At 40.6% G+C, this 72089-nt stretch overlaps 1 long non-coding RNA gene across 1 annotated transcript; it reads left to right on the top strand.

The window, feature by feature from the left end:
- The first annotated feature begins 39667 nt into the window (after nt 1-39667).
- On the top strand, nt 39668-63606 carry LOC103363914 (uncharacterized). Its single transcript, XR_520520.1, has 3 exons — nt 39668-39678; nt 50258-50265; nt 63530-63606. It is a non-coding gene; the product is annotated as an uncharacterized LOC103363914 (long non-coding RNA).
- The last annotated feature ends 8483 nt before the right edge of the window (nt 63607-72089 follow it).

The following is a 72089-nucleotide window of genomic DNA, read 5'->3' as shown; positions in this document are numbered from 1 at the left end:
ACATTAATTAGCGAGAATTACAACAGTACGATCTCTCTCGCAACCACTTTGGCGCTCAGATCTGCATCCAAGCCTTAAACAAAAGCGGTGTTTTAGCAGCCTTTCTCCTACCCAGACCAAGGTGAGGCCTTATTAGACCCAGCCCTGAGCCCTGCCCAGTAAGCGCTCCTGTAAGTGCTGTCAGATGCTAATAAAGTTGCAGTGAAGGAGAGGCAGCCACAGCAGGAGGCCAGCTTTGTAGGATACTCTGGAGCTGTGTGTTTCTGGATGTGACTACTGCAGTAATCCCAGTACGTATGAGTGTACAGCGCAGTCTATCAGGTATCCAGTACATGGGTAGTTTGGATGTATGCATGTTGGTTCTGCAAAAGAGAATCACACTTACAACAGAATGTCTGCTTTAGTTTGAGTTTGCAAGAATAAGAGGCTCCGTAGCTTCATGTGTCGTAAGCTTGAGGTACTGAATACAGTAGGACTGGGTGATACCACAGTTAAAAAGTATACTGCAGTGTTTTAAAATACTAGCGGTATGATCAATTATACTGCAGAATAAACACTAGACATTAAACTGACACAGAGACAGTGACATACTCCAATAAATAACACATGAAATATATATTTTATAAACTGTGAATCTTCTCAAAACGTAATGGATCAAAGTGAAGTAAAGTCATCTTGGATTTAGTATTTATATCATTTTGTCAGACCCCCTGCACACATCATGTTTTGGTCATTTTAGCACACATCTGTAGGTGTGTGTTTAGTGACTCCCAGTGGTGGGTTTATAACAGGACAGTGTCCTAACAAACTTGAACTGTACCTGACACAGGAGTCACCTTGACTTAAATACTATACATACTGTATAGTAAAGGTGCTATATGTAAGAATCTAAAGCAATATGCAGCTATTATTTACTTTTTATTGCCAGTGTGTGACCAGATTGTGACATAACTTTCCTGAGCTTCTTAGTCGTCTGGAGCAGCCTGTCGACTGATTTCCATGTAAAGGACTTGGGATGCATTTTCCAGGAAAAGCCAAAGTGATGTGATGTTGGTGTTCGCTCAGGCCTCAATGACTCTCTTTCACTGCTTTACAGCACCGACAGTGTGCAACACCAGTGAACGTTGGCTAAGAAACAGAGCCCACCTATGTCAACAAACAACTGGCTCCCAGCTCAACAGAGACTTCAACACGGATTCTGTGTAAGTGAAAAAACAAACGTTTGTCTGGCCAAATGACAGTGTGAACAACTTCAAGGGCATTTGAATTACTGAGGTACAAACCAATGAAAAGACATACCATTGGTCCACATATTGTCTTGCACAGACAGATTTCCAGGACCTTAGAGTCAAAGATAGTTGAGTATAGTCGAATATGGCTTACAGTCAAACTATGCTAACAGTTACCTTTAGTCACCTCATCTGTCAACCTGATGCAAGTCAGTCATGTTTAATCTCATGTATGTAACATCAGTGTTGTAGCCGATGGCCTGGTTGATCAACAGATGCAAGGTTCAGGATTTTTTCTAGTATTAATATTGTTATTTTTGATGCCTCTCTCCATCTGTACTCATCACTTTGAACACAATAAGAAGGTAAAAATGGCCTATAAAATAAATAAATGTAAAACACAAATCCACAAAGGCATTTTAACAAAGTTTTGTGTTGGAGTTTTTGTTGATCAAAATTTTTACAACAAGATTTTTAATTTTACTGCAAATGTACATTGATCCCAAATATTCATTATTGGTAGCCATGATCACTATTAATCGACCCCTAATCCAAAGGCTCATACTACTCTTCACAACTATTTTCTATAGTAACACGATGGTGTATAATCTAAAGAAAAGAATATGTGAAATCAACCACGAAGCCAATAATGTGTGTCTGTTTTGTGTGTATTTGTGTTTGTGTGTGCAGATGTCTCTTGGAGGTCAAACCGTGTGTGTCCTGATGTGGATGTACGCAGTGTGGTGAGGTCATTATCGGCACTTGATGAACACACATAGATTCCCTTCTTCCACCCTGCACCTCTTGAAGACACTCACACATACAGTAAGAACACACACATAGATCCACAAATACACACACACACACACAGTCTGACACAAACTATGCATTGATTTAATGACTAACTTACTCTGGGTGGATGAAGAGAAGGAGGTTGGCCAGTTCAACTGTGTGTGTGTGTGTGTGTGTGTGTGTGTGTGTGTGTGTGTGTGTATGTCTGTGTGTGTGCGCGCGTGCGTCTGTGTGTGTGTGTTTTCAGCTCCACGTTGGGTGCCAGAGGTACCAGGAAGTCTATCCGAGAGGCGCCTGCAGAAAGAGGCAGGAAATTGAAGCAGTTGACAGGAGAACCCCCTGAAGGCTGCTTCAGAGTCATTAGAGCCATTTACCTCATCAAGTAGCTCCACCCAAAACCATTCGCTGGGTTCCCATGGCTTCAGTGTCCTTCTCTTATTATATTATATGACTGAGCTGTAAACACTAAGCGAAATTACAAAATTGTATTTACACTGCACGAGTGTGGAAAAAGTGGGTAAGTGAAATGCTTTCTGTAAAATTACTGTTTGTCACAAACACATGCAGCTGCTGCTGACAGTAAATAATATCATCTTGAGCAACGTGGATATGTGAGAAAGTGTTAGGAGGCTGTCATTTGTGATACTATTTATTTGTAAATTAGCAAAAAAAGTGGAATTAGTTAAGTACTGTACACAAGAATAGCTTTAAAAATACTTAACGTGGGCATGTACACATGGGACCTCTGAAGGTTTAATGTGGTGTTTAGCACCAGGAGGCTGGCAGTAGATCCTTGAGGTCCCGTGGGTCACAGGATGTGGCGTCTGTGGATCAGGTTTGCTCTGGTGCAGCCCACTGATGCTCCGTCAGACTTGGATCTGTGGAGTTTGGAGACTGGATTAACGCTTTAGGCTCTTTGTCGTGTTCCTCGATCCATTTCTGAGCAGTTGTTGCTGTTTGGCAGGGTGGACTGTCGTGCTTGGTGAAGCCACGGCTGTTTGTTAGTGCTGTTGCCATGGGGTTGGTGTGCTTGGTCTGCAACAATGTGTAGGTACATGTTAAAGTAACGTCAACATGAGCTCAGGATCCAAAGTTTCCCATCAGAACAGTGCTTTGTATTGGAGTTGATCAGTGTTGTTCTCTTTACCTGGGGGTGGTTTTAATGTTGTGGCTGACTGATGCATATTTTCTGTTAATCACATTATTTTTACTTTGCAAACTGAGATTCAACAACTATCAACATGTCCATGCATCTGAAATGTAAATACATGAACATTAATAGTCCACAACTATCATTTACACACTGGTCTCAAATTAAAGGAAAAACCTGAACCCTTAACCTCTACGGGGAGGGGTTATAGTGGCTCTGTGGTGCTGTGGAGGTGTTTAGCTGGCATGTAGTCACTGTAAATCACTATAGAGCTGTTCTGAGAGATCACTTCTATCCTATGATGAACCATTCCTATTCTGACTGGAGAAGGTGTCTTTCAGGATGACGATGCCTTCGTCCACACAGCACGAAATGTCCCTGAATGTTTTCGTGAAAATGACGTGAGCCATATGGTGTGGCCTTTACCATCACAAGAGCTCGTCCCAACTGAACATCTGTGGGAGCGTTTGGACAAATATGTTAGACACTAAAGAAGGAATATTTTTTAACAGTGTCCATCCTTCCAGTTGCGTTCTAGAGACGTTTGTTTTGACATCATGTCGTGGCTCAACACTTAACTTTATGTTGGTTTTTCCCTTGACTTGTCACCTGTCTGTGGACAATAATAACACTCTAGTGTGAATTCAGTATATGAGCATTATACAATTGTCCTGATAGAACCTTTACTTGTAGTCGAGTCCTTTTACACAGCGGTGTTCCTGCTGTTCATTTGAGTACATAACTGGATTTTTTCAACCACTTCTGTAGTAAACATAAGGTCGTACTGAGCGGCTGTGGCTCAGGTGGTACAGCGGGTTGTCCTCCAGTCACAAGGTTCGATCCTCCGTCCCTCCACAGTCGAAGTGTCTTTGGGCAAGACACTGAACTTGAAGTTGAGACACACATTGTACAGACCATTTAATACAAGTTGAAAGTTATAAGTGTAACCAGTTTCGTCACCTTGCAGGCATTAATAGATTTTTGCAGAAATTAATCAGTCTGGTGGTATTTTTGTACTTGAAAATACTGCTACGAGATCCTCCTATTTACTTGTCTCTGTGCCCACAACTGTTTAGTAAATACAAATCTGTTGTCTTGCAGTGACTCCAGGTGTCCACAGGGTGGCAGTGTTTGATAGCAAACACCTTTAGCTCTTCACAAGGCAGTGTGCCAGCATTTACCTTAATGTGTTTATGGTCTTCCTCAGAGGACTTGCACAGGATGGAAAACATGTACTCATCAGCAGGACAATTCAGGATAAGTTATAATTTGATACTCAAATGTGTTGCAAACTTGTAAGCTTCAGGCTGCAGAACTCAGCAACCAGGTACATAAAACACGTTAAGACACATCTGAAGCATCAGCTACAGACTTTACCTCAGATGACTTTAAGTCCTTTAAGTTAATTGTACAATGAAAAAAATAAAATGAAACAGTGATATAAAAACGCTGGAGTTCGCCCCAATCCGAGTGTGCTGGGAGGCAATATGTGAGAAAGAACAGAGCGAGCTGAAAGAGAAGATGAGGAGCGAGGTCATCTCATCTGTTTCATCTGCTCCTTCAGTCCCCCTTCACCACCTTTCATCTTGGTCAACCCCCCCAGGGGAGAACACTGGCCCTCTGTGTGTGTGTGTGTGTGTGTGTGTGTCCGGCAAAGAGAGGGAGGCTTTGGGGTCTTGCCAGAGGATCCCCATATCTTGAAAGGGGGAGATGACAACATGAGATAATGGTGAAAAGGACTAACGGGGTTGTGTGTGTGTGTGTGTGTGTGTGTGTGTGTGTGTGTGTGTGTGTGTGTGTGTTGTGAGGCTGATTTCCTCCCCCCCAAAAACAGAAAACCTCTGATATTCTACCTGTTGGTCTCCCCCCCACCTCCCACATGTGCTGCTCTCTCAGCTGAACTTACTGTCACTTTTGTGTTGCCTTTTCTCACTGATTGTGTCGCTACATGAACCTCTGCAGGGCGACAGAAATTAGTCTTGTTTTTTTTTTTTTTCCCTCCTCTTCAGATCATGAATATGCATGCACAGTTGGTCTGCTTCTGAGTGAAGCGATCACCCGTGGGAACTTTTAATCAAAGACGCTGGTATGAAACAGTGTATCCAAATTTGATTGTTTTCTCGCTTTTCTGATTTTTTAAATTTTTGTGCCAACTCAGGTGGTGACCGAGGGGAACAAATACCACAAAATAAATCTGAGTTATTGTCCCAAGAATAGAGAATACACTACATCACTTTCTTTTATATTACGGCACCTCAACAAAAACCCAAATCTACATCTATGGTCTGAGTATTGCTGTCATCTGAGAGAACATTTATTTGAAAAAATCTGATAAAGAATTATCAAAATGTCTCCAGGTTGTTGTCCTTCTGGTTCAGAATTTTACGCTAACTCAGGTAGACTAAACTGACGATTAAAAGGTGCTTTTAAGAACTTCCAGAGCTTTATATTTGCACAACTTTAAGAAAAAAAATCACAGTATACAGAATAGAGTAGAATTTTTTGTATTATTATTATCGTTATTTTTTCTTTCCTTTAATTATGGAAGCTACATGCATTTGAAGTTGGGGAGAAATAATATTTTAAACAGATAATGCTAATAAGGACACTATTATTTGAGCAAAAGCTAAAATAAATCCAAATCCAGACTGTAAACTTTAGACTGACTCATACATTAACATTACACTTAATAATACAAAATAATGCAAATTAACATGTATGTTGCCACGTTTGTCTTTTTCTGAATAACATGATCATCTGTGAAAACTTTAACCTCTGAAGACCTGGCGTCCACATAAGTGGACATCACATTTTGGGCTACAGTGCCACAGTAGTTAATCTTTTTATTTGTTTTTACTTTTATTATTTTATTATTATTATTTTAATATTGTTATTTTTATTACTATTTTTATGTATTTATTTTTTTAAATGTTTTTTTAATTCTTTTAAATAGATTTTGATTTTCTTTATTTTTTTAATATTCTTTTTTATTTAGTTGTTTAAAAAATATTTTATGTATCTTTTAAAAATATATTTTGATTTTCTTTATATTATTATTATTATTATTATTATTATTATTATTATTATTATTATTATTGTTAAATGCATGTCAAACAAGAGTTCGGGTCTTAAGAAGTTAAATCAAAAATTTTGGTACTAACCAGTAAAAATGTCTCCAAAATTCAATTTTGTTTGCTTTTGTAATTTAATTTTTTGTTTTTACTCTAGTAGCAACCAATCTGACAAACTCAATGTACTATTAAAATATTCTAGAAAAAACAGTCAACACTCATGTAGTGAAAAAAAAAACCAGAGTTGTTGTTATAATCAGGACAGAAAATACATGACGTCATTCATCATATTACGGCACCTCAACATACAAACATTAGTTGGAAACGAAGAATACTGAACATCAGAGAGACACCACTGTGAGACAATACTTTCAAATCCAAACTGTAAATTTCAGGCTGACTCAGGAGGGGGAATACTTCAGAGTACTTCATGATGCAAATGAGTAACGTAAATATGACATGACCACTGGACCGCTTGGCGTGATTACTTTACTCACATCTTCTGTGTTTTGTTCTTGCAGAACTCACATCCTGCTCCCGAGCGAAACAAAGCCAGCGAGGCATGACCCGTGTGCACCGGTTGATCCTGAGCTAGAGTCCACACGTTAATCCCAACCGTGTGGTGTGAAGAAAAGACAAACTGTTGACATACGAGGCGTGGTGACAGAAGGGAACACATCCAGCATGTCGGTCAGTTTGATTTCACGCTCATCCAAGATGCCACACTGGCCTATAAGTTAGTGTTTAATATTGAAGTGTGAAGATGATTAAAACAGCTGATTAAAACTCCTCTGAGCCGTAAAGAAAGGAAACACACGACAGAACAGATGAAGCATGAGTCTCATCTTACAGTTGTGTAACTGAACCCCCTTTTAAAGCCTCTCGTACTCCACAGTGTAAACAGATGTCATTTTAAAATACACCAAAAAGGATTTCCGCATAACACATTAGGTAACAGCAGGCTTGTTTGCAGGTGCAACTAATCTTTGCTAAGCCCGACTGTAAGGTAATGATAGGTTTTGTTTGCATGGCGCTTTCTGTAATCACCAAAGAGCTCAAGTGAAGATCAACAAAAGGCGATAGACAACACACACACACACACACACACACACACACACACGTACTCCCGCTCACGGCCGAGATCAGGTTCGTGTTTGTAGCTCCGTTTGAATATTTGTCACAAGTGTCATTTGAGGTTGAGCAATACTGATCAGGAGCCTGAAATACAAGGGTTTGGAGAAATGGAGTTTACTGTAATGAACGGATCAAATCTTGTTCACAAGAAGTTGGTACGAGTACAAAGTAAGACTAAAAATAGACAGATTCTGGTCAGCAGTGCTCATTGTGGGAGGAAGTGGAGTTTTGCTTAACTGTTCTTAACACAGGACCAGGTTTGTACCACTGACAAATAAAAGCTCGGATATTGGAAACTAAATCGTTGGTTGCTTAAGCAGTTTCCAAAAACTACAAGTGATTTTACTGCAGCATCCTGAATATTAGAGTTTTAAAATAATACATAAACCTACGCCTTCATTCATTATATCTCAAATCAAAAGGGGCCTTCTGCTTGGGCCTCTTTCATTTACTTAAAACTTCTTTTTTTAATCAGAAACTCTAGATATTTAAAATGCTGTCTGTGAAGTTTTAGATTGATATATCAAATGCTTTCTGAGATTTAAAGAGAAATAAATATGTGCTTGGATTAAGCCATCTAGTAATATTATTATTTTTGTGGTACAACTTGTCATTCCAGCTCAATTTTATATTAATATTGTTTTATATTAAATATTATGTTATATGTTTTATTTTGTGATATTGTGACATACAGCTACACACGGTTCAGAAAACACCAATAGTTGATTTTTTTGTATGTTCATGTGAGCTCAAAAATGGGACTTTTCATGACAGCTTCACTTGTTTTCTACAATTCATCCAAAGTGGAGGTTATTTGATCTACTTGTACAATATTACAGATTCTAAATCAATCATAAGAAATAAGAGTGAAATTTTCAAGCTTTTGTCTTTAATAGTTCCTGAGATGTTGCTGCTTTAACATCGTCTCACATTTCAGTGTGTGAAGAAAAACTTGCTGAAAGTTGGTTGATAGGCAGTTTAAAAAATAAATAAAATCTCAGATAGAACCTAATTTTTCAGGCTAAAATTTCACCTATATCTTTATATTTTGTGTTTATATCTGTGAAACATTCAGGAAAATTAGACATTGTTCTAAAAATGTGATGATTTGAGAAGTAATGACTCCACAGTGTTTGTGTTCAGCAACAAGAGATGAGATGAACTGCTACGCTTTGAGTATGTTGAAACCTTTCGATAGTCAAGTTTCAATGCAAATTTTAATACCATTTCTAGAAAAAAAAGCAAAAAAAAAATTCATTTTCCACTTGGGTGCCATTTAGCCAGCAAGAAAGTAATTCAGCCACTGGAGAGCTCTGATGGAAATGTTGTGTTAAAGTTTGTCTCATGTGTTGATTTGAAGAAGTTTACAGTCTCCACATCAGTCTACCACATATTTTCTTTTCTTCTAGGGAGGAGAGGCTTTAATGGATGTTTAAGTCAAATGCTTCGTGTAGGTCATGATTAACCTGCTCAGTCTGTTTCCAGTGTATTCAGTTAGAATTTCTACAACTGAGTAGTGCAGCCTTAAAAATACTGCAACAGCTTCCTTGAACAGTCTGATATGTTCTCTCATATTCATCCCATCCATCCATCCATTATCTATACACCGCTTAATCCTCACTAGGGTCATGGGGGGCTGGAGTCTATCCCAGCTGACTCAGGGTGAAGGCAGGGGACACCCTGGACAGGTCACCAGTCTATCACAGGGCTACATTTAGAGACAGACAACCAAGCACACTCACATTCACACCTACGGACAATTTAGAATCACCAATTAACCTCAACATGTTTTTGGACTGTGTGGGAGGAATCCGGAGAACCCGGAGAGAACCCACACTGCACGGGGAGAACATGGAGACTCCACACAGAAAGATCCCAAGTGTCCTCACCGGGACCGAACCGGCGACCTTCTTGCTGCGAGGCAACGATGCTAACCACTGCTTAACCTTGCAGCCCTCATATTCATCCCTTTTTCAAAAAATTTATTGGTCTGTGTTTGTGCTCAGCTGATGCTGCATGAAGCCTTACTGTGGAGCCTCCTGCTAACTCCACTGTAGATTATCCTTCAGTGATCACACATTAACACCTCTAACTGACAGTAGCTAATCCACAGACTAATCCCATAACTAAGATGTCAGTTTGTCAAAGGGGAAGAGTCCAGCGTGGCTGTTATTGTTGTCAAGATTTTAACAAGCAAATGGGTAAACTCAGCGTTCATACTCAGCAAACAGGGAAACAATGCCTGGTTAGTGGAGGCTTAATGCACACAGGGATTGTAGTCTTTAGTGTATGTACACATGTGTGCGCACACACCCACCGACACAGATGGCTGTTTAAGGGGGACTCCTGTAGCTTTCATAGTGGATCGTTAGCAATGTCTTAAAAAGAAATGAGCGAGTTTGTTTCAAATGACACTCAATCAGCTCTGCAGCGTAGCATCAGACGTCCCAGTCATCTGACTCTGAGCTGCTGGAATCCAACGTCTTGCTTAAAGGCATCTCACTAAGAGAGAAGCCAGACAACCGCATGTCTGTGAACGTCTCTGGATGGGATTAAAGTGGAAATGAACCTTGAAATTCTTCAGTCTTTGTGTGAAGAAACAAAAACTATGATGAATACGCAGCTGCAGTGGAGATTTTTTCATTTTTCAAAGGAGGATAAAATAAGTTTCAGACATTTTGTGGATGAGCTGATCTAGTCATCAGCTCGTCACCAGCTAATGTTGGGTTTGTCATGCTTTATATAAAGAAGAGATCGTAGCTGACGTTAGCCGTAGCTCATCAGTCCTGGTTGATTTGATGAGGCCTGTGATCACCATGGTAACATCAAGCACAAATTTCATACCTTAAGGAATCCATCCATCCATCCATCCATCATCTATACACCACTTAATCCTCACTAGGGTCGAGGGAGGCTGGAGTCTATCCCAGCTGACTCAGGGTGAAGGCAGAGGACACCCTGGACAGGTCACCTTGACAAACTCACATTTTTGTAAAAAACTACAAATATCCATATAATATCCAATATATTTGCACACATGATCTGATTTTATGCTGCACAAGTAGCCTTGAAGAAGTTTCTCTTCTCTGTGGCTGCTTACGCCACCAGCTGACCACTAACAATGTGAAGAAACCTTAACACAATGTAAAGATCCTGAACAACGATCAGGGAGGTTGTTGTCAATGAAGTAGAACTGTGCTGGATTACCTGCTGTGTTTTTTTTTTGTTTTTTTTACCTGTGAGTTCTGTGTGTTTCGGTACGAGAACTCCTCTACCCCCAATAAAACCTGTTTTATAGAGAGATAATGACTGACTGTAAATACTGCACATTGATTGAGATGTTAAACAGTACGAGCTGCGGATGACTAGACTGCCCAGACTCGCAGCAACAAGGAGTCCTCCTGTCACCTCAGCACGTGTTAATCTGCAATTAAAACGGCATAAATTCAGTATGTAACATTCAAAGTGTTATGCAGTCAGGCACAGTGAAGTTAGAGGAAGGAAATATGTAGTCAGATTACCTGTTTTGGTGTCGGTAGCCAGAATAATAGTGGAAAACAAACAACATGTTCCCGTAGACAACAGTATCGTACATTATGACTTCAAAAACCAAATGAAACCTCAATATTTTCTTGGTTATTCTAGTTTCTAGTAAAAACACAAGTTGAAACAAAAGGCAATGATGTCGTAGTGTTTGTTAGTTTTGGGGGGGGGGTTTTTCAAAAATGAATTAGCATTTTAGTTTTTTCCTTTTGTTTTTAATTTAGTGTTTGCATATTGACACAGTGGACTGCAAGGTGGGTCAGTGGTTAGCATCATTGCCTCACAGCTACTAGGTCGTCGCTTCACTTCCTGGTGAGGACACCTGGGATCTTTCTGTGTGGAGTTTGCATGTTCTCCCCGTGCAGCGTGGGTTCTCTCCGGGTTCTCCGGCTTCCTCCCACACGGTCCAAAAACATGTTGAGGTTAATTGGTGATTCTAAATTGTCTGTAGGTGTGAATGTGAGTGTGCTTGGTTGTCTGTCTCTAAGTGTAGCCCTGTGATAGACTGGTGACCTGTCCAGGTGAACCTGTCTTCACCCTGAGTCAGCTGGGATAGACTCCAGCCCCCCATGACACCAGTGAGGATTAAGCGGTGTATAGATAATGGATGGATGGAATATTAACACGGTAGGCTACAAAAGACCACAGAAAGACACACACAACCGATCTTAAAGAGCCCATATTGTGCTTTTTGGGGGGGGTTTCTTTTACCTTTAGTGTTCTATAAAGCAAGAAACATAACATCCTCCTTACCTTAAAGCATGTAAACATATTCTAGTAGACCTCAAAATATACTTGTGAGTCCATCCAAGTGCATCATAAGGCCTCTTTAAGTGATTACTAGTGTGGGATGTTAAGCTTTTGTGGAGTGTAGAGAGCAACTATGGACCTTTTCACTTATTGCATCGTGACTGTTGTGATGTTTTGGGGAACAAAAGGTAAAGGTGAATGCAACTTTTGTTATAGAGGGCTGTGTTTATAAAAATACAAACATTTTCTAGCTAAAATCACTGGTATGCTTTTGTGTTAATAAAAGAGACACCTGTCAGTAACACCGCAAACTACATCCTCCAAAAACACCCGTACAGTTGAAATAACACCTCTCTAAAGCAGCTTCAACAAAACAACAGACAGACCGTGGTGACTTTCTGAACATAACACACACACATGCTCATGATTTTCAGTTACAGCACGAACAAACGGACAAAAAAACATGGCCGATTTTTTTTCGTTTTCCACCGGAGGGATAACCGCAAGATCTCAGTGAATGAAAGAGAACAGTGTGTGTGGTGGGGAGGTGTTGTTCGCGTAGAGGAGGAGGGGTGACATGAGGGATGAATGAAAGGCCAGAGGAGAGCCGTCTGTCTGTGTGAGTTGTGCAGCTGAATAGACGAGAGTCAGCGTGGCCTCGGGCTCTACCTGACAGGCTGCTGCGCTGCATCACTCTGACCGGACTCACCTGCTTCTCATGCAGCCGAGGGGGGGATGTGGAGCTGTGGGCTGTTTTCTAGAAGCCTAATGAACTTTGTCTACACTCTTCTACATTTGCACCGTCCTCACCAACCCTGTCAGTTAAACCTTTTACTTTAAAACTTTCATGCGTTTCAACCATTGATTTAAAACCAGATGTGTTAAAAGTTGGAACAACTGGACACAGGAAGCAAGAAAGACAATCCAATGAAAGCACAATCCAGTGAATCCACTTGCATGTGTCGTGTCTGCATTATGATTAACGTATAGCGTCAACCTTACGTTAGGTTTGAGAATATTTAATGAAGAGTTTCCACTAATTCTGCTTAGTAATATATTTTTTGTGTGGAACAGAAAGCAAAGTACTGTAATTCAGCTGTGACCGCGGCTCAAGACAGTTTGGGCGTTCTGTTAATGTTATCGGCATTATAAGGAACCAGTCTTATCTATAAGCTTTCTTTGGAACCAGCTGTAGTTTTTATACTGTACGTTTATGGCACAATAAAAGACCGAACAGCAGCTAAGATTACCAGTGAAGCAGTTAAGCAGCTGAGGACAGTGAATACGTCCTCTGGTTTTCTGAAAGAAAAAGCCTGATTTTATATGATATTTTTCTAAAATGTCAACAAATCCCATGTAAAAGTAGACTTAAGAATTTCTCTGTAATAGCACAGTGGTATGAAGTTGTTAGCTGTACCTTGACATGTTTCGGCGACATGTCACACACGTCAGATGACACTTCTGAGGAAGGCGACAGATGGAACGCCGAAACATGTCAAGGTACAGCTCACAACTTCATACCGTTGTCCTATTACAGAGAAATTCTTCAGTCTACTTGTACTTTGAGGACAAAATCTTTGCTACAAATCCCATGTAAAGACGTACCGTGAAAAATGATTTAAAATCCAAACCACTGCACTGACTGACAGGTTTCTTCAAGAACACGAGCACTGTAGTTTATGCAGCTGAAAATAGCCAAATGCACTGCGTACCCCTGTCTCAGTAATGTTTGCTAAAAACTACAGTGCACCGCTAATTTAGGAAATGAAACTATACTTTGTGACCCAGTGCTTCTGTTTGAAGAGAGACTGTCCTCATGCTTTAATTTACAAGTAATGAGCATGAGCCTGTATTTTTAGTCATGCTGCCACTATTGATAAGACTGCTGTGTCTTTGCTTTAACAGAAACATGGCTCCATGACGACATCCCAGATGAACATACAGCTGGAGGGGTCGACATCGTTCCGGACAGACAGACAGCTAGCTCTGGACTTTTCCAGAGCCGCTGCAGGAGCAGGACACTGGACATTGTCAGGGACTCCTCACACCCTCTCCATCAACTGTTTGAACTGCTGCCATCAGGCAAACATTTCCAGAGCACCGAAGGAATGAACCTCCAGACTGATCAACAGCTTCAACAGCTGCATTCCACAAGCTGTCAGAATGCTGAGCTGCTGATCTGGATATGAACATGATTCTTTATGTAATTGCTTTTAGTTTTTGGATCCTCTCTCATCTTGTTTGTACTACTGTTGTATATACAACAAAATGACAATAAACTTAAATTTGATTTGACTGTTAATCTAATATATTTCATATATTAGGTTTGGTCTAGATTTACTTTGCATTGTCACAATCCGATTTTCTTTTATTTTTTGCTATACATGAACTAAATGTGTTTTCCTTCACAGTCACTGCAGAAACTAAAAAACAATGAGCACTTAAAAGACCAGTCAGTGTCAGTCAGTGGAGCAGCACAGTTTTCCAACACTGTTATGCACCATGTTATAGATCATATCGAGGTATTGTGGGTAATTTTTTGCACCTTTGGAATGTAATTAGTAGCCTTCTAGCCTCAAATATTTTTGGAATATCTTGTTAATTTTGTGCAAGGAAAAGTGGGTTAATAAACATCCTTTTTTTGCTTTCCTATACAAGAGGAGCAGTTGTGAGCTTTGTGGGGTAAAAGTAAGAAACACATGTTGACTTTAATATTAGCCTTTACAAGTTTAGGATCGGGCTGCAAGGTGGAGCAGTGGTTAGCATCATTGCCTCGCAGCAAGAAGGTCGCCCGTTCGCGTCCCGGTGAGGACACCCGGGATCTTTCTACGTGGAGTTTACATAGTTCTCCCCATGCAGTGTGGGTTCTCTCCGGGTTCTCCGGCTTCCTCCCACAGTCCAAAAACATGTTGAGGTTAATTGGTGATTCTAAATTGTCCGTAGGTGTGAATGTGAGTGTGTTTGGTTGTCTGTCTCTAAGTGTAGCCCTGTGATAGACTGGTGACCTGTCCAGGGTGTCAGCTGCTTTTGTTCTAAGTCAGCTGGGATAGACTCCAGCCCCGTGACCCTAGTGAGGATTAAGTGGTGTATAGATAATGGATGGATGGATGGATCTGATTCAGGCCTTATTAATGTTCCTTTTTTTCCTAAAGAATAAATAGCGCTGGTTTAGGTTTTCCCTGAGAGGAATCAACAGAAAAAACAACACAAAGTAGTGAAATAAATCTACAATTTGTTTCTAGTTGTTTGCCTTTAAAATACTGCATTACTCTTGTATTTTATGGTTATGAGATTCCAACTGATCTTTCATTATTTGTCAGTCTTAAGGCTCCACGTGCACAGACACACATTACAAAAGTATTTGTAATTATTTAGTCATCCTTAAAACACAAAGTGACATTCAAGGACACAGCGTGGAAATATCAACAGGTGTCATCAGCAGCTCCACAACAGGAATGTTGTTCCTTGTTTGTTATCATCCAAACGTGGTATGAAAAGACCAGATAAAGTCGTCCATCCTTTCACCGCTCACTTTCTAACTTTTACCCCCTCTCCGATCCATCTTCCCTCAGTCCTCTCCCTCCCCAGTTTTCAGTGCCTGTGTCGAGGCAGAGGGATTTTGATGTTGTCCCAGACAATGGACAATTTGGGTGATTTCCTGTGCGCCAGTGTCATATGATTTTGTCCTGAGGCAGTGCTGTTCCAGAGCCTTTTGTCTGGCTGGCCTGAGCCATGGAAGTCAGACTTCCCTCTTTCTCCCCTTCCCTTTTCATGTGGCCTGTGTGAAAGAGACGAGTCCGAGGCTATTGTGGCGTGATTTACTGATTTATCCATTGGATCCTGTGACCGAGGTTTGACGTGCAGTGTTAACTGTGTATTTGATACTGCCAGCCAGAGCTTTCACAGGGATAGTCTCTCTACGTAGGAAAGACTTGTGCATTGTGGGAAACAATAGCTTTTGTTGTGTTGGATAATAGATACGGTTTTAGAAAAGGGTATTCAAGTTCCTGTGGTGATTAGATGGTTTTAATGTTTAAGTTGCATTAAAAATGACGATAATCCTCTCTTTGATTTAAGTGATGGCCTCATCGTCAGTGTTTGTTTTTTTTTTTCCTTTCTTCAAAGTTCAGATCAAATGAGGTGTTTATTTTCAGTCGATTATGTGACCTTTACAAATATGCTGTTCATGCAACATCGACTATTGTGACTGATTTCAAGGAAGATGCCTGTGTGGAGCTGACATACCAAAGAGCTAAGCAGAACTGACGTGCTGTAGTGGAAGTGTGTGTAAGTGGTGGGGGGGGTGAAATGCCAGGTCATAAACTGTATTGACATGCATGCTTGAAATGATCGTAATCAGGAAATGTCAGCCTTAATTTAGGGATTCTTTCTGCCTGAGCAATGTTCCTACCTGAGGATATGAAAGAGGCATCAGGATGTTACAAACGTGAGAACAGGACCTCAAATTCCAGCAGTTCTGACTTATTTAACAGAATGGAGGTAAATGGAAGACGTCGGTAGCTTGTGTATGAACGTATATTTGGGGCTAAAGTAAAGACTTTGTTCTGCAATTTATGGAGGAAAACCTTAATCAGTAAAGACACTGTAGATCTTGAGAAAAGGTTGTTGGGAAAAGTGCAAGACCCTCTCAGAGAGGTAGATGTGTGTAGAGGAGCCACATGACCCTTTTAAACCAGACAGTCTAGGAAATTAAGGAGCTCCAAACTAAACTCAGGAACTAAATGAGGAACTGAAAGGTTAAGTATGCTTGGAATGAACAAGGTCACACTATGTGGCATCTCTGAATCAGATTTGTGCCATGTAACTAAACAAGACTTCTTAAATATCAGACAAAAATAAGAAAGGATAAGAAAGTAGAATGTAAAACTTGCAAACAAATTATTTGCTGTTTTTTGTTTTTTTGACAAGTCCTTTGGTTTCTTGATTTTTTGTTTACAGTTCTGATACAAATGTTTTTTCAGCGGTGTGTCCTCATTGGCTGCTACGTTTTTAAGTGACACCTCAATACTTGCATTCTACTGGTGTCAGCTGTTTATACAAAAAAGAAGTTTGTGTGACACTAATGTTAAGCCTGCAAAGAAAGAACTGTTTTCTGCTATTAGCAAACTACAGAATAAACACCTGTTAGCCTTAATAGTTGTAGGTGACTTCAGCCACTCCAACCTGAATCCCCAAATTCACCATTTCTGTCCTACAAGAGGAGACAAGACCCTGGACCATGTTCACGCCAACATAGCTGAGGCATACAAAACCAGTCTCTCATTGTTTCTACTTCCCATGTACTCACCACCCATCAAGCAGGTGAAACTATCAGTGAGTGTGACAACCCACTGACTGGAGTATGTTTACCTTTGCCAGCCTATGCAACTACCACCCTGTTGCACTCTCCCCCTTCATGAAGCGCTTCAAGAAGCTGGTCCTGGCTCATCCAAAAACCTGTTTACTTCCCACACTGGACTTCCTCCAGTTTGCTTACCACCAGAACAGATGTACAGAGGACACCAACTCCACTGTGCTTCTCTCCGTCTTCTCCCACCTAGACAACAACACCACCTCTGTGAGAATGCTGTTGATTGACTTAAGCTCACATTCAACACCGTCTTCCACTCCAAAGTGGTCACTAAACTTGGTGAGTTTGGCATCAGCACCTCTGTCTCCTGCTGGAAACCTAATTCCGTAACCAACAGACACCAGTATGTATAGTATTGCACCTTCTTAACTCTCACTCTGAACACTGGTGTTCCACAGGGCTGCGTCCCGAGTCCTCTTCTGTAGTCCCCGTTTCTGTATGACTGCACGCCTGTACATCGTTCCAACATCACTGTCAAGTTTGCAGACAGCACTATGGTGGTAGGCCTCATCAACAACAATAAGTTGACTTACAGGCAGGAGCTCCAACACCTGGCAGCATAGCTTTCTACCTTGGCGGTACTCAAAGTGTTTTACAGTGTTACTCATTCATTCATTCATTTACACAGTCACACACCAGTGGCAGCAGAGCCACCATGTAAGGTGCTTGACAACTAACAGGGGCAACTTTGGGTTCAATGTCTTGCCCAAGAACCACCAACCTTGGGACTAGTGGTGCAAGGTTGTGTCCACAGCTGCCTAAGTTTTATTACCTACAGCTTATTCTATCTACATACTTTATATGTTGAATGTCCATAAGCCTCTCTGCTTATACTGTTCACTTTTTTTTTTTTAATACTGTGTCATACTATATATACCTTTAATGCATACACTGCATAAATTACCTATGCATCTTGGACATCTACACATTTTACGTACTTAAATTTGCAGTTTATACTGTCAAACTCAATACTACTCATACTGTATATGTCTGAATGCATTCACGCTGCACTTTGTTTTGCACAACTTTCTTTTGCACTTCTGCTTAGATGGTAAACTGCAAATTGTTGTGGTGTACAATCTAATCTAATCTAATCTAATCTAATCTAATCTAATCTAATCTAATCTAAAGACACTGGCAGTGCTTTGATCTCAGCTATATTTACATGTAAAATGATCACTCTGAGACAAAGCTGGAAGTGACAAAATGTCAAATGACAAAGGTGAAAGTCTAATCAGCAAGAAAGAAGCAGAGGGAACTGGAATCCACAGAACATATTATCTACACAGAAAAAGGCCAACTCATTTGTTTGCAAGTTAGACGTTGTACTTTGAGATGGTATTTTTTTGATCCAGTGATTTTTATTCTTTCTTGAATTGTTAGTTATGTTTGGTAATCTAATTCCGTAGAGCCTGACCGACATGTTTAAGGTAAACGTGTTTACCTAAATGACAGGATTGGAAGACAGGAATGAGACGAGGGAGCCTGAGACAGAAGCTGAGACCCTGTTTCATGGTCACACCTCCACACATTTAGCCAATCGCCGCATCAAGTGGACACGACTGCCAGCTTTTCTGTTTTGTTGTTTCAGGCGCCAGTGAAACAATACGATACAATGCAGGCAGTCCAGTTTGAGCAACAGATCTATGAGATTGGAGGGATATCAACTACCAAAACAACAACAGTGTCTAAAAACATCAGACAATGAGACTGCCGACGAAAATGATCCTTTTGGCGAACTTGGATACGTTTGCGTGTATTTCAATGCTGATTAATGAACGTTACCCTTTTTAAAACGTTGAAAAAGAAAATTGAAACAATATATATAAGAACATATTTTACAGCTTAGCAGTCGGTAATCGTTCTGTCACAGCGATCACAAGGAACAGCGATTGCGTTACAATATAATCTACGAAGAATGCACCAACCAGTGCAGGTATGTGACCGATGCAGTTCCTTTGCGAGATGATGCTGCATTACTGAAAAGTTCAGCCAAGGTCAGAGTTTTTGCGAAATGATTCTACATTTTGTTTTTGGTTTATTTAGTTCTTTATATTTGGAGCTATGTGCATTGGTGCCCTCACTGCATGAATGTTCAAATAAACGAGGGGCCTCATATCATTCAAAAATCTTACAGTTATTTTTTTGTGCATTCTCAATTTCACTGCATCTCACAAACCATGAAGATTAAGATATTTGACAGATGAATAAAAGAGACAGATAAAATGTACGTCTCAAACAAAACCTTGGTCTTTTATCAGTTATCTGTCGATTAGGATATTGGACAGATAACCAATCAGAACAGAGCTGAGCTATTGTATTTTCTAGTGTGTGAGGTCAGAAAGCTAGGGTCAAGAGCAAGGTCTTGTATTTGTGTTGGCAGCAACCATTTGTTAATTGCAGTCTAAATGCTATGCAAAGTGTTCACTGTTTGGTTAGTTGGTAATGTTCAACTCTGCAAACTCTTCAGTTCCTTCTTGAAGCACTGGAGGTTTTAGAAGGAAGAAACTAGGTACCCGGAACCAAAACCAAACACTGAGATGTATGTTCCACTAGTTCAAAGTTCCTGTGTTGACAAAGCGAGCTATAGTCTTTGTGATTAAGGTCCTACCATTGAAAAGAGACCAGTGGCAGCCCTGGTGGACAGGTTTAATCAGCCTGACACTCACCACTGTGCAGCACTTGGGGGAAAAAAAAAACTCAAACAAGGAAGGTAAATGGATTCCTGCTGGATGAGTCACCCAGCATTTGACACATACCAAATAAACACATGCTTGGATTTTCTTCTCCTGAAAGAATCCCCATTACAGGAGTCAAGAAAAATAAAAATAAAAAATACAGAGCTAATTTTTTCCAGGAATCTTTTGCAGAAGAGTCACAGCCATGCATTGCCTGAACGTTTCCTCTGTGCCTCTGCAGCTCTGTCTGTCACCTCCTGTGACCTCCAGCGAAGACAGACCTGTTGGCTTTGATCACACACTTGTTCCTCCACAATGCGCATCACACACACATAGGTCCGTTCAAACACACACACGGGATTGGGGGGGGGGCTCCATAATGCTTGTCCTTCTTCAAGATAAGCTCCATCAGGTTGCGCTCGTAACAAAAGCCGTGCACGCATTTGTGTGTGTGTGTGTGTGTGTGTGTGTGTGTGTGTGTGGATCCTCTTACAGAAGATTGATGTGAGTGAAATGTTATGATCAAACCTGCTGATACTGACAACTGAGAAGGGGAGTGACATATGAGAGGGGAGAAAGAGAGAGGGAGGGAGAGTGTTTATGTATGTGTGTGAAAGAGAAAAAGACAAGAAAAAGAGAGATCTAATGCTATTTTTAAGGCGGGCATGCTTATTTCACCTTTATTTCTGTTTCTTAGCCATATATCCAAAACATCCGAAGAGGCAATATCACTCCCTCACTCATATATATACGAGGTGTATCAGAAAAGTTCCAGGACTGGTGTGACAAAAGATTTGTTTTAAACCCAAACGATGACTTTTTCCCTTCAGACGATCAACCAGCACGTCTACAAAGAGATCCTGCAGCGTTTGCTTCGTTTGAGAAGAGGCAGAGTTGTGGCAGGACGAGTCGTGGCTGCTTCACCATGACAACGTGCCTGATCACAATGCCCTGAACATCTGACAGTTCCTGGCTGAGAAGAACATCTCCGTGCTGGACCAACCTCCCTACTCACCCCACCTGGCTCCGTGGGATTGTTTCCTCTTCCCCAAGCTCAAGGGGGTCATCAAGGGGACCCGTTTAGAAGACGTGGACGACATCAAGATGGCTGTGACCACGGAGGATCCCAGAAGAATCCTTCCAGGAGTGCATGGCGGCGTGGCAGAGAAGGCTGGGGAAGACTCCAGGGGGGTTACTTGGAAGAGGAAAACTTGTAGTTTGTATGTACTTTTTGGCGCTGATGAATTGTACCACATAACACTAATATATGTCATAACATTTTGTTCTTCCTTTGAGGGAAGGCTAAGTAACCACACACAACCACAAACTACACCCTCCAACATGATCATGTAGCTGCAACACCACAAGAAAATGTTACATATTTCAAAGCGTTCCAAATTGGAAAAAAAAAAAGTGGGCAAGACTTGTTTGTTTATAATGTGTGGGGGGAAATAAATCATGTGCAGTGTTTTAGTGTGGATCCTATGATTTGAATTAATGGCAAAGTTGTTCATATATCTTTGTTGAGACAACAACGTTGATATTTTAGGTACATAAATCCAGAAATCAGATTTTAGCACCCATCTTGTCAGCAGTCTGAAAGGTCGCATAACATTTCTGACAGCCAGAGGAGACAATCATTTGAACAGCATCCAGAACAGAGTGTGCTGATGTTGCATAACCGAATTAGGGGAAACAAGCCTGAACTGAAGTATATGCCACCTCTATCATACCAAACTCTGATGTTCCTAAATATTCCCCTACTCTCGTTTCAGAGTACTTTGATAGACTTTTAGCACATCTTAACCTGTAGCAAACTTTATCTCAGTTGAAGCAGCATTGTGATGTTGTTTTATTTCATATGACAGCACCATATGTTACACAATACCTCTAAATCTACTGATGATCTGACCTGATGTTTTTGCAGATGGTGTAACAATGCTGCTCTGGGTCTTTCCCCAAGCACAAACAGCAGCATACCTCATTTGACTTTTCTCTCCGTGGTGTCAGTATAACACAGATAGATGACTCTACATCTGACTGCTTCAGCTGAAGGTAACTCTACTTGTCAGTTCTTGCAGACGTTTCACCTCTCATCCAAGAGGTTTCCTCAGCTCTAACTTACTGGTGGGGAGTCCAATGCATTTATTCTTTCCCCTGTTAACCACCAAATGATATCCAAAGACTCACATTACTTGAGGTGTGAGTGGTTGTGAAGCTGGAGAAGGATCTCAGGACTGCTATAGAAGCATCTGGTGAGTGGTGTCATAGATTCTCCTCTTTAGAGATGGCTGCTCCAATTTAACATTGATGATTTCCTTCACTCCTCTCTCAAACTATCGATCTTCTCCATCCAGAATGTCAACACTGCTGTTCTCAAAGGGGGCGTTCCTTATTCCTCAGATGCAGATGGACGGCATTTGTGGAGTGGTAGTTTGGTCTGCCCTTTTATACAGGCCGGTGCACTCCTCGATGCATTGGACTGCATGCACAACAGTAACAACAGTTTTATCTTTAGGGTGAAACGGTTTTTGTCCAAGATTGTTGCTGGGTCTAAAGTGCACCGGGATGTTGTGTTTGGAGAAAATCCTTAGAAGTTTCTCAGACACACTCAGTTAGACCTGAGGAAAGCCTCTGGGATGATAGATAAGAATTAAAAAAGAGAAGCCCAGGTGCCTTCTCCTGAGACACTTAGGATTACCATGACCTGGATGACTGACAAGAAACATCTCAAGGAAGAAGGAATCCAAGAAAATTCTGCTGTTGGTGTTCACTGGACACACCAATTAGTCGATTCCAGTCTTTATTGAGTTTTAGCTGTGCTCTGGAACTCATTATTTCACAGACTGTTATTTATTCATTATGTTTTTCTAAATCATTGCATTTATGGCCTTACCATGTGTCATTTAGTCCATCTTCATGTGACCTATGTAGACATACTAGTGTAGAAGTTGTTGTCATTCATGCAACAAAATAGGAATCCTCTGCTGTGCTCTTATTGATAAGCACATTCTTGCACAACTGAAAGGTGACAGTTGTGTAACAGAAAGAGTAATTAAAGAGTTAGATTTTACAGCCCAACTCATTTATGAGGTTGATCTTATCATACCGGTATGAATGCAGGTGAGGCATCAGGATGTGTGCTCTCATGTTTTTATGGCACCACGTTTTTACGACAGATATGCAATTGTTTTGCTCTGACTTTAAAGATGCCCTCAGGTTGCATGCAGTGAATTTTATCGAAAGTGTGTAAAAAACTTATCTTAATATGCCCTTCAGCTCCCAAAGTGATGTTTTGATTCACTTTTCTTCATCAAGATAAGACAACAGCACAGACACAAGATCATTTCGACATGACGCTTGATAATTCAGTGCAGTTTTCCGTGCAAACGCTTCAACGTCCTGCGCCCACTGCTAGAAGGCAAACAGCTTTTTTTGAAAACCATTTTATCTTGTCTTTGTTCATTGCCCTTTACATCATTTCTCTGTGTCCCTAATCGCTGTTTTGATCTGCTGACATCATTTTATTTAGCTCTCAAACTCGTCCACCATGGTGACTGTCATTCAGGCTAGGTAGTGTTTCATAGGTGGAGATTATAGTGGTTCCAAACAAATAAACCTTTTATCGTGATTTGGCGACTAAAGACGGATGTAGGGGCAAACTGCCATGTCTACGTGAAGTAACACAGTCATGTAATGCTTGGAAAACAAAACAAAGTTACAGTGCACATATTTGCCTTGTGTGGATATTGCACAATTGCACCTGTAAACAGACTTATATGCAAATGCAGTCCAGCAGTTTACTTAATTATACAACAACAACTGCTTTGATGGAGCGTAAATCATAGCAAAATGTATTTTGATTTACAATCCTACTCACAAATGGCTCCATTCAATGCCTGCAGGAGCAATGTGCACTGCTTACCCAAACCACCTGAGGGCAGTATATTTCATTGTTAATTGAATGAATTCAGTCCTAATCTCAGTGCATTGTAGGCAAATGTAATGGAAAACAATCAATACTACTGTATATGCACCTGTATCTCTTCTGCATTTGTATATGTATGTCAATATTATGACTAACTGTTCATTCAATGATTTTTACATTTAAAAAAAAGAATATTCAGCAGTGTATTTTCCACATCCTCAGTGGTGTTTGCACATTTTGCTTTCTGTCTACATACTGTATGTAGCCTGAAGCACAAAACCCACTGCAAAGAAAGGTCAACAAATGATTCAACTCTGTTAATACGCAACTTTTTTTTTTCAGTTATGATTTTTTTTTCTCATTTGGACTGTAGTGGCAGTGACAGTAAACGAAGTCCGAGAACTCAATTTTGCTTAAATCAAATAATTAAACTGGCTTAAGTTATGCTGCCCAGCCAGAAATACTTTAAAAAGTTGAGTCTTTCCCAGAGTTGGTTATTTTAATAACCAGGCTGTCTTCCTCCTTACTTTTATTTCCTTCTTCGTCTCAAACGACATAGCTGCAGGTAATTACACAGTTGTGCATGAACCCTATTAACATATTTGTGTGTGCATGTGATCACGTTTTCGTCTTTGTCTGGAGACTTGCCTGCCTTTTTGTTTGTGTATGGCATGGCCTGTGATAACCTATCACGGTCCTCCAAGAGACTTGTGAGTGTACAGTGTGTGTGCGTGTGTGTGTGTGTGTGTGTGTGTGTATGTGTGTGTGCGTGTGTGTGTTCACTGTGGAACAAGCTGAGGTTAACTCATCACGTCTCCTCTTCCTTATCAGTCAATTATGTTTATGAGTCGTCTGCATAGACATAATGACTGTGTGGAACCAGCGAGAGCACACACGCACACACACCTACACACACACCCACATACACACACACACACACACACACATGCACACACATTTGGTACCAGGCAGTGCAACAGTCAAGGGAAGTTTATGGGGTTTATATGATGGTATATAGAAGGAATGGGCTTTCTAAGGTACAATTTGCTTCTACTGTTTCCCTTTTTAAAAAAATAATATATATATATATATAGATAGCAACTGCAGACATAATAATGAAACCTAAGAACACAGCCAGAGAGCATTTCAGAGGACATAAGTCACCGAGACACTTGAAAGCTCTGACTAAAACAACACATGACGTGGAGATGCATATCGAAGGTTAAGACAAACAAATCGGCCGTTGAAGTTATCATCAGTGTTTATGCTGTTTGATGTGGAGAGCTGCGTATGTCAAGCATGCATGGACTGTATACATATTGCACTCAAGCCGAAGACTTCAAAAAAAAAAAAAGAACAGCGGAAAAATAGTTAGAGGAGAGGGGACGGGGATAGAATGAGGTCAAACGAGAGAGTGGAGCGCAACGACAGAACTCCAAATGTGGGGCTTCCTAGATGTCCGATAGTGCTGCCGTGGTGCCACTGCTGCAATAGCATCTAAATAGAAAATCTGCCTGAGCAAATGAGCGTCCCATTTGGGGCCTTTGAAGTTCCTCCGCGGCGAGACCTAATACTTCCTCTTTGCATTACAGAGCCAGTTTGCGGTTAGTTTCTCAGGGGAATTAACAATACGTGCCTTGATTCATGCGTGCCTATGAGTGTTGTGTATTTTTTCTTTCCCCCCCAAAGAAACCCTGCGAGGCAGACAAGCATTGGACAGATTCCACACAGCTCCCAGCTAGAAAGTTATTGCACTTCTCTTCGCCTCTCTCTTCTTCAGTCATATTTATCACGCCCATATTACAGATACATATGAAGGCGCCTACACCAAAGTGATGTACACACAGACACAAGCGTGATGTAAAGATACAGTAACACACATAATGAGGTCGATGCTAATGTGCTCCTGTGCGTAATGTAGCTTAACGTTGGTGAAATACCTGATAAGAGAGTAAACTGAGCATCATGCTGATAGGATTCCATTTACATTCTTGTTAAATGAAGTTGCTTATGTCTGTCCACTACTTGGGCTGCTCATTTATCACGACATGTAAATGTTGCTGTGTGTGCAGTGCTGCACAGGTGCTTTAACTTTTGAGTAAATCAGGTGATGGGTGGAGGATTCGAATTGGAAAAAAACCAACAGGACAAGCGCAGGTTGTGCGTGTTTTTTATGATTTAGTGTTAAGGTTTTCAGAGAAACTCCCTGCAGCACAATGCAATTTAGTTGGCTTGGTTTAATTCCAATAAATCCATGTTCACTGACAATCCAGGGATTAAGGCTGCTTTTCTTGCTCTTTGATTTCTATTATTGTCACGAAATCTCAAGGAAAAAACAAAACCAGTGATGCTTGATTTTGCTTCTCAACTCTTTTTTGCCTTTTCTATGACACTCACCTACAAGCTGCCAGTAAAGAGGTAAATCTGTAACAACAGCTCACATTTATATATATGAAGAGTTCATTTGCAAAAACAGATAACTCCATTTTTGTTGATTTCTAGAAATTTAATTTTTTTGTTGTTTGCTTGAGATAATATCAATCAAACTGAAGTTGAGAGGATTTGACTCAGTAGAAATGACACGACCAAAAAAAAAGATAACTGAAGCTTGACTGATATTGTCTCAGGTAAACGATGGAAAAGTGGGTTTTCTGAAGGTTTGTAGATGGAATTATCTGTTTTTGCAAATTAACTCTTCATATGGTGCAGTTGGCAGCACCATTGCCTCGCAGCTAGAAGGTTTGCGTCACTGGGATCTTTCTGCGTGGAGTTTGCATGTTCTCCCCATGCAGCGTGGGTTCTCTCCAGGTTCTCCGGGTTCCTCCCACACGTTCCAAAAACATGTTGAGGTTAATTGGTGATTCTGAATTGTCCGTAGGTGTGAATGTGAGTGTGCTTGGTTGTCTGTCTCTAAGTGTAGCCCTGTGATAGACTGGTGACCTGTCCAGGTGAACCTGCCTTCACCCTGAGTCAGCTGGGATAGACTCCAGCTCCCCACGACCCTAGTGAGGATTAAGCGGTGTATAGATGATGGATGGATGGATATTTTTACTTTTGAAAAAGGCTAAAAACTCTTGTGACGACTGTTTACTAGATTTCTACCCAAAAGTAGATGTTATTACCAGATGAACAGGGTTGTGTCATAATTCAGAAGCTGACATATATTAGTACATTGGTTAAATACACACGTGTGGTATATTAACAAGTGTTTTTATTTATTTATTGATTGTGTATTACAGTTTGAGTCAGATGTTCATTGAGCAGTTTCACCTCATTGTTCGCCTGTAAATATGGGAACAATGTAAAATGATTTCTTACTCAATGGCGGCAAAATAATTTATTTCAGAAATTAGAAAAGCACAGTCACCAAAAACTACTGTCTTGGCCTTATAGAATGAGAAAAACTTGACTTGCTGTACAGTCAGTAGACATCATGTATTTACAATAGATGCAGAAGATCGATTTTCACACCAGCCTGAGTTGCATGTTCTCCAAACGTTCCAGTATGCTGACAACATGCAGTTTTCCACACGTAGCTCAGTGCACGCATGCCAACAGGACTCAGCGTCCGTTATTTGTTTTGCTTTTTACATTTTGCAGCTGCGTCAGTAAACTCTATCAAGAGGTCTATAATCATTATCGACTTGTGGTCCCAACTCATATCTCCTCTTATTTTTTTTTAGCAGATAGCATTCAGACTTCATCCAACACCTGTTTGACATTACACACTGTGTGTTTAAATGTTGAGCCATAACAGCGCAGGAGATAAAGTATTATAAAAGGGTTTGGCAATTCGTCCCCAATTTGCAAAGTTAACACGAGGAGTAAAAGAGCTAATGCAGCACTTGGACGCTTTTATATCAGTAGTGGTTCAGAAGGTGAGAATACCTTCTCTCTGTTTGTACTTTGTCACTTGAACATGCTGCGGCAGTTTGTGTGTTAGTCACAGGTTTGCTTTGCAGCTCTGACTAGTAATTAGTGATTCAGGATTCTGAAGAACTGTCAGGTTTGAGCAACAGCCTACAGGGTCGATGGGAATCCCGTGTAAAACATGATGTACAAGTAAAGTCTCAATGATCTATGTAAAAGATAAACACTTGAGGCTGCCAGCTCCATGAACCTGAGAAAAGGCAGGACTTGGAAGTTTTAAATATCAAATATGGTATGTATACTAGGTCACAAACACAAGGCTAGTATGAAAGCCTGGTGTGGTGTTGTTGTATTCGAGATCGGTCTTGCTCTCCAGACTGATTGAAGACCACTTTCTGACAGTCTTGTCTCAGAATTAACCTCATTTTTACTGGTCTTGTCTTAGTCTTTGTTTTAAGACTGCTCAAGACCATATGTGTGGGGACAAAACTAAACTGTCTGCATTTTCTGTTTTGATTTAACATCATGATTGCAGTTAGATGCAAGATTTAGATGCTCGACTCATTTCTAACGGCGTCCAAAAGAAAACAAACAAATGAAATTCTGCCATGCAACACTTGTAAACTTTTATAGGCATTTAGATAGGACGCCAAAAGAGAAGCAAACTAAGTGGAAAAGATCTGGCTTACTGGATGTAGGCTGCAGGTATAGGCCTGCCATTACGACCATGTATTTAACAAAGGCCTCTAGACACCCTCTGCACCCTGAGCAGCAACCTACAAGCTGAAAATGTCAACGAAACATTCGGATCTTACAATAAGGAAGGTCTACTCAGTTCAGTCACTGAATTAACCATTTTAATGACAGTGTCTGTTTCCCTCAATTGAAATGTTGCAGGAATGGTGCAGGAACTCCACCGTCACATCCTGAACTTAGCACCGTTCAAGATGACTGTGATTAGTTTAAAGAAATAAAAACAATCCCCAACAGCATTTTCCAACACTGACTGTGGAGGTAGGTACAAGATGGACACGAGACTAAAGTGTAAACATCACTTACAGAACTAGTTAGTCAATGATAGCAATCGGTTTCCTCGTCAAAGCCTTTTAGAAATCTGTTCACCTCTCAACCAAAGAGATTTATGCTGGCAACCTGTGTACATACTGTCTGGCTCAGAGCACTGGTTTTAGTGATGCAGTGGTTTGCATGTTCAGGTGTGTCATCCACTGGTCCTAACTTGGTCTTGACTTGGTCTCAACCCCTTGTTTCGTCTCGGTCTTGGTTGACTCTGGTCATGGCTTGGTCTCGGTGTAGGTGGTCTAGATTGCAACACTAATCTGGGGTGTGTAGAAGGGGAACATAATGTTTTGCATAGTATACACATAATACGAAATGAAAGAATTATTTTTCAGGTTTACTAGTAGTTAAATTTCTAGAATAGGGCACAGGATTTTTTTTTCTAAATCATGCGAATACTGACATCTGAGCTGTAAAATCCAAGAATTATATATTAGCTAGTATGATTTTCTTTTCTTTTTTTGACACAACTGATTCTATAAATACAAATTTAAACGATTTCTCTCAAATAACAGAATGGTGACAACAAGTTTCTCGAGCGTTTCCGTACAACATTTTTTGAAACTGACAAAACAGACTATTGTTTGTTGTTGAGTTGTTAAACTCGGTGGTTTCTTTCGCTAATTGTTTCAAATCACAAACGACACAATCCCATGGTTCCTTCGCCTATTTATTCTATCTCTCTGATTTCCAGACTCTACGTGTGCCATTTCCGCCCCAGTGGGAAGTTGGGAAGACAAAGCAGCTCAGTTTCCGTCTTCGAGCTAATGGCGCTACGGTCTCCAGAGGGGTTGTATTTCCTCCAGTGACGGAAGCACACAGCCACAGCCGTTGAAACAGGGGATCCAGTCTCCTTCCACCACTTTGGCTTGTCTCCATCAGTTAGCCCCAGATTATTATGAGGGGTCAGTGGGGGCTAGTTAGTGGTCTAGTGTGGCTACTTCTGGTCTCATACAAGAAAAGCTGCAAAGGGGTTAGGGGAACAACAGGGTTTCTCTTGAAATGTTAGGTTTTTTTCCGTTCCATCTGGGAAGAAAAAACAGACTTTACTTTGGTCTCGCGAGGCTGCCGGCAGAACGTTTGCGGCCCCTTTGAGCTGGGGATCCCAGGCCACACAGAAAGCAGGGATTCTAGGGGGTTTTCCCCTTTACATCCTACCTCCATGGTTGAGGTGAACAGTGGAGACAGAAGTGTGTGGGAAAAATGTATCACAGCTACACCAACAATGAAATTTGGGTGATAAGCAAGGAAGCTCGTGCATCGGAGATCATATCTAGAACCTGATCAGATGAGGAATAAATGATTTAGTTCCTGTTTAGTCTTCAAGTAAATACTGACTTGAAGGGGATTAATAGTTATGGAGTCACTTATTTCACATTTGAGATGTATATTTAAGTGACATTACGATGTAGAATTCAGTTTTCAATTTTACATGAAAGAGTCTTCTTCTTTTTTTTTTTTTTGGTAAATTCTTGTCAAAAAAACAACAACAACAACAACAACAACAACAACAAAAAGCGAAATTAAATTTACTATGATTCACTGCAAAAAAGAATAAAAAGGGCTTTTTAAAAATAAAATGCATTGTATATGTGTGTATTTTGGGTTGATAAGTAGCTGAGACAAAACAAAACAAAACAGAAGATGTAATGATAATTGTTTATCTACAGACCGAAATGAAAATGAGAGCGAAGATGTTACGGTCAGATACGTCTCCGCATTTTTTCATGATAAATACTGAGCCGGGCATTTGATTTAGAAAATGAAAACTGCAGATTTAGATAAAGGGTCATTATGAATAGCCAATATTTTAGTGCTACTGAAAACCCTGTAAACCCCAAAACCCACTGGTGGGATCGAAATGTATGTTATTTTTTATTGCAATTGCCATTTCAGCAATTTCCCTGAGGCACCCTACCAAAGGGATCAACAAAGTTATATCAAATCTATTAAGAAAGAAGCTGGAACACCAGGAAGAATCATCAGATTTTCAACTTCTGTTATTTCTCGAAATAATCACATTAAATATGCCGTTCTATTAGAAAAATTAACCAAATTTGAACCTTGAAATCATGTTGGAACTTGAAAAATGTTGCACACGTTGATTCTGGGTTTTTCTGGTCATCTGAAGTCTTGGTAGTCTGTGGTAAATTTTGAAGGAGAGTATTGGGTTCAAAATGTAGTAATATATATTTAGATCTATATCTCTAAGTCTATCTCAGTTTCAAGTACAAGTGACTCACAGCTGTTGAGCTGTTTCCCGTTCAGCATCTCATGTTTCAGTTCCACAGAACTCATTTGACAAAAACAGCAACGTCACTGTGTGCGCAACTCAAAACAATCTATCCAAAAGGTGAAGAAAGATGAAGATCATCACGTGTCATACTTGAGATTAAATCTCAATCACTGTAACGTTCCGCCCTTTGTCTCTAATGTCTGTAAAGGTCAAATCAGACTGGATTTCACTCTCCATTTATTCAAACTGATCCTGTCTCGTCCACCTTCGTTCAATACGACTCAGCGTTGCTCTCCAATGTCCTCCAATATTGATCATTGTAAATGTGTTTTTATAATTATATGCCAAAACAATACAAGCAGTGAAGAAGGAGTAATGATCAGCTATAGTGAATGCAAGAAAAATGATACAGGTTTCAGGCGACTCAACTGACTTTACTACATATTATCTGTAAAATAACTAAATTGGAAAAAAAAAAAAATACAGTGAAAAATTTTTAAAAAATGTTTCATTTTTTTACAGTGTAGGCATGTCATGCTGGATTTTTATTCCAGTTTATTCTTTAAAATAATACAAGTTTGCTTGTCATTTTCTCTCAATCTTATTTTTTGTCCTCCTATGTTTCAGGTGCCTGGTGGGTGGATCATGAATCATCTCTGGCAGATGAAGACCTCTGGGCCCAGTGTTCCCAGTCTACAAAGCTCTGACTGCTGCTGGCACTCTCTTTATTGCTCTGTTGCCCAGCTGTGTGATTACGCTGTTTTAGCTCTTCATCATTTTCCTGTACCTTACAGCACTCACACACTGTCTTCACTCTCATTTGAAAACAGTGTGCCTCCATCTTTTGCTTTGTTTGTTAGGTGCTTACATTTTGGGAGTTGCTCTGTATTTTGCAGCTTATGCGGGTATCAGCATTTGTTCTCTCCTTGGGAGGTTATTTGCTGGAGTTGGAGGATGAGGGTTAGTGTTGCCACCTCTGGATGCACTGATGTTTTTCCAGTTAAGCTTTGGTGGACTGTCCCATTTGGGCTGCATCAGTTTATACCTTTTTTTTTTTTTCTTGTCTTTTTCTAAGCCATACTAGAGACTTGCTTTATGCACGAGTTAAAGCACATATTCTGGTTAAAAATAAGTCCAGTTCTTCACGGTAGCACTGGAGACCAAAGCAATGCCACCCAGAGTAACCAAATGATAAGACTGTATGATGTTTAGGGCCAATAACTTCAATCTGTCTCAATATAGGAAAAAAAAAGAAGATACATATAGCTGGGTGTCATCTGCATAGCAATGAAAGTTAATGTAATGTTTCCTAAAAATATTGCCTAAGGGGAGCATGTACAAGATGGATAATATTGGTCCCAGCACAGAACCCTGTGGAACTCCATAACTAACTCTTGTATGCATCAAAGAATCATCACTGGATTGAACAAACTGGAAGCTATCTGATAATGATTTAAACTAACCTAGCGTGGGTCCTTTAATCCCAATGCTGTGTTCCAGTCTGTAACAACATGTTGTGAACAACTGTATAAAATACAGCACAGAGATCCAGAAGAGAGATTAGTCTGAGGCTATAAGAAGGTCACTGGTGACTTTTCCCAGTGCTGGTTCTGTACTTTGGTGCATTTAAAATCCTGGAATGAGATCTAATATGTCATAATTCACATTGTCCCTGATCTGATGAGGTGCTGGTGTTATTTTTGAATTAGGGTCTTATGAACAGCTTCTTTTCTGACTTTATAATTTAGGTGTTTACGGAGCAGATGCAGTCCCCTTTGGGGTGTTTGAATAGTGATGCCTGTTAGGAAGCAGCAGAGAAGCATGTATGACTGCAACTCTGTCTCCTGGTCTCACATCTGCACCGTCATAGTTTTGGGTTTCTAATGACGTCAGCCATATTTCTAGAAATGGGAGCTGCAGCATCCAAAGTGGGATAAGTACCATTTCTCCCTATCAGACCTCTTGATCCTACTGGGTTACAGTTGCATAGAAACCCTCCACAAGTCACATTAAGACTAGAAGTTTTTGTTAGTTTGGTATGGTGAGGCGGATTTTTAGGTTTGTAGTGTTTCAGGTGACTGAACTGGAGACACTTTGGCCTTTTCTGAAGCGGTCTATAAAGCTTTGTCTCCTCTTCATTTACTTCCTCGTGCACATCCTACACTGCTGTTTTCACCGATCGTTACCCTCCACTAGTTTTGTGCTTTTGTTATGTGTTTAAGCGAAGGCAGTTTGTTTAATAAGTTACTTTGTTTGACTGCTGAGAACGATGCGTCTGTTTTATCGTGGCCTTATGAACCAGGCTGTGACGTGGATAATATTAAACCAAAGCCTGTAATGCACACAATAGTCTCTCTGTTTTTCCAGTGTAATGTGCTTTTTTAAAATAAGTTTTATGTGCTCTCACTTGGCTGAAGACTCCCTCCAGAGAAAAGTTATTTTTAACCTGGAAGACCCACCATGCATAAAATAAGAAGTCAGCACCATGACTGAGCATTTCTGTTGTGAAACTGCGGTTTACCAATGTTGGTTTTAAAACCTCCTGGATTTCATACGTAACAAACCTAAAGAATCAATCCTGTCAACTTGCCGCGATGGACTTCCTCTATCCCTGTTTTTCCAAATGTGTATGGCTACTCAATATTACAACTTGCCACTGTATGGTGTATGGTGTATGGTATGGTGCAGAGAAGTCATAGATGTGCATGTTCTAAAGAAAGCAACTACAAAATTACACATAAGCCAATTGAAGGCAGGAAGGGATTAATTTAATGGAAAATCATCTAAATAGCTAACCCTGAAACACAGGGAGAAGTTTTTAAGGGTTCAATCAAAGTCACTTTGAGTGCATGTTCTAGATGTGAATAGACAGCCCGTTCTCAATCACAGGGTGTCAAATACTACCATTTTGTCAAAGCCTCTGACATCTGAGGAATACACTCAAGGTGTCGTTTGGCCGGTGTGCAATGCTGACCGATGTACTGGAGTTTTTACAGTTTAAAACAGCTTTAAAAGAAGGTTTGAGGACTTGCTGGAAACTTTTCAATCTTTGGTTAAGTTTAGGCACCAAAAACACTTGGTTGGGTTTAAGAAAAGATCATAGTTTAGGTTAAAATTTACCCACCTTTCAAAACATTAAGCTAATGTTAAAAGGCAAACAAGCAACAATGACATCAGCAGAGACCATTTGGTTTCAATCTCGTTAACAGATAGAGTTTACCTTTCTGAGCCCCCTGCACATTGAAAAGTATAGTAAAGGATGTTTTAATGTGACACCAAGGGGTCCTGACAAAGCAGCAGAACGTGACGAGTTAAGACTGCACTCGAATAGAAGTTGTTCAGATCACCGATCAGCGGGACGCTCCAAAAAATGCATCACATTTATTTGGAAATGTTATGTGGCAAGTGTGTTTAGGTCAGTTGGTAGGTGGACATACCTAAAGCTTGAAACTATTTTCTATATATTTTGGTAAAAACAAGTCTCTCAGAAGGAGCATTACAATCAATCAATCAATCAATTAGCAATTTATTGTCCTTGCACATGTCACAAGTACAGAGCAACAACTATAAACTGTAAATAAAAGTATAGTGGCATAGTGACTCAGCCCCGCTCTAAAACATACCCTGTGAATTATAAAATGAACATCATGCTGTATTGAACGAGAGATAAAACTAGTGATTGGCATCATAAACTCATGAGTAAAATGTTTATTGCGGTAGCAGATTAAGGCAGCTGTAGGTGCATTTTCTTATCGACTTGTATGCAATTGGACTTCTTGTTGCAACCAGAGGAGTTAACCACTGGTTAAGTCAGTCTGTGAATAAAACCTGTTATTTTCAATGCATCATGTGACATATGTTATTAACTGATGCTTTAAAGTGGCTAAACAGTTGAATCTTGAATCAGCGTCTCTCTTGTGCAGCTTATTTCGCCGCATGGTGTGAAGGTAGACTGCCACTTTCCCCTGTGGCTGGACTGCTGAAAGCTCACATCAAAGTGTTGTAAATGCTATTCTTGGCATGCTGTCAGACATTCTTTTTCCACAGACTTTTATCAGTAAAACACTTGAAACGACAGACTTCAATTTTGCTTGTTTTCTGTGAAGTCAGTTGAGGACAGGTGCGTTCAGATTTATCCATCTAAAATGGTTTTGAGAGAAAGATTTCCTGTTTTTGTGTGTTGCCGGATGGCTCGTCTTGTTTTCTCTCTCTCGGCTCATTAATGATCCTTCAGAATGTCAGTTTGACAATTCAGTTCCCCTCGAGCGAAATACCAGAGAGGTGTTAGCGAAGACTGAGCAATGCTGATTAGCAAGAACCCAACACTGTCATTACTGTCATTCTGGGACATGATCAAGTAGTTGGGGTGGACTGGGAACGCTCTTGTGTGTGTGTGTACTAAAGTGTGAATGCCAATGGGAACGTCAGATGAAGGAATCCCAGTTGGCACAGCAGGAGATAGGTGTCGGTTAGCCAGTCTGTCAATAGGTGCAGTCTCATCAAAAAGCTTGCGCTGTTCAATTTCTGCTTCATAACAACGTTCCCAAGCTAATATGGCTTATGTAATTGCGTGTTTTCATTTAGCATATGTGGATATAGCGTTGAACCAACAGCCTCATTCAAATGGGCTTTGGTGTTAAATCATGTCCTCATTCAATTTTTACTAATTTATGTGAGAATTAGTGCTGAGAGGAGCAGGAATTTTAATTGACGAGGACCATTTGACGTAAAGAGCGTTTTAAATTGAAATGCCAGACTAATTATAGCTTAGAGTAAAATGGTGTTTACTCACCTGGTATCTGCTTAAAGGCTGTTCTTTGGTGTCTGTAGTGACATTTAGAGAGTGAGAAGTGAAAGAACGTGCATCGTTTGATTTAAAACCTGCACTATATAATTAAAGGAATCACATCTAGGGAAGAGAGGTGTTAGGAACTGCCCCGGCAGCGACACCAAGCATCAACTGACATTTTCCCCGAACGACTGAGTCACGCAGCAACTGGCAAAATTCAGATAAATTATAGTTTAAGCCACTGTTTGTTTGTTTTTTTTTTTCTTTGTCATTAATACGGAGAGCAAAGAACAGCCCTCATTGCGTAGCTTTTATGCAATGCATTCTCTGGCCTCTTGCATCAGAACGTCTGATAAACATTAATCACAGAATTGACATTAAATTTGCAGTTGCATCACGTGTGATGTGTGGGTGAAGAGAAAAATGCAGACCAGCCAGAGAAGCAGGTCGATTACATCAAAAGAGTCCGACTGAGCCATCGGTTGCTTAATGCGAATAAATCCAAAAAGGCCTTTTGGAAAAATCAAAGCATCTGATTTCACAACAGTTTGATGCAATGTGTCAGGCCGCTGCTGGTTGTAAGATTCAGCAGTCGAAGGAGGGCAAGCAGTCACAGGCCATGATTTCATTCTGTTCAGGCTGTCAGAGCCCAGAGGACGATACCCTCAGGAGGCGCCTGCTTTCCCCTTCTCGACGTCTTCAGTGTTTTTGTCCTGGGTAAGGGAATGAAAGAATGTTTGCTTTTCATTATTTGCATACAGATAAAAGAGGTGTAATGATGTAAGGTGGCTGTTTTATCTCTGTTAACCTGTTTAATGCCATTGCAACAAGGAAATTCCACAATGCATTAAATGCTTACACCGTAACTGTACTCAAAGGATTCAATCTTTGTGTCGGTCCTTATTGCATCCTTTATGTCGAAACCTTTAAAAAACCAAAGTGCAAAAGGAATCACTGAAACTTAAGCACTACATGTGGCTAACGCACTCAAACCTTTTCTACGTGAGGCATAAATCTAACCTTTGCCATACTGGTCCAGATATGCGATGCTAATCTAAGCAGCCAAATCAGGTCACAGGACTACTGTCACGCTACACTGAATACAGGAACAGTTACATTAACATACATTTCCCGCATGTAATAATAATAATTATAGCTTTATTTGTCGAGCAGTTTTTGAAAACAAAGTTACAAAATGCGTTGCCATTAAACCAATGTCCCATTGGACCAATATTGGCGACGAATTCAGCAGACAAATGACACTGCAAACATGAAACAGAGGCCCAATAAAATAGTTAAATCAAGTCAAGGCAAGTCAACAACGTTTTTATTAAGTACTTCTAAAACAACAGCTGCTGCGCCAAAGTCCCTTCCAGTAAAAAAGGATTATAATTGGCATTATCAGAGAAACCCAACAAGACTAAACATTGCAGTTGCCACCCTGTAGTTTCATTTAAACTGGGATTAAACCTGAGTAATTCACTTAAGAGGGATTAAACCCTACAAAAATAAGACAAAATGGGACTTTGTTTTGACAATAATATAAATAAATATTAAGGCTGAGACCTGACAGTGGTATTAATTATGGAAAATAACTTAGCTAATGTCGTAATAAAGCCAGACACTACAGTACGAATTAGAGAATTTAACCTAACTGACATACATACTGTGGCTCAAACCCTTCAGTGTTGATAATATTTGGGGTAGATTGACTAATTTATTGCAAAATGCTTACAATTTCTTTTAGAATATTGGGTCTATTTTATAGTTGTATTATTATATTTTATCTGCGACACAGGGTAAAGACTTCCTTGTAACAGGAAGAGACCTCCAGGCACAGGGAAGGCTGCCGTCTGCCTCGACTGGTTGGGGTGAGGGGAAAAGAGAGAAACAAACAGACACAAGCAAAAAAAAAAACCATGAAGCATGAACATAAACCTGTTTAGCTCCAGAGCCAGAAACATTTACGAGACATACAAGGAGAGAGACAGCAGAGAGGACAAAGCACAAACTACAAGAGAGAGAGAAGATGCAACCATCCATCCATCCATCCATTATCTATACACCGCTTTATCCTCTCTAGGCTCACGGGGGGGCTGGAGTCTATCCCAGCTGATTAAGGGTGAAGGCAGGGGACACCCTGGACAGGTCACCAGTCTATCACAGGGCTACACTTAGAGACAGACAACCAAGCACACTCACATTCACACCTACAGACAATTTAGAATCACCAATTAACCTCAACATGTTTTTGGACTGTGTGGGAGGAAGCTGGAGAACCCGGAGAGAACCCACGCTGCACGAGGGGAGAACATGCAAACTACACACAGAAAGATTCCGAGTGTCCTCACCGGGACACGGACCGGCGGCCCTCTTGCAGCGAGGCAACGATGTTAACCACTGGGCCACCTTGCAGCCCATGATGCAACCAGTAACAAGCAAAAGCAAATATGACTGAATGGAGACCATGACAAAACCTGACTTTGTGTGGCAACAACAATACTGTCATTAGAAAAAACAAGTAATATGATAAAAGTGATGCTGAAGAAGAGGTTTAATGGAGGGTATTCTGTTTGCCTGATGGAGATCTTTAGACAGAAAGTTTCATAGCCTTTGATGACTGAAAGTTGGAAACCATCAACAGATTAATATGGACCATTATTAGTCTGACTCACCAGGTGTAGACTTCAGTCATAAGCTACCATTTCACATTTGCTGCAGGATTCTCTTTCCTTTCAACTATCTACATACATAACTATTTTCAAAAGGCCCTTCATTATGGGAAACGTCTATTTTTGAACAGCAACCTATACTGAAACTTTTATGTCTCCGAAATAAGGCAGCCCGGCTCGTTTGTCATTTTTCAAATTTGTTTGTGTTTGCTTTTCAGACACTTTTACAGAGTTTTATTTAACTTGAGAACAACAGACGTCAGCCAGAGACAACTTTCTCAACCAACTCTTTGAATGAAAGTTAGCTTAATTAGCTAGTTAGCCACAGCTGCTAGCTAGGTTGTACTTCCTGTCAACAGAACCCATAGTGTCCTGCTACAAGTGAGAGGTCTCCTATGTCTACCTGTAACATCAAGGACCCTTTTTTGATCATTTGAAGTGGTAACTCTGCCTTCATTAACATCATTATAGAGGCGCTGCACAATAGCAGAAACCTCGACCCCTGTAGCAACAATAACTCAAATCAGGGAAGAGGGGACTTTGAGATGAGCAATTTTTTCCTACAAAGTGCAAACGTAGGCTAAAATTTGCCATTCCTTGTCGATGGTGTAAATGAATGTGTTGAACTCTTTATTGGCTCTCGAGTAGGCGACACCTACTCGGCACAGCAAGTTCAGACTGATAGTAACAGTGACAAAACGCAGGAAGGGTGAAGGCATTACTGTCAGGCACAGTGGGGAGATGAAAACTTTATGACGCTGACGCTGTCTTTTAGGTTCAGCCAAGAGCTGAAAACTCAGGAAATTCAAAGAACCACGCCAAAGTCAAACTTCAGCTCATCACTTTACTAAGACTTTCCAACATATTGAGAGGCAACCACCTCAGTGTCCTCCTCCACCAAAGCTGTATTTATGTTGAAAGCTGTGCAAAGTGTACTCTAGTAAAATAACACATTAAGTAGAATTGTCCCTTCCGGCGTCTTAGATAGCAATATATATTATACTGTTGCATTATATTACCTGATGTGCTAATGTGTGTGCAACATGTTAATGTTACAACAGCCAGCAAGGGAATAATAACGTAGCCACTGACTAATGCCTGCAGGAGAATTTCCATTTCTCAGCTGCAGTGAGGTCAGAGGTCAGGGTTAGCTGCCCTGTAGCACTTACTGAATGTCTTACAGACAGGTCAGCCGGGTGGATGGTGGCCGTAACGAGAGCTTGGCTCCAGGTCCTGTGATTGAACAGTTGCAGTGGTTTGTTCCACATGTGCCCCCCGACTCAACCCCGACCGTGTGTTCGTGACAGTACGGATTCCTGACACAGTGATTTTCATCGAGCTGCTGGCGCTGATACAACATGACCTGCTGGACACCTGGGCCCAGCTTTGTACTGTCATGCTGCAGTGTCTATTAGGATTAACATCCATCCACACCTTAACACACACACACACACACACACACACACACACACACACACACACACACACACACACATGCAGAGAGACGTGTGTGCAGTTAAAGGGATGCATAAGCGTACATGTATGTGCACATCTAAACTAATTTGCATGCATACACACACTAACACACATACAAACCTTCTGCTTATAAATCTATACATACTGTAGGTCATGCACACACACACACACACACACCCTCGTACCCAGACACTGACACACAAGCTGGAAAAACACACAAGTCCACTCACGTGCATTACAAGCTGAATGCTGCACACACACACACATCTATCTCAAATGCATGCACACAGGCTCATATAAAATGTAAATAAACGTACATGCGTTCTGTGTCTCACACACACATATAAGCTGTGCTGAGAACACACAGAGGACCCTGCCCTCTCGTATTGACTCTGCTTACTGTACATTGTTTCTCACTCACTGTTACCTTAGCACTTCTTTAAACACGGTGATCCCCACGTGAAAGATTAGCGGTAGCGACCGTTGTTGATTCTGCACCGTCTTTCTCGCCGGTGACAAGCTGGCTGACACATCCTGAATCGTAGCCTCTTTGTTATCGTTGGGTGTGTAAATAGGAAAGGCCATTTCTGGGCTGAATGTGGAGGGACAAGTTTGGGCTTAAGCTATATTACTGTCTGTCAGGCCATACGGGTCTGTTCGTGTGTGTGTGTGTGTGTATTTAAAGAAACAGCTCAACAATTTGGGAAGATGAGTTAATCAATACCTTCATGTCCATCTAACTCACATCCGTGCAGATTGGTAACATCAAGCCAATCAGATGTAGAGTACTAGTTACTGAGCTTTACAAGTGTTGCTAAATGAATTTTTTTTTTTAAATTTTTTATTTTGCACAGGACCAGAATACCTGCTTTTTGTCTGCATATGAAGCTAAGATTATGTGCTGTAGCTCAGCAAGAAAGGAAATCATTGTTTTTTCAAAAGAAAATGCCAAAATCTCATTCAACAGAAACTCTTCTAATTGTAACTCTGCACTCAAATATCAGACAAATATCTACTGCTGCTGGCATCACCTTTGGTCTGCACATGACGTTTTACCATCATGTTACTAAGCTTGTCCAGTTTTCTTAAGCTAAAATCAAATGTGTCTTGTCTTCTATGGATCTCAGACTATTATTTTCTTTATTTTCTCCCGTCTATATCACTGTAATTCCCTCTTATGCTACTTTAAACGCCTTAAAATTGGGTCAAAATGCAACTACAAGACTTTTAAGTAGAGCTAGCTGTTGGTCCCACATTACCCTTGTACTTGCATCCCTGTACAAGATTCTGTTGGCTAGATTTGGGATGCTAAATGACCTTTTCCCTCCCAGATATACTTCAGATCTCCTTCTTCATCCTTCCACTTCTGTGCCAATCCAGCCCAAAGACTTTTATCCATCCTTCCCTCCAACTCAAACAAAAAGTGCCTTTGCTGTTTTCAACCCTATGTGATCATCTATCAGATTGGCTGCGTCTTTGGAAGTGGCTCCTGAAAACCCACATTTGGTGCATCTGTTTGTCTCTGCACTGTGTTTAATTTTGTGATTTGTTTGTACTTTATTCAAGTTTCTCTGTATGTGAAGCACAATGTAGATGTATGTTTTTAAAAGCGCTTTACTTCCCTAATTACTTTTCCTTTCAAGGTTAACATCAAAAACAATAAAAGTGAGACAGAAAAACATCAGTCAGACTGAAACACGCCCTAAAAACTGCTCCTGCTGAACGAACATATTCAGATTTATTCCAGAAATATGTTATGCATTTTTTTACATCCTAGGCAACTTGGGAATGCAATAGCAATTTACATTAAGGTAAACTATGAATTAGCTAATTCTGTGTGATAAAAACCTTGTCTGTTTGGCTCTTCTTTCTTTGCAAAGTCAGAATTCAACAGCATCAACAACGTCTCCCTTTAATTTCCACATCGCCCCCCTTCTTTTTCATGCCACTTTACGGAGCACAATACTTTATCTGCTGCAATAAAACCTGACAGACACACTGACTGTATATGTGTTCCGCCGGTGTGTGTGTTCCCCATCCTGCAGTGTTATTTGCTGTTATCCCGGGACTCTGGCGGTGTTTGATATCGTCCCCTGCGGTGGCCTCTTTAGACCCTCTTTAGCGCCTGGTGGGGCAGCCCAAAGGCTAAGGCAAGCCTGTGATTGTAGCCCCCCACCGTGCCGGGAATGAGGGGCCTGCCTCCCTCCAATTACACCCAACCCAGCCCCATGAAACGCGGGGCTTTACGGCTCTTATCCAATATGAACCCCAGGCAATAGAGGGCAGGCAGAATAGGGCAGCAGCAGGTAGTAATGGAGCTTAAATGGCAACAGGCATTCCACAGTGTGAGGCCTCTCCCACTGCAGGAGACAGGTAGGGCGACAGGTGAGGGATGGATGGCACAGCCGGGGAGAAGGTTCACGCACAGAAACACGTGACACGCTAAAGCATGCCCGTGCATGTGCTGGCACACACATATTTTGTTGGTCAGTCACTATTAATATTATTTTAAAAGCCATTTTGCTTTAAATACAAATGTTTTCATGTTTCTTGCAAGTATCCTTAAAGAACAATCATAGACTTATTAAAGAAAGCAAGATAAAAGCTTGGAGATGGTCGGTTCTGGTGCATAAAACACTCAGGGGGGGAAGGTTTGGTTGCATGTTGGTGTGAGGCACACTTTGGCAGCTTGGGTGGAATGACTCCATCACATACCAGCTCCCTCCTTCCCATTGTTCTTAGAGTATTTTACAGTACATTTAAACCAAACACCTTTACACCTGTAAATTGAGCCATAGGCCATCCATAAATAGGAAGGACCCCAGGAAAGGGGCTGGACAGGTATTGTAGCCCCTGCTGTGAGCCCCACTGGGCAGCCCCGGGAAGCTCTGGAGCGGCAGCACATCACCGTGAAACTGTCAGTTATAAATCGGAGAGTTTCAGGGTGGTGCCTTTTCATGTGAAATCATACGAAATAACTTCCAGATAATGTGCATGACATATTTATTATGGACAGCAATGATTTTTGTTGTTTTATTTCTGCACAAATTCCAGGACAGGAAGGACTGATACGACCGCCACAACAGGGCCCGAGGTCGATAGCTGGACTCTCCTCCTCTGTGCTTCCCCAGTGGTGGAACCAGTTACTAAATTCAGTTCAATCTGCTGATTCCCTCTTAGTCTTTAAGAAAAGACTAAAGACCCAGCTCTTCACTGAACACCATTGCACTTGACAGACTGGAAAAAAACAAAAAAAACAAAAACGAAAATAATAAAATGTCCTATTACCTCCCTACAGCCTGCTATTTGCATCAACGCCCTGTCACACTTGAACTTGTTCTATGGCACTTATCTAGATTGTTTTGTCCTGACTAGATCCTTGCTTGTGTTGAATCCGCTCTCAGATGTACGTCGCTTTGGATAAAAGCGTCTGTTAAATGAAACTGTAGAATTGTAGAAAGATAACGTTCAAGACTTATAAGCACAACAATGATGTATCCCTCAACTGACGAACTGCACTTTATCATACAACATACACATGCCAACCTTCAAACGTCCATGTGTTTGTGTGATCACGCAAAAAAACTCCAAAATGTAACTTGTGAGAAGTGGACTAAGCTCTAATATCCCCACTGAGTTGGTTGTTTTTCAAAAGCAATTTTGCATAAAACAGGAACCACGTACCACTGGAATCACATTTTCTAAATATGTAAGCATACAATCACTGGCTTCTTTATTAAATACACGTGAAATCTCTCAACTACTTTTTTGTTTTTGTTGTCAAAAAAGGTAATAATTGTACTTTGTGTTTATGACTGAGGTTCTTGTGGGTGGTGGTGGTGTATTGGTTAAATTGTTAGGTGTTCCTAATATGCTCATTTATGTGAATGTGGTGGACAAAATATTAAAAACACTTTTAAATATAATGTGATACAAAGCACACCCGCTATGTGCTCTGACCTCAAGCATTTATATAAAGTAGGATTATCACCTTTATGACAACATCAACACATAGAAGCTTCATAAATGTAGAATTTATGGTAGAGCTGTTGTATTAGATTGCTTTAGATTTCACCGGGTGTACCTAATAAAGTGGCCCGTATGTATATATTGGAGGTTTTGTGTATCCTTTAAAAAAAAAGAACACAAGTCCATCTTGGTAAATGTACCTGTGAAAAACCAGGAGAAGACTGGTGATATCGACCAAAGGGGAAGGTGTTGCCCAACATGTAGTTGCCCCTGCTGTTAGCCCACTGTGTAAGCCCCATGTGCTAAACTAATAGCACCCCAGCCCAACTCCCTTCATGTCTTCTGGTGGGTTTAATTAAGCTAGCATTGTTCACATTTTGCTAAATGTATTTCCAGGGCAGTCATGTCCTAAACACCTGGCAGTAACCTGAGATGCCTTCCATGAATGACCATTGGGATTTTATGGTAGGTGGGACCCCAGGAAAGGGGATGGACAGGTATTTCAGTCCCTGCTGAGAAGCCCAGTGGGCAGCCCCATGAGGTAATAGTACCGACAGCACAACCCAGTGGAACTTCCATCCATCTGTCTGTCCATTTTCTATACCTGCTTTATCCTGTGGAGGGTCACAGGGGGGCAGGAGCCTATCCCAGCTGACATAGGGCAAAAGGGAAGGGTACACCCTGGACAGGTCGACAGTCCGTCCCAGGGCCCAGTGGAACAGTCTGCTAAAACCAAAGCTGTGTTGTTGTTTTTACCTCCAAATATGGAAAAAGCTCATACATGAATTTTTGTTGCATGACGTTGATGGGCTGTCCTCTGACGGTCTGTAGAAAACAGTCAGCCGTCAGCACAGACTGCAAAATTCCATTTTGGAAAGAAAAAAAAAAAGCGTTCAGTTCTCAGTGTTTTCACACCTAACGGCACATAAATAGTTCATTTTTCCAACATGTAAAAGAATCACCAAGGACTGCACTTTGCATCGGCAAGCACCAAGTATAATAGTTCAAGAATGTAATTTAAATGAAGTTATACCATACAGAAATGAATCATGCTTCACCAGTCCACCTGTATAGTGAGTCAACACCAGTCTGACTCATGGACACTGTCCACACCCAGAGAGACAGACTGATAGGCTTGTGCAACTTATGTGCGTGACAGTGCAGTTTTAATCCCATGAACCCCGAAACCTGTTAGCAGGTTTGAAAGTTTCTTTTGAAATTTTGCCAAAATAACACTAATTTCACCGGTAAGACGCTGCAACAGCAGAAAAGCTCATTGGACGTCAGTGCTTGAACCTAACTCGTGTTGTGTTTGGTTCCGTCAGAACAGATGATCAAATATAAGCTTAAAATGATCACATTTATCAAAATCACTCTATGTCGAATTTAAAGAAATTGTTCACATCAGATCCTGCAAAAACAAAACATTCTGTGACCTGCAGAGCAACTGAGAAGTCATGACTGACTCAGCTGTGACCAACAGTCACAAGGCTGGAGCTCTGACTTCTCAGGTGAGCTGCAGGCAGTGTTTTTAAAGAGCAGAGAGGAGTGAGAGTTAAAATACAGCATTCTGGAGCAGCAAAATAAATGCAGCTTGGTTAAAAAATTGGTATATAGTGATGCAAGTTGTGAGTAAGTTGATGGAGGATACATTCAGCACGGTGAAATATCTTCCTAGAGTTGAGGTGCAGAGCAGTGTGAAAAATGGACAGTTTGGAGAAGCTGTAAACATGTGAACAGGCCCAGTCAAGTAGCCCATCTATAGCATGTGGAGTCACTGTTTTTTTTTTTTTCGTTTTGTTGTCACTTTTGTGGGCTTTTTTTAAAAAATATTGTACATATTGGTTTTAGTTTTCTATTAATGTTTGTAAAATAAATAATGAAAGAAATTCACTTTTGTCTTTTTTAGTCTTTTATGGCATCATAACTACGTCTTACTGCACACAAGACATTTGAGTTGTCTGTACTTCTAGTCATTGGTTGTTTCCAGTGGAGGTGCAGGACTTAAAAATGAGCCCAACAATGAGTAATAATGTGACAGGAGCAAAAAACATCCAGAAACTGGACCGCAGCAACTTTAAGGCTTCACTCTAACGGTCCGCTAGGGTCAGATTTATGTCATCAGAGGGTGCACATGAGGCTCTGTGCAACCCTCCAGTATATTATACAGTACAAGGTCATAAAATGCATGTGTGCCAAATACATAGATGCCAATCTACTGCCTATGTAAAGACTGCAACCCTCAAGCAGACTAGAAAGTAAAATAAGAACTACTCTCTAGTCTGCAGATGTGTGTTTCCACAAAGCAGCATAACCAGGTCTGAGCAGTTCTTACATAGACAACATCTGGCCATTTTTGAATATCTGCACATTCTTAAAGAAGCAATTGCTGGTCATTTCTGTCTTGTACTAAAAGAAAACACTAAGCATAAAGTGAAATTAGGTTTTTGTTGCAATAGTTTTTGCATTTTCATCATCAGAATAGAATTATTCCTTCATTTTCATTACACAGTGCGCAAAAAACAAAAATCTAACATTTTCTAGAAGTGCAGTAAGAAATGTACAAATATAAATTATACATATCTAGTTAAAAAAAATGTGCAAGTGTAACCTATAAAAACAGTGATATAGCTTATTTGGTGTATTAAGAACTATATCAAAAGCATTAGTGTAGCTGATGTTGCACCTCTGGATGTTGCACATACAAAAATCTAATGACTTGTAGTAGTGCAAAATGTACATACAAGGTGTAGTAGTATATAAACATGTGTAGGCTCAGAATGTCAATACAGGGTGCTTGTGAGAAGAAAGTACAAACAGTGTAGCTATTTCCAGATTCTGAAAATGACCAGTGAACAGATTAAATCAAACTGAATTGCTAGTCGTCACTCAGGTCCAGAGAGTTCATATCAGTGTTTTGCAGCTTTACAGTCTGCTTTATGTCAGTCACTAGACACCTATAGATTTGCTATATTTGTGAATACATGTTCCTGGCATTCTGCATACTGTTGATGTTCTGATCCATGTAATTCACCTGTAATACTGACCAGTGAAATAAAACTCCTGCCATGTAAAGAGACACAGCAACAAAAAGGAGGCATTTAAGCAAAAAATAAATGTAAAAAAATCAGCTCATTGTTTTTCTTTGGCTGCAGAGCCGCTGTTATTCTTGGCCGCAGATCGCCCGCCTGTGATCCTTTTTAATGCCATCTGACCTCTGGCATCTGAGCCACAGTTATGGAGGCACTTCCTCTCTGCCTGGAATTTAGCGACGCAATTAACAGAAACTCTCTCTGATGTCTTATCAGAGGTACAGAGTCAGAAATGGAAAGAGAGCAGAGGTGTTGTTGTAAAGGCTACGGTGCGACCCAAACACTAACAGTTACTTTTCCAGCGAAGGGAAACTGGCAGATCTGTGTTTACGAGGCTGTGGACTGATTGTGCTAATAAACACAACAAACAAAATGTGCTAAAGACAACATCGGCTTGTTGGTGTATTATTATTACTGGGATGTGTAAACTGAAGCTTATCTCTGAATATGTTAGGGTACATGGAAACTCATTACACATGTTTCAAAGCATATTTTCACATCACCGCTATCAGATTTGCAGTATTACAGCAGCAACGGAGAAAACATAGGGAATAGAAATCAATAGGAAGATAAAAGAAGAAAACCCTGCTGGATGCACAACGATACAGGATATTTCTGTTTCTCTCGTTCCTTTAAACTTTCTTATAGGTTTTATCTGATGGCATCACCACACTCTCAAAGCGTGTCCTGCTTTTATTGCAAGCAGGCCGCATTTAAATACGAATAACCCCTGTAATCAAGGCCTACGAACCCCACAGGTTCCCTCTGTAAACTGCCCATTGGTATTCATTGTGGCACAATCACAGCGAAATGGCTCTGATTGTAAACGGTTGTAAAAGTCTTCATTAATCTGCTCTGTACTGAGATGCCTTAGAGACACTTTGTTAGGCTACCGCTATCCAACGGGAAAGGCTTGGCTTTAATCCCTTAATATAATCTGTAAGAATACATTAAACCATATTCAAGAAATCCAATTGGTCCCCTCGTGCTGTCTCACAATACAGATGCTTGTGTGAGTTTTCTGCTGCTATGTGATGAAGCAAATGGAACGTGAGGAGATGTTGCTGGTATCTTTAAACTCTGTGGAGCCCCTAAACTAATTTCTCTTTGCCTCTACTGAAGGTGGCAAAACATTTTCAAATTTGGCTTGGCTCTCCAACAATGTGTCATACCCACATAGACCCACAGCACAAAACATTAGTTTCACAATAAAGGATGCAAAATTATTACTTTTTTGGCCTATTTTTTAAACCAGTGTCTACATCACATGAACCACCAGCTTCTGCAGCTTTGAAAGAGCAGCAGAGTCCACATTAGGGAGGCTGGCGGGGTCGTGGTCAGGCTAACCAAACGCAGGATGCTGACCAGAATAAAACCATTCTTTTATTAAATTATTTTTACACTTTGCTTTTTTTTTCAGTCACGGTTTTAAATTGCTTTCAGTCGCTGTTTACACTACAAAACTACTTACTTACCAAAACTCTGTAAGGTTTAAGAAAATCATTTTGGTTCAAATATATCCATGCAACAGAAACGCTCCAGTTGTTTTCCGAGTTGATAGGGTGACAAGAATAATCCTTAAAAAAGTAGATATCTCACAACTTTACAGCCTGTTTTTTGCCAATATAATATGTTTTGTACAGTAGATATTATATACTTTGATGTGAGAAGAGTAGTCAGTGAGTACATTCTCGCTCAAATCTGGATAGTTGCATAAATAGAGAGTTAAGAGCTATAAAATGCATTAAAATATGAGAATGCTAATTTAAAAATAAGCCCTGAGAGATGTCTGTTTTACAGTGTTTAGATAGAAAACTTTTAAATCAGACAGACTAGTATTAAAAACTAAATACAGATAAGGCTAACAGGAATGCAAGAATTTGATACTAAATCATATTACTGTACAGTTTTGACCAGATGATAACGCCAAGATGAAAAGCTGGAGCATCAAGTTGTGTCAGTTCATCTTCTGGGGACCATGAGTGGATTTAATTTGATCATAATTTCACGACAAAACGTCCAACAAATGGAGGTATTTGGATCCAGACAGACTGATTCATTAAAAATTATGAATGCAACTAATTTACCATCAAAACTCAATCAAACAATATCTTTCTGAGATATCAAAAATAATTAAACAGGATCAAAATCTTAACCTCGTTGGCAGAGACTGATCTTTGTGGATGAATTTTGGAGCTGTATGTGAGCACACATGAACAGTTGAAGGGGCAGGTCGTAAGGAGCGTGGAATCAGACCTCTGGGCATAGAAGGGGTAGAGCCATGGATTAGTATCCCACTGTTTTCGGTGGAGTCGATTTCCCTCTACTTCCCAGGTGAGACAGGATGGGACACTGGCTCCCTTGCTGTGTTTAGGTGTGTTCAGGACTGGTGGGCAGCATCAAACCCCCCCTACGGAGCCTGTGAACCAACCTACTCTGCAATCCCTTCAGGTTAACAACCTGGAGGTTACACAACCACATTCCCTGTATATTAGTAATATGCAGCATACATAGACAACCACTGGCTGAATGAAGTTTTAAAAAAATAGTGTCTGTGTGAGAGCTGCTCATGCTGAATATTCCAAATACCAAGATTTCATTCCTGCAAGAGCTCACAACCCCAGTGTTAGATAGTTGTGACAGGTGTAACAAACTCTCCCTTACAGAGAAAAAGATGCGATCAGCGTTGGGTGTAACATTCAGTTTATCAACAAGCATTTCCAGTGAAGCTTTTGCCCCTTTCTAGTGAAAAGTAGAGCAATTTAATGTCAGAATGCGTTGAGAAATCCAGTGTAAGGGCAGACAAATAGGATTATAGGGTGTATGTTCTTGTGAAACTGCTAACTGACTCATAATCCTGCTTTAAATCAACTCAAGTGCTCACTGTTTAGTTTACTGTAAGAAAAAGACACAAAGCATACATAGAAGGGATCGAGTCATCTGTAGTTATATATATGTGTGTGTGTGTGCACCCTTTAGTTTCAAGAGTTGTTCGTCTTGTTGCAAGTCAAACATTGATGTGTGGGAATCCTCAAACAAGTCACGCAGTATAGACACCCCATACATACGAGATGTACAGTGTGTTTACTCTGAGTCCTGCTTTTGCCAGTGAGCTCTGTACAGGTGGACCAACTGCAGAGTGGCTACTGTAAATTTGCAAATAAAGTTAGCTTAATGTAGATGAATGGAGACTGGCTCTGTTTGTTCTCTTGCAGATGGCGAAAGCTTTGTTTCTTCTTCTTCTTCTTCTTTAGTAAGTCGCAGTACATAATATGTCAAATGCAGTATGTTAAAAAAAAAAAAAAGAAATACCAGGACGTTCTAATACATCTGGTTGCATTCTGACAACACGCTTTTCTGGCAAATCTAACCGACAATCCCTTGCATAGCTGGCGATACATCATATACGTCAAGGTGTCCCCGCTCATAGCCGGTCTGGTCGAGCTAAAGCAACAGGTTTAGGCCGCCGAAAGCACACAAGTATGTACGAGGTGTGTCAGAAAAGTTCCAGGACTGGTGTCACAAAAAATATATTTCAAACCCAAACTACAAACTGTGAGTTTTCCCCTTCAGACGATCAACCAGCACGTCTACAAAGAGATTCTGTAGCGTTTGCTTCGTTCAGAGAAGAGGTGAGAGTCGTGGCAGGACAAGTCGTGGCTGCTTCACCATGACAACACGCCTGCTCATAATGCCATGAGCATCCGACAGTTCCTGGCTGAGAAGAACATCACAGTGCTGGAGCATCCTCTCTACTCACCCCACCTGGCTCCGTGGGATTCTTTTCCTCTTCCCAAAGCTCAAGGGGGTCATCAAGGGGACCCGTTTTGAAGATGTGGACGACATCAAGATGGCTGTGACGGCGGAGCTGAGGAGGATCCTGGAAGAATCCTTCCAAGAGTGCATGGCTGTGTGGCAGAGAAGGCTGGGGGAGTGTGTTAGACTCCAGGGAGATGACTTGGAAGGGGAAAACTTGTAGTTTGGATTTGAAATATAGCTTTTGTGACACCAGTCCTGAAACTTTTCTGACACACCTCATATGTCTTCATTGCAGTAAAGTTATATTTTTTATGGAGATTTCGGTTTGTTCTAGATGTGAAATCATAGAGAAACATAAACAAGAGAGTTATTTGGTTTTATGATTTGGGCTAAAAACTGTGTCTGTTGCTTTCTGTGAGGTTTCTGGGCAAATATCGGTGGTGAAATGTGATCAAAGTCTCGCCCAAATCGATTCACACGACTTAAACTGTATATAATATGAGGCGACTGCAGACCGTGTAGTCTTGTGCTATGTTGAAGCGACACTGAAATGTTACCACATCTGATCTTGGAAGATTGATATCGAAACTTTTACAGGAAAGTGGGCAGGGTGCTCAATCAGACATGAAGCCTGCATCTTCAGATGCTGTCGGATAAACAGAAAGAGGCGCTTTTGGGAAACAGATTAAAATCTCTGTTGCAATAACTAAACCATGCAGATGTTAACAAATAGGTTAAAAAACAAAGAACATCCTAAAGGGGCGATTACATGTCTCATGCATAGTTAAGGATAAGAGGAAACAGATATTCTTATTAAGAATAAGACATGCTTGCCCTGTCATGAAGGGACACACATGACTGACACTGACACACACACCTTCGAACTCGATGTTCGTCAGTGGTTTACAGTAACTCAGACAAACAGCAGTCAACAAATGAGCAAAGCCAAGAGTGACGAAGAACATAAATCATGCACAGTGTTCATGTCGCCGCCCTGCAGCGTGACTGCTGGCACGCGGAGCTCTCTTCGTACGCTAGCTAGCTATTCTGGGCTTCACTGAGCGCGTGCAGAGTCACCTTTGAACCCTAACGCAGGTGTAACAGCCGGGGTTTTATGGTTGTGTATCATCAGTCAGAGCGGCGAGCTGACACTGTGCTGCGACCTCCTGACCTCTTGTAAACTTTGCCGACTTCCTCTTTCCAAGTGAGTGTTTCTGGTCCAGCAGAGCAGAGCAGGAACTCCTTATCAGTCGACTGAAATGATTTTCCATAAAAGAGAACGTAGATTGGAACACACATAGAAACATGGCATCAGTGCATGGGGTGTAGTCAGCATTTTTACCACAAACTGTGTCCAAATACAGTTTTGGGTTTTTTTGTTTTACAAAATGTGCAAAACAATCTGCATCTGCACTAATGTTTTGTAGAGATATTTTTACCAAACTTCCTATCCGGCCTTAAGATACCTGATTCAGTACTGCAAGAAAACAGCTGAATCTCTTCTTTGGCATAGTTTGGTTGGTTTGCAGTCAGTTGCGTTGTTTTTATTTGGTGTAAAGTGAAGCTCTTGTAGCTAAAGTATCAAAACTTCAAGGACATTTTCAGTCTGAAATCTTAATGGATTTTCTGCACATGGGAATGTAAAGCTTTTTTTTTTTTTTTTTTTTTAAAGAAATTATCTTGTAAGAAACTTGAGGTCGTGCTCGGTGGTTAGCACCTTTGCCTCACAGCAAGAAGGTCGCCGGTTCACGTCCCTATGAGGACAACCGGGATCTTTCCGCGTGGAGTTTGCATGTTCTCTCCAGGTTCTCCGGCTTCCTCCCACACAGTCCAAAAACATGTTGAGGTTAACTGGTGATTCTAAATTGTCCGTAGGTGTGAATGTGAGTGTGCTTGGTTGTCTGTCTCTAAGTGTAGCCCTGTGATAGACTGGTGACCCGTCCAGGGTGTCTATTTTTATCTATTTTTATATCTAAAAATATATATATACTCTATCCAGAGTCAGCTGGGATAGACTCCGGCCCCCCCTGACCCTAGTGAGGACTAAGCGGTGTATAGATAATGGATGGATGGGAGACTTGAGGCTTAATTAGGGAGGCAGCAGTTATCTGACTCATGACATCAAGAGATTTTTCAGAAAATTTGCAATCATTCTGTAAAGATTTTTTTTTTTGAACCGCCATCTTTAGGCTGCTGTAATGTCTTTACTGTACTATGACATATATTTTTTATATATTAGCATTTTATAAATGGCCAGGAGATGAATTGGCATATTTTCAAGCAGCAGTGAAAAATAGATTCACACGTAACTCTGATTGGGTTTTAAACCTCGACGTTCATGACTCGACACGTTAGCGTCGGAGTCTAAGCTCGAAACGCCGTTCTTACCGGTGAAAACAATAACTGGGCTAATCTGCTTCATCACGTCTGTATCGTGGGGTTTGATCACATTCCAGCGTTGTTTGCCACATCAGAAAACAACAAAATGCTGCCTAACCTGTGTGTGGGATCTGATTTGCCAAATTTGAACCGACGCATTTGGCGATCAACAAATCCTTAATTAAAAAAATACCCACAATCTGTTCATTGGTGTTGAAGCTAAAATGTGAAACGATGAAAGGTATATGTCTTTTAATCCCTGAGTTTGTGTGTACAGGAAGCAAACAGGATCCCATCACACCTAATTATAGAACCTTTAATTATCAGAATTATTTAAAATACTACAACATACTTGTCATCCATTCTATTTATTGTAAAGCCACAATCAAATACTTGAATGAAGTCCAACCTGATATGAATAATGTATTGTGTCTCTAATTTACGTCACACAATAGCATTGACAGCTGAGTCAAAGCAGCTGCTCCCTCCTCTCTGATGTTTCTGCCTCTTCACTGTCCTCATCATCCCCTGCAGCCCGCTCAAATAAATCTGCTATATTTTAACACATTTCACAGCGACAACCGGCCTTTTTCTTTTGTTTGGTGTCTTCTCTGCTCCAGGTTTTCTCTTTCGATTCATTCTACAGGTTCCACCGCCCTGGTCGCTGCAGCAAAGATGATCTACTGGATATCTGTACTTTGGCATTTATCAGGCAAATATCTCCGGGGTTTGGAAAAGATACCGGTTCATTGGAAAAACTCTCCAACTGCCCAGTAGCCAATCAGCACTTGATCTGATGTGAAATAGTGAAAACAGAAAACAGTGTTTGGGTGTGAGATGCTGCTTGTGCTAAAAATACATAAGAGGACTGGCTTTTAGTAGGTTTTTGTTTTTGTTTTTTAATTTTAAATTATGGTCTTCTTGTCACTCACTCACATTAGTTAGCAACTGATAACTAGTAGTTTTCCAGTTACAGATTAATCGTAAAAGATTTGCTGTACATGTAACAAAGCTTAATTGTGAACCAACAGGACTGACCAGCTGCACGATGACATTTTGGTTAATATTAATAATCAATATACAACACTCAGAAAGAGACAGTTGTACATCCTGAGTATTGTTTGTGTTTATAGCATATTTTTCTCATACAAAAGTGGAAAACGGGCTGCAAGGTGGAGCAGTGGTTAGCACTGTTGCCTCGCAGCTAGAAGGTCACTGGTTCACATCCTGGTGAGGACACCCAGGATCTTACTGCGTGGAGTCTCCATGTTCTCCCTGTGCAGCGTGGGTTCTCTCCGGGTTCTCCGGCTTCCTCCTACAAGGTCCAAAAACATGTTGAGGTTAATTGGTGATTCTAAATTGTCTGTAAGTGTGAATGTGCTTGGTTGTCTGTCTCTAAGTGTAGCCCTGTGATAGACTGGTGACCTGTCCAGGGTGTCCCCTGCCTTCATCCTGAGTCAGCTGGGATAGACTCCAGCTCCCCACGACCCTAGTGAGGACTAAGCGGTGTATAGATAATGGATGGATGGAAAAGTGGAAAACTGAAAGCAGGAAGCTTTTACAAGGGGGCATAACTACAATCATTTAAGTAAAGTCTGAGTTTTCCACTATCACTGCTGTCAGTGGGAGATTTGTTTTATTTTATACACTTATTTTGTGCAAAATAAATGATTCTGAGTAAAATTTAAAAATGCAACAAGGTTATTTTATACATCAATAGTGTGAGCTGTCATAATGCAGAAGTTGTGCGATTTTGCAGCCAACGAAATCTTTATTAATGCCGTGATAATGACGCTGATTATTGTTCAAATCTTCCCTCGACACGCTGTTCAAGACGTTCTCACTCAAACAACATGAAGGCAAGTCTCATGTGTAGTTCTGGTAACATAAGCTGGGTCGGTTCAGACTTTAAATAACCGACACATGCTGTTGCTTGTACAGGGGGTAATTTAATGGAACAGATCAACATGAGCTGTGGCTGATAATGTGAAATATTAAACAATCAAAAATAATTCAGTGTAATTACCTTCACTGTAGCCCAGAGGTCATGCTTTGTGTTTGCGTCAGCGCCGCTGTTTGATACACACAACAGTCTCAGGAGAGCAACCTTCTAAATACAGATAATAACACAGAGGAAGACGAGCCAGACTTGTCCATCAATGAGATTTAATGAGCGTATTATTCTGTCCTTCTCGTGACACTATTCAAGCGGATCACCGTGTGCTTTGTGAGCACAGAGCATCCCCGCCGATCATCAAGTGTTTCAAATCCAGCATTTTATCTGCGGCAGAGTGAAGCACTCGGGTACAAAACTCTCAGGAAAATTACCAAAATCTAAATGGATTCTGTTTTCATCCGGACCGCAGCTGGACATGAAAACGTGAAGCATATGTTTTGTGTTGAAAATTGCCCTGTGAAGGACAAGAGGCCCAATTAGCGAGACAGCAGTTACCCAACTGTCTCGTTAAACAAGAGATTTTATGTGAGAATCCTTGTAATTATTCACACGGGGTATTTTTTATTTTTTTTAAATACATATTTTAGTGTTGCTGGAACAAGCTGTACACTTTTCACTTGTAATTGGTCGTCAAACTTTTCTGCCGAGTCTGTTCTTCCACTGTCACGTGACGGCGCTTATCACGATCACAAATAGCTCCAGTTGGCAGGATGTCAAGCTCCAAATTTAGAAATAATACAGAGTTAGAACTATTAATTATGCTTGTCCTATAAAACAGAAACAAATCAACAGATATTCTAAAAGAAGTCCGTGAAAGTTTAACATATTTCACAGTTAACACCTTCCAGTAAACATACGTGTGAATGAAACAGCTGGACTCGTTTTCTTGTGAAACAGAAAGAGGAAGGGATGAGACTGCAGACGAAGAATTTCCCTCTTATCACATCTCGTGTTTTTGTCTCTAAGTCATCCTTAAATAAACACATTCCTACAAATCGGTTACTTGGAATCCCGTGCACAGCAGGTGCACCGCACACAGTTAGCCTACGCAGACTTAAAACAGCTCAGTTGCCAAATCACCGTCCGGTTTGCCACTTTGTCCAAAATCCCATCCCTTCTTCTTCTTGTTTTATTGCTTTCAAGCATTTGAAGAGTTCATTTGCAAAAACAGATAAGTCCATTTTTGTAGATTTCCAGAAATTGTATTTTTTTTTTTTGTTTGTTTTCTTGAGATAATATCAATCAGACTGAAGCTGAGTGGATTTGATTCAGTAGAAATGACAAAAATAGAGATAACTTAAGTTTGATTGATGTTGTCACAGGAAGAAAAGTGAGTTTTGTGAAGGGTTGTAGATGCAGTTATCTGTTTTTCCAAATGAACTCTTCAGTTTATTGCAGCAAAGTAAAGCTCGTATCAAATGAAAACACACAACTTAACCTTTTGAGCTTGTCTGCACAAAATGAGAAAGATCACTTTGAATTCACACCAAACTGACAGCTTCTCTTTAACCCCAACATGTATGCTCTGAAACACTGATCACTCATCCACAGTTTTTAACCACATTTTGTTTAAGTCGTCTTTACATAGGATAGCAGACACACGTCAGTTTTAAAGTCTGCCTTTTTGATCCTGTTACTGCCCACAGAGCAGTGTAACAGTAAACTCGAGACCGACACCAGAGTTTACATGATGAAGAGTTTTATTCTAATCCAGAAATACCTCGGATTAATATCTAGAGTATGAAGTGTAAAAAGCTGCCACTGAGCTCCGTCAGCTGGATTGTGTTGACAAAGATTCCTCGAGTGGGCCTTTTATCTAAACCGTCTTAAATGTGGACAAATAACACAATTAAGCCTACGTACAGCCAAATACTGCCCCTGCCAGTCCAGAGGGGCATAAACATGAGCCCACTTAGCTGAGTCAGATTCTGCAGTTTGTCGGTGGCAAAACTGTCAGGAATGTCGTACTTCACTTGGGAACATTCTGACAGTTTTAACCATGTCCGGGATGTGATTCAGATAATGGCTATTTATCAGTGAGTCAGAAGTTCTCAGTTAAAACCTGCATGTGTCTCATTTTTCCCATGTACTCCTCAGGCACTCCTCACAGTTCATCGTGTCAGGTGACATTCTCAGCCTTGGTCGTGTTGAGAAAATAAATTGCTTATCAGAATCAGAATCAGAATAGCTTGAACTGTAGTTTTTTTTTTAGAGAGTTGACAAAGTAAGACATGTCAGGTAGCAGTAAAGTGCAGGCACTGGTCAGGATTTAAACCATAAAAGTTCAAACAGCATTAGCAGATTATTTTGGTGATAGAAACATTTGCAGGTGAAGAAGTCACAGGTTAAAATGTGTGTTCATAAAGGTCAGCTCGGTCCAGTACAACGCCTGGACCGACGTAGTGAAGAGGGAGCTGAGTTCCAACCCTCACCTATGGTCTCAAGCTCTGGGTAGCGATCGAACGAATGAGACTTTGCATACAAGCAGCTGAAGAGAGTTTCCTCTGTAGGCTGGCTGGGCTCAGTTTTAGAGGTAGATTAAGGAGCTTGGACATCCTGAGGGAACTTAGGATGTTAAAAGGAGCCGATTGAGGCAGTTGGGATGTTCGATTAGGATGGCGACTTCCTTTGGAGGTTTTCCAACTGGGAGAAGACCCCGCAGCCAACCCAGAACTCACTGGAGGGTTAATGTATCTCGGACTGTACACACTGGAAGCGCATCAGGAAAACAAACAGGGCTCCAAACAAATGCTTGTTTTGAAGAGAGGCTGTATGATTAGATTTATCGTGATCCACACCTTTCAAATTCATTCATTCATTAAGAGAGTTGTGCTTAAAGTAGTCGCTGAAAGACTTTAGAGAAACTTGATTGATCGATCCATTGATGGTGCCCAATTGAAAGTTGTAAAATCTCCAGAAGTCTTGTGCTATGTTAGTCTACGGTGCTCGAAACACCTCAGGAATAATCACTGAGACGGTGCTGCAGCTCAGTCTGAAACTAGATCTAATATTATGTAAAGATTACAGTGTGATGGATTGCAGGATTATGCAGTGTGTAGATAATGGATGGATGGATGGATGGATGGACGGATGGATGGATGGATGGATGGATGGATGGATGCAGTGTGATGCCAACCTTTCGGAAACATCCACAAGAGCCTAGTGTGTTTTTCTGTGGCCGATGTGTGAGTCAATGCGACCGTCTGCGTATCCTATAGTCGGCTAATCCACATGCTGGTCTGCTAATCAAGTCTGGCACATATGCAGACACCGTGAATCGATATTAAAATGGTTTAAAAGAGGACATGAACTCATCAGAACAACTGTGTTCAACAGTTTTGCTTTCATTGGCTTCACAATGACTTGAAACAATTGTGTGAACTGGTGAAGTTATTCAGTAAACGGGCTTTAAAAATTCGCCCACTAACTTCTGAATAGGTCAGTCATTGCTGAAGATTATAGCATATGATGCAGCACACTTTGTAGATTAGATTGTGCTTTAACTGCAATGTATCACAAGTCGCTATGCAAACAAGACCAGGTTACTAAGGCCATGCTGGCAGCTCTGTGACCAAACACTTAGAGACTGTTAAGCTTTGAGAGTGACACACCGGTGTTCCTTCATCAACACAACAGGGGAACTTAAGGAAAAACTTACACCAGAATCCTTTTTGGTGCAGTTGTTTAAGGAACCTCTTCTTGTATGAATTACAGGCAGAATGATTTGAATATTTTCAGAAGAGGAATCCAGTTTTATAAAGCCAGGTCCATCATAATTAATGAAAATGACAGTGTAATGATTTAGGTTGTAGTTAAAATGTCTGAGCTCACAGGGGAACAGATCTGGACATAGTTTGGGATCTTGTTCTTTCTTATAATAAAGAAAAGATAATTGTGAAAATTTTAATTACCATGTAGATCCGTTCAATAATTAATGAGAAATTCCAGCTGGGACCACAAAGCAGTGGACCGACCAGATATCCTGCATTCCCTTCAAAATGTTTAATCTCCTCGATCTCAAACAGTCACGTCCTGAAGAAGAAAAAAAAAAAGTTGAACTGGACTTTTTTTTTTGCACAGCAGTTCTTTGTGTAAACAATAAAACCCACTAACTGAACATCAGCAGCAGTTCAATGCATGAGAGGAGATTGTGTGTGTACGTGGTCTGTGTGTGTATTTGTGTTTCTCGTATGGCGGGTACATACATCTGTTTACACAGTCACACTGCAGGGATCCAACCGCCTTTTGAGAAAACATATATTGGTGCATTATTGATTGAAGACTTGGTTTAAGATTAGCTTTCATTCAGGGTAAAGGTTAGGCACGTAGCGCGTTGGCGTGTAGGTGAGTCCCCTATCAAGAGACGGAAACACAACTCTGGAGTAAGTGTGAGCCAGACAGAAAGTATGTGCATACTTTCTAAACCTTCCAGGGAAGTGTCAGACCACTTCGCAGTTTTAGGATTCCTCCACTTCCGATTGGCTGAACATCTGAAGGCATTTTCTTCGACCCTCGGGCTCATGGCTGAGAATACAGCAGAGGAGGTGACGAACCTGACGGAGAGGGCAGCACCCTAAAGAAAGAGAGGAAAAGAGGGGGAAACAAAGGAAACTGGAGAGAGAGAGAAAGACAGTAAGAAAGATCATAGAGGTGAGAGAGACAAATGAAGAAGGGAATGGGGGGAGGGGGAGGTTAAGGAAGTGAGAGGTTACTCTAGAGAGCTTTAGTTACGTAGGCAGAGAATACAAGGTGTCAAGAGAAAAGGATGTAGAGGTCACTTCATCCAAAGAGCTGTATTTTACTGTCACAGGGTGACAGGTGAGAGGGCCCAGGAGTTAAAAGGTGTAACAGAGATAAAGGATAACATGTCACTGAGAGGGTATGCGCTAAGAAAACAATGTAAGGTCAGTACCTTTGCTCAAAGAACCACTTCCTCAATAATGAAAGTACGATCCTTTTCTTTGCTGCATTCTCCAGTGAGCTACAAAAACTCCCAGAAAATCTGAGATATGGCAGTGATTCACCAGATTTATCTGTGTAGTAGTCACTAATTTGTACCGCAGGGTGTTAATGAGGTCAGAGAGGCTGCTGGAAGGAATGCAGAAGCTGGACACCGTTAGTCAGACCCTGATTCCATGTACAGTAATTAAAACAACATGCATGTCCAGATCAGTAATGGTGCAGGCTTTACTGACAGCAGGTGCACTGATCAGGCCAAACCAGTGCACCTCCGTTTAACCTTTTCCATTTTGGACTACCTCTACAGAATTCAGACCATATCTAGTGTTCAAACTGCCTCTATTTTTTAGAATTATCTGTTGGCTAAAATGCTCTTTATTGTTGCTTCATTTCTGTTGCATCAGATTCGGTGGGGTTACAGTTGAGAACTTCTATTTACCGACTCCTTGTTACACGGCTGTTATGTGATCTCCAATTTGCAGTTTTGATAATTGCATTTCAAAATTCTCCCAACAGTCTCTTATCCACAGAGCCCAAGGCTGTTTACCTTGGCCTCACAGTTGTGGCGCTTTTATTGACAGAATTTGGGAATGTTTTGTTCAGGGGGGGGATTTAACAAATAGCCCGGGGCTTTAAGGTGGAATTTGGAGACTCTAGAGAAAGATTGTTGATATTTGTCTGCGCTAGCATATTTAGACAGTGATCATGTAGCGGATTTAGTATTTCTGTTGCTTCCTCTACAACTGTCTTACCTCCCTTGCGTTTGATTTTGTTCTGTGTATCACCACGGTTGTGTACATGACAAGTATTAGTCTGAGCCACTTTATTTTTCTCCCATTTACAAAATCTGTGCGGTGTACAAACATTGGATAATTTTTTCGAGTGTTAGAACAAACCACTAGTGCACCATGAGGAGAGATTCATGTAGTTTGACAGAAAATGTTACAGATTAGAATCTCACATCTCTACATTAAATTTGTTTAAATGACTCTTTAATTGGACTTTTTTTGTGTAACCAATTTAGTCATTTGCAAGTTGTTTTTCCTTCTTTCTTTTAAATCATTTTCTTGCATAATTCGCCGCAAAGCTCACATAAATCACAAAAGGAGGTAAAAGCCGAGCAAAAAAAATTAAAAACAAAGATCTCACAGTGTCAATTTAGGTAACCAAATCCTGCAGATTTGTTGAGTTTATCTCACGCATTTAAACCGGCTTGTCTGCGTGACCGAGCAGAGATGAACCTTTGTGTTCAGTGAGCAGAGATTGAGCTCCGTCACCTCGTGACGCACCGATATTGCGTGCAAGACAGATTTGGCACAATAGCCAAATATGCTGCCAGCTCAGCCTACTCATTTAGATAATTCCTCTAAATTTCACTGCTTTGCACAATAAGGAGTGGTCACACCTACGGGACTCTTAAAGGACTCAGACTGCATTTAAAGGATTTTTTTTAAAAACCTTTGCATAAACCGCAGGTAACACTTGCACTAGTTTTAAAGGGATACGAGATCAAAGGGGCGCACTGTAGGCTGTAGATGGAGATGTGAATGTAAGAGACATGTTGCTGGACTATGTGAGGTGTCTGTTGACTAATTGCTGCTGCCCTCGGGGCACATGAGGTGTCGAGGGGGCAAAGGTCAAGGCTATCTATCAGGCTTGGGTGAAACTCATTCACCTGTCTCCAACCTCAGCAAGAGTAAATTTCAACCCTCTGAAGACGTTTTTTTTCTCACATATAGTCGTCTTGGACCAAAAAATAAAAAAATAAATTGTGTGACAAGACGCCTCTTTTGCCTATTTTTATTGGAAATAAAGTGTTGTTACAGTGCATGTTGAAAACAAAGTAAATAGCTGTTGTTATTAATAAGTCGTTTCTTAAGTTGAGGCTTCTGAGTGAGTGGGAGCCAGTGACACAAAACACACAAAGGCTCATTCATCAGTTGCAACACACTTATGAGTAAATCACTCCTGATGTGGTTTGACTTGGCTACAACTGTGTACAAGTGTCAATATTCGCCTCACAGTTGAATGATTGAAACGCATTCAACGTCGATGATTGGCAGCGCCAAAGAGGTGCACGAAAGTGATTAAAAAAAATGATAAAAGCCCTCTAATGGGCGTGATCGCCGGGATGCACAGCCCGTAGCAACTCTTAGGAAACAATCAAAAACAACCAGTGATCCACACAACAACAGACATTCCACTTTCACCACAAACATGCAGGCTGGGAGATGTGCATAGCTTCAGCAGATTATCTTTGAGAAGCAAAAATGTATTCCTCCCACCAGAGAACTTAATTAATAACTAGACTGCAGTAATAGCTAATAATAAAACCGGCAATAGACATGTTGGAAAAAGTGGCTTTTAGACTCTGAAGCAAAGAGGCAGAAGAAGCCAGTGAGAACACACGCACATCTTCCTGTTTAAATCTAAATTAATAACTGTTTTCTTTTGTCAGCGCTGCTTTATAGCATTAACATGACATGTGTTGTAAGCTGTTCGTGCACTGAGGGATAGTGATAAAATAATTGCTGAAAAGCATGTGTACACACTCGGAGAATCTTTTTTTTCTCACAGTCCTGGAAACCAACTTGACTTGGTTATCCAGTCTTAAAGCTTGGCCCGGAGTTATTGTGTCTCAGTCGCAAACATACACAAAATACTTCCCCCTGGAAATCTTCCAAAATCAGCTCATCTCATTTTACTAGCTGTGACAAACTTAGAAAACAACAGCAGCGACAGGTAGCAGGTTTCTGTGTGTCTGTTCGCGCTAACCTGCCTGTTGTGGGGACGTATAGAGTTTCCAGTGTGGATGAAACTCCCGTAGGAAACCAGTGAGTCCCATCTGTCTGGGGAACGCCTGAGGTGTAAAACCAGAGAAAGGTTCCAGCCACAACAGATAGCTGTCGCGCCTCTGGGGAGGATTAATGAGGATGCACCGGCCTGGGGTTCATATCGCATCTGTGGTGTCATGTGTAACTTTTGTGTAGTTTTTCGGTTAGGGGTGGGCAATCTGACAATCTTATATCATGTACGATCTTGAATTGGCATATGATCTAGTTTTTGGAGGAGTTGTACAGATTACATCATTATGGGCTTATGTATTGTATTTCGAAAGCAAGCAAGGTGTCCTCGATGTCATTCAGCTTCCTCTCCAGCAAGTTTATTGCCGTGCAAACAGACTACATATCCAGCGTCTTGGACTGCCGCCGGGGAGATTTGTCCTTGTTGTGCTCAGAAGACTAATTGCATCCAACCAGAACCTGAAACATGTTGAGAACTGGTTCATCTGCCACGATGCCAAGCTCATAACGTTAAATCCACTGCCAGGTGAAGTGAATAACCTTGATCGTGTTTATATAATCCAGTGTTCTGCTGGGAAACCTTGGATCCTAGTATTTATATAGCGTGCAGACCAGTTCCACCTGAAGGCCCTGCTGCCAACATCCCAGCACCACTTGCATTTAAAACACCTCCAGAGGTCCAGCATCCATGATCTGAAACTTCAGAGCATTTTTATTTTTATTTTTGGTCTTTCGTGCTTTTATTAGATAGTTTTTTAGTGAAGAGAGAGACAGGAAAGTGGGGGAGAAGAATGGGGGAAGGACCTGTAGCAAAGTGCCATGTAACTGGCTTGTGGCAGCCAAGCATTCATAGCGACGTCGCTTTTTGATTCTTCGATGTCGGCTCTTCCGATCATTGTGAAGCAGAATTCACCAAGCCTTGGATTGTTCAGCCACTAATAGGGAATGTGAGCTGGGTTTAGACCGCGTCATGAGACAGGTTAGTTTTACTGAGGACGTGTTGTTGCAATAGCAATCCTGCCCAGTACGAGAGGAACTCATGAGCCGGATTCGAACTCACTACCACTGTGTCGGGGACTTTAGCCCCTGTACGGGACGCCAGCTCAGCCAGGTGAGCTATCGCGCCCAGCTTCAGAGCATTTTTGGCACTAGAAGGGGGGGCTGCTTATTTTTAATTGGTTTTAATTTTGTGGCAGACCAGTGTATATTAGTAGATTAGATTAGATTAGATTAGATTAGATTAGATTAGATTAGTTTAGAAAGTCTATTGTCCCAATTTGGGCAATGTGATTTGCAACAGCAGTCGACAATGAAATTCATATTATAAAACAGTACAGTACAATCCATAGAAACATAGATATGAATAATAAATGTCATCAGGTGAGTTATCATGACCATAAATGTCGCCTATGGTGCAAGGCCACGAGCCTAAAGCAAGCACGCCTTCTTACACTGCAAATAGTCTGGGACTTCCCAAGATTTCAAATCTTATTTTTAGACACGATAGATAATTTGGCTTGTTTTAAAAGTTATTTACTCATTTTTAGTCCTTGATTTTACAGTACAATCTTAAATTGAGCATTAAAAATCTTATTTCAAGATTTCTTATCAAGTAAAATTTACTTTCTGCAGTGCATGGACAGATAATTTCACTAGTTTGAAGTCATTTTCTTCTCAGATTTAGTGTTTATGTCTTATATTTGGGTTGCCCTTTTTTGCAGTGTAGGTACTTCGTATTAACGCTACATCCTATTTTCCTATTTAATCCCATACTGCAGCCGTGCATGCTGCATCAGCCCCGTTGCTAGATAAGAAGGCCTCCTTTGCACGACTGCAAACGGTGATTTACATCCAACACCAACAACATCTGGCATGGCAACTCTGTTATGGTTACTAATATGTTTTTGTTATGTTATCTGAGTCAATCAAGCATTTCCAAATAATCGTGGAATAAGTTGAACATCTTTCTATCTCAGTTCCTTGTGTTTCTTTTTCTGTTTTCTCGGGTTACAGGGAATGTTTGAGATCCAGCCCATCCCAGCATGCACCAGGGGAAGACGCTGGCTAGGTCAGCAATTAAAACCCAACATGCCAACAAACACTATCCCAGTTACACGTGGGCCCGCAGGCGTTTCAGAGCTTTAAAGTGACCCAGCCCACATGTCTGCAGAAGGAAACAGAAACAACAGGACTTTCCCTCTGAGAGGCAACATCGCTAATCGATGAGTCACGCAACTGCCCTTACTGTAAAGCACAGCGTATCATGTGTTTATGATTCCCACGTACAGTAACTGAATTTACTTTCGAGTTTATTTGCTTTCTTTTATGAGGATGTAAAAGAAACAAGACAGAGTTCCCCTCAGTGTGAAACTGGATCAGCTGTGGTTTGTCTGTAATGTGAAAGTAAACGAAACTAAGCATAGATAAATGAAAAACCTACTACAAAATGTTTAATGGCGGTTTGGTTTTTATTGTAGTGTAAGCGTAGCACAGACGTAATTTACAATGGCGGCCTCGTAAAGAGCATTTAAAGTGCAGTTGTGGCAGGAGTGTTGTGCTTCTCCATCAACATGTTGCAGCAGTTTGTGGTTTATCCCAGAAGTCCAGCTCAGAACCGCTGCTGATTGTTGTTCAGCTCGAGGCGTTGCGTGACCAGATTGCCGCTTTTATAGCTGTTGCATCCGAGAGGCGATCGAGATGGATCGAATTCCAAGTGCTCGAACCACCTTGGGAGCAGTCGAGTCGGCTAAAGGTTCTAAAAGTGTAAATGCATCTGAGCTTTAGAATATGACTCTCAAGTGTAAGTACATCTTCATATAGTCTCTTTACTATGCCCTGTGGTTAAAGCAGCTAAAGTTGCACTGCTGTTACAGGAAAAGTCGCTGTTGTTCTTAAGACGGTGCAAAAGAGACTCCAGCTACAATCATACACAAGCTGCACTCAGCTGTTGTTTATCTGATACCTGATCTTTGAGTTGTTGGTGTGACGGAGCAGTGATCTGGGTGGACGGAGGATCGCAGTGAGAGTCAGTGAAGACAATGAAGCTCATGTTTCACTTGAAATTCTTAAACGTAACTCATCCATCTTTTATTGGCCCATTTGTTAGCTTGCGAGCTAGTCTGGCTAACACAGATGCATAAATGTGTGGAGGCGAAAGTCTGTAATCTGGATTTTACAGCGATATATTTAATATAAAACTTTATTAATCCCAAAGGAAGTTCTGGTGTCAAATGTTCAGAAGAATTTAGAGTAACACGAGAAAAAGCCAAGAGTAGTAAATATGTGTGTAGTGATTCAGGGTAAATAGTTTACTTGTAAGTAGGGATGCACGATATATCGGCGACCGATATTGGTGTTTGTTCTGATATATCGTTATCGGTCCGATGATCAGATTTAGCCAATGTGAAAAACCGATGATTGTCTAACATTAGCACCTTCGTCTGTATGTTTGATATTCCTGCTACAGCACCCTCCATAATTATTGGCACCCCTGGTTAAGATGTGTTCTTTAGCTTCTTGTAAATTCATTTTTTTTCTAAATAATATAAGACCACAATGAAAAAAAAAGAGGAAAATTCAACCTTTAATTCAAGTGCATTTATTCAGTGTGAAAAAAATCCCACATTAAAAAAGAATTATTTTACATCAAATCATGTGTGCCACAATTATCAGCACCCTTGATGTTAATACTTTGTACAACCCCCTTTTGCCCACAATTCATTTGAGTTGAGTTGAAGGTGACATTTTTCTATGTGAGAGTATGCTTCTGTAATAAAAACTGAACTTATCTTAAGGCTTTTAACACATCTTAACCATAATAATCATTATGGAGAGCGCTGTATTTCACAGATGTTTTTACTTAAATGGTCCTGGACTTGAAATATGTTAAAATATGTTTAAATGTGTTTTACTTTTGTTACGTAATAAAGAAGACTGTGGTCTAGTTTGGGCTTCTTCTGAATAGTTTTCACATTCTCACAGTGCTTACTTTTACTAATTTTTCGGTGTGAACAAAAATTGAATATCGACGTCGGTAATATCGGTTATTGGCGATATCAGAAATCTCAATATCGGATATCGGTATCGGCCAGAAATTTTAATATCGTGCATCACTACTTGTAGCTATGATACATTTAGTGAAAATAAGTCAAATAGGAAAGTAAAACTGGTAGTGATACTTTTTTGTGATGTCTTTTTTAATGTAATGTTGCACAACATGATAAAGAAATAATGCGCATTATATTGAAATGTTGCATTCATTTTAAATATTGCTCCCTATTTTTTTCCTATTGCACGTGGTACTGAACCTGATACCACATGTAATATTGAGAAAATAGAGTTTCAGCTGACATTCCTGCAGAAAGGAGAGGAGTTTTACAGTTGGATGGTGGAAAAGACTTCCTGTGCTGCACCTTCCTGGTCCCAGTCTACGTCTGAAACTGCTCTGATGAGGGGATGTGAGGCGTTGTCCGTGATACTGAGTGGTTTCCTCAACATCCTCCTCTCTGACACCTCCGCTGAAGACTCCAGCACCACATTTCCTGATGAGCTTGTCGAGTGCAGCTGCCTTCACCCTGCCGCCTCAACACACTGCAGCGTAGAAGACCCGCCAACATTTGCAGCGTGGATCTTCATCTACCGACAGAAAAAAACAGGACTCTAAGATCCTTCAACACCTGCAGAACCATGTCATGTAAACGGGGCCTAAGGTTTGCTAAAGATTAAGACTTGATTAGATTCCTTGCTAAGACAATGGGACGTGATGCGTCATGTAGGCCACACGGAATATAAATCCGAAAGCTGTTTGCCGTGACACCTGTCTCACTTTTATTTCTATCGTCTAGATTTCAGAATAGGTGGATTGTTTTTCTAGTGAGGAAAATTTTGTCATGCGATCAAAACATAAACAAACACAGGCGCAGATTTCCTGGAAAGATGCATTCGAACAAAGTCATTGTAATAAATCTAACTATTTATGTAGGCCTGCAAAAAGCACATTGCGTCCAGTTCCAGCGGTTTCAACCATCTGAGGCACGCATGATTTATTACTGTGGAAACAATCACATCTTTTTCCTTGTTTTTTTTGGAGCATTTACCTCCACCGTTTTTTCTCCCCGCGCTTTCGATGACTCATCACTGATTTAAGAGATAGAAGTTTTTGTTGATATCATTGTTGAAATGTTCACTTTGCTTTCCAAGGAGCTGCATTACGTATGAGAGCAGCCAACATGTGACGGGATGAAGGGATAGGCATAACACAGCACTGCCCAGCACGCTAAGATGAGTCACGTCCAATGGCAGAACGCTCCTTTGTCTGGCTCTCAGACACACGGCTTGCACCACCCAAGAATATGGTGTCTTTGGCGTTATTGTACACTCTGTTCTGTGCTGTCATAAGTAAATAATGGAGAACGGCAATTTTGGTGTTAGCTGATTGTGTGCTACACGTTACCTGGATTAGCTGGTGCTGTCATCCATCTGGCAAAACGCACCTTTAGAAAGCTTTCTATTGGATTCCTGGACTTCAGCCACAGATAAGCTCATCAAACCAAATTCTCTTTAGATTTACACAATTATACAGTCGTCCTCAAATGTATTCAGACCCTTACATTAATAAAAAGGCAAAATTCAAAATAGTCACTCAAATAACTGGAAACTAAAAAAAGTAATAATACATAAAAATTTGCTAAATTATAATTTAGTGAAATAAGACATTGCTTTTGAATTGTGGTTGAAAAGAATAATTAAAATAAATAAACTGTCCCAGACAAATTAGAGCACTTTGCTGATGAGCAGTGAAATCTAAACACCTGTCAACAGGTGCAGAAGTCTGACTGAGAGTTACACAAAACATCTGATTGCAGTGATTGGCTCAATGTCATGGTTTTCATTCAATTTTTTATTTATTACTACTTTTGTCAATTTCAGCTTATTTCAGTGACAGCTTTTTTCTTCCTTCTTTAATAAGAGGGTATGAATACATTTGAGGACGACTGTACATATATTGTGTGTATTTTTTATTTCTTTTTAGATGGTATGCCATCTAAATAGCTTTTATATAAGCCCCTTCCTTTATTAACTGACATATTCTGAAGCGTTTCGGAGAGCGCATAGATACCAAATCACTTTTTTATGCTTCAAAAACGTGCTTTTTGTGTCATTTTTGACGTGTGAAATTTAGTAACTCGGGATAAATCACATTCTTTGCAACAGTGAAAACAAACTTTCATTTGCAAATATTTATTTTTACGAGCGGGAAAGAAAGATCCTTTTGTTATAATGTAGTTTATATGTTGTCCACTGAAACCGTCCTCCCTTTAAATGTGTGTAATCCCAGCTAACTGGGAAAAGGTTGGTCTTTTACTGGTTGGATTTACAGAACAGTACGGACTGAAATTTGTGTCCTAATAACTGAGCAAAATCTTCAAGAATCAAAATAATAATAATAGTGAATTAAAATGAAAGTGAATTAAAATAAATCCAAATACAAAAAAATGAGAACTTGCAAGAAAATTTTGCACAAATGTTCACGATCATAATACATGCGAAGAGTCCTGTTGACTATTTTTAGGTTAATTTTTAGGATTGTTACATTAATCAGCTGCAGACTAACTGAAGCTAATGAATCACATTTTGAACTCAGCGCTGCTCATGACGACCACAGTAACACTGTGCTGCTCTTCAGTTAGTCAGCAGCTGATTAAAGGTGAAACAAACACTAAAACATGACCTCATACAGTCACAGTCATGACATGCATGTGGCAAAATATCAGTTATTTCTAATTAACAACAATAACCTGAGATAAATTAAGATGACCAAAATACAAAGGCTGTCATGAAGTCATAGGTTTTCAGGACTTAAACTACACACTGCAGACAGGAGCTATAATATTCCTTTCTGTTCTGCACACTTCATTTTTATTCACTTTCAGTTTCTTTATGATTCTTTCATTCTTGGGAGATTTTCTTCACTTATTTCTAAACAAATGTAATCCCAGAAGTAATCCTTGCACATTGTCTTTTTACGTATAAACCAGATAAACAGCTACAGATCAGGTCACGGTTGTGTGTCAGCCCCGTTCGTTTACCCGGCGGTTGTGAACGCTGTCATCTGCCGTCCTCCATCGCTACTAATGGTGTAATTGACTGTCGGTTTTTCTCTTCATGTGGTTGCTGCGAGCGATGCTATCAGCAAACCACCGGCGCCATTTGCGGGCCCGACCAATAGAGTGGAGGAAAACAAAATAGAAAAAAAAAAAAAAAGAAAAAAACAAAACATAACAACTGCCAATCTGCTTTCTGGCAAAATGTGTGGTCTGCTCTTGAAGTACACGCTGTGCCGGACTGAGGACGAGCGGCTGTGTGGGTGTGTGACTAGAGATATAACGCGTGGTTTAAAAGTTCTCCAACACGAAAGACCGCAAACCCAAGTCAAATGTTGGTGTAGTCAAGGATGAGACCTGGATTTTAGCAACCGCATTAGCCTCCTCTGACATCTTAAGAAGACATCAAGAATTTATTGCCTTGTGTGACTCAAAAGGATTCAAAGGAACAACAAGCATTTATTTATTTATTTTTTGTTGGCTCAACTGTAACGCTATTGTTTTCTGAAAAGTTAATCAGGCATCTAAGAAAGCCGTTGCCAGAGTCCTCATTAAAACCAGGAGAGTGGATTAAATCATTATATTATTTCTGACATCTTGGCATCGACTCTGAAGTTCTGCTGTTGGTTTACTGAGAGCCAGATATGTCCAGGCTCTGCTCCACGAGCTCCTGTAACCCAGTCGTTCCTTTAGGGTTTCCTTCATTGGTCTTTGGAAAACAAATAAAAGGAGGTGAACTTTGCATAATCCATGAAAAATCATCCACAGTTGCTAAAAGAATCTGGCAGTTTAGTTATTTCAACTAAGGTAGAAGAAGTTACAGATCCAATAGCGGTGCAGCTACTTTGTGCATGTTGATTAAACTCACCAATGCTCTCTTTAAAGTTGATTTTGTACATTTTAGTACGCTGATAGGTTTTCAGGACTCAACACCAAACATTTTTAGGTTTAGATCATCAAAATGTTCTGTAAATACACTTTTTTGGATGGAGTTCCCACCATAACTCAGGAACACAAGGAGAGATTGTGACCACATTTCACATGTAGTCAAAAATAATTTGGGTGCTCCGCCTGTTGGAACACTACGTATATTATGTAAGTCTGGACATACCTCACCGGTTGGTTTCCTTCCAGTTGTCTTTATAGATTAGTCATGAGGAAGTGTGGTGAGTAATTTACAGTATTTTTTTTTTTGTCTCACTGCCTTTATCTGTTACATAAAGCTCTTTAAATTCCTTGTAGTTGAAGGGTGCTTGTCTAAAACTCCCACACTGTTGAAAAAAAACCCATTTCCTGTAGTACTTCTGCTTCAAAACTCGACCTTTTTTGACCTGAGATTACAGCCCTACTGAGTCTTTGGGTGCTATTCATGTATAGAGTAATGCAAAACATCAAAAATATCATTTTAATACCCACTCTACAGCCGTCTATTGAATACAGACAACAGTGAATAAGATTAACCCTATTCAGGACTTTCATGTTGCCATATGTAGACGGTCTTTTGAGGGTCCAGTGGACCCCAAGAAAGAATATGTGCAAAATATTTGTTGGTATTGATTATAGACTTTTACACTATGTTAAATACATTTTCTAATAAGTTGACATATTTTTGGTTCCAAATGCATGACAAAGGTCCCTCTTCTTATATTTAAAAATCCAAAAATCTTCCAAAAAATCCCCCAATACTTGTCACCTAAACCAAATGGTCCAGAGCCCAAAAAGTCCTGAATAGGGTTGAATACAGGTTAAAGCAATTCTAATGAATATACTTGCAAAAGTCAGATTCCGTGAATGTGTCCTCACAGTTTGTTAGCTGTTCATTCTGTGTGAAAAAATACAAATCAAGTGTTCATACACAGCCCTGCATGTACTGTGCACGTTTGTGCTCGTGCACAGAGTGGGGGGAAGAGGGGTCAGGGGGAGCGAGAGGGGCAATAAATCTGGCATACGCTAACCATCTAAACGCACTAAATATGAACAGCGTCTCTCCAGAATTGCACACTGCACCTTTAATAAATAATAACTGAAGAGTTCATTTGCAAAAACAGGTAACTCAATCTTTACAAACCTTCAGAAAACCCACTTTTCCATCATCAACCTGAGACAATATCAATTTAAGTTATCTCTGTTTTTGTCATTTCTGCTGAGTCAAATCCACTCAACTTCAGTTTGATTGATTTTATCTCAAACAAACAACAACAATTAAAGCCGCAAGCGGCGATGGACGGGTCCTCGCCCTACGCTTGTCGGCCTTCGCGCACGGCGGGGTGTGGGGCAAACCTGCTCCGGGCGGGACTGTGA

The sequence above is a fragment of the Stegastes partitus genome, unplaced genomic scaffold (genome assembly GCF_000690725.1).
Source record: "Stegastes partitus isolate 25-593 unplaced genomic scaffold, Stegastes_partitus-1.0.2 Scaffold700, whole genome shotgun sequence".
Lineage (NCBI taxonomy): Eukaryota > Metazoa > Chordata > Actinopteri > Pomacentridae > Stegastes > Stegastes partitus.
This window is presented reverse-complemented; position numbering and strand designations above follow the sequence as displayed.